The 72,089-nt window shown below is 40.5% G+C and overlaps 1 pseudogene; it reads left to right on the plus strand.

Moving 5' to 3' along the window:
• The first annotated feature begins 16,786 nt into the window (after positions 1 to 16,786).
• LOC110138929 (large ribosomal subunit protein eL33 pseudogene) lies at positions 16,787 to 38,818 on the plus strand (annotated as a pseudogene).
• Positions 38,819 to 72,089: the final 33,271 nt, after the last annotated feature.

Raw genomic sequence — 72,089 nt, forward strand, 5'->3', positions numbered from 1 at the left:
TGCCCATCTTTCTGAGGGGTGCAGCTCCTTCATCCAGGTTGTCATACTGGAAGGGGGAAGAATCTGTCTTCTGTGCTTTCTCAGGGTCTGTTTTGAATTTGTTCTGAGTGCAGAGAAAGAATCCTGCAGTCTAAGAATAAAGCCCCTCATCCAATCCTCTGTCACTGCAGTCAGGAGCAGTTCCTCTCCCTCTTGGTGTCATCTGCTTATAACTTGTGCTTGGGTCATTATTGTCATTTTCCATCTTCTCCTTTAACTGGTTTACACATTTGGATGAGCTTATAAAAGTAGAGAGAATGTGTGGCTGACTCCATTTATCCTGGAATCATGTATTCTAAACTATTCTAAACTCCTTAGGCAGAAAATGTTAATGTCATACAAGCAGTAGCATTTAGAAGGGCCCCTCCTTGGTGAATTTCACCACATATAAACTTCGAGGGTGTTCATTGGAAGGACTGATGCTGAAGCTGAAACTCCAATACTTTGGCCACCTCATGTGAAGAGTTGACTCACTGGAAAAGACCCTGATGCTGGGAGTGATTGGGGACAGGAGGAGAAGGGGACGACAGAGGATGAGATGGCTGGATGGCATCACCGACTCGATGGACGTGAGTTTGAGTAAACTCTGGGAGTTGGTGATGGACAGGGAGGCCTGGCATGCTGTGATTCATGGGGTCGCAAAGAGTCAGACACAACTGAGCAACTAAACTGAACTGAACTGAACTGAAACTTTGAGGAAGCTAAACCACCCTTTACCCTCCTGTCAAAGAGCTGTACTTCACATCTTCTTTTAGCAACACTGTATCATTCTGCTCAGAGTTTATTTATACTTTTGAACATCTGGAGACATTGGTACCAGTCTTGGTGGACAGAAATTCTTTCCTTGGCACCAAGGAAAAGCAGTGTTGTGTGATGCTGTGGATTCAAATCCTGATAGCTCTGGTTTTCTAATCATGCTATGTAGTGTTTCCTCAGCTATCTGGGGAATAAAGTACCTACAACATATGGGTATTGTGATGATTTAATACATCAACAGAGTAATGTAAGTAATTCAACAGAGTAAAATGCTGAGGAAGTATCTGACAAGTTGTAAGCACTCAATACATGTTCCTCATTAAAAGAACCAGACTTTTTTCTTGGATATTTTAAAAGTTATTCTCAACTTAAAACTTACATGATTTTTTTGTCTGGAATACCTCTTCTGGTTGTTTTTCTAACTTGTTTGCAAACTTCTTTTCCTACTTCCAGTAAGTTGTTGCAAAAGGAAATTTCTTTCTGTCTTTCAGTTTGATATTTGTCATTTCCTTCAAGCTCAAGTGACAGTGAGGATTGCTTTGACTTTCCCTTCCTCCCCTTCCTGCCATGCCATGGGAGTGATGTTACTGACTATAAAGTTTTCGTAAAATTGCTCACTGTCATTCTCAAGACACCCACGGCAGTGATTAACCCAGCATGATAGTGGCATTGCCAAACACCCTGATAAGTTGTATGTGAAACTTCTGAAATAACTCCCTTCCTCTTCTCCAACCAATGCTCCCATTAGATAAGAAGAGGCTAGAAGTTGCTGTGGAGTGGGTGGTACTGAAGTGCTTGGAAATGCTCTGATAGTCTAAGGGGTGTATTGTCCTCTCCTAGGTTTATATTCCAAAGCTAGGTCACCCAGCTGTGAGTTACTATAATATGATATCCACAGTTCCTGGAGGCTGGTGTTGAATCACAAGAGTGATTCATTATCTTCAGGGCACAGGTTAATGAGGGTGACTTGCCCTAGGGCCCCGAGAAAGAACAAATCCTCAAAGTCCTGCTCTGGCTTTCATTTGACACTGAGCATACTTGCCATTACAAAAATGTGGACCTGGTGCTGCTGTTTTGTTGCTAAGTCATGTCTGACTCTTTTGGGGCCCCGTGGACTGCAGCCCGCCAGGCTCCTCTGTCCATGGGACTTCCCAGGCAAGAGTACTGGAGTGGGTTGCTGTTTCCTTCTCCAAGGCTCTCCTGACCCAGGGATTAAACCTGCATCTGCTGCATTGGCAGGCGGAGGATTCTTTACCTCTGAGCCACCTGGGAAGCCAGGATCTGGTGTCAAGTTTAAGCGGGTGGTTTGGTTGGCTGTGTCCTGGTTTTACCTTTGGAACCCTCAATCCTGAGCAAACCAGTGCAGTCAGTCACTCTGTGTGGACCTGAGCCAAAGGTCTGTCATTTATTAATAGAACAAGCTACTTGAACTGGGACAGGTGCCATGGTCTCCTAAGGCCTGACCCCTCTTTTCCAAGGTGGAAAGAGCAACACCTCCCGGGCCCTATTGCAGGAACTGAGTGTGGGATCGTCCACTCGCAGGCTTTGCGTCTCGGGTGGTACTATGCCAGTCTCAGCGAGTGCAGTCATGCGAGATGCTGTTTCTTTGGGCCTCCAGAAATACTTGGAGCCTTCCAGAATGGAGATGGTTATACAAGGCTAACAGCCTGGTCCCGAAGACTCCTCCAAGTCCACAGTGAGCTTGGCTCTAACACCAGTTATCTCAGATCTGGCAGAGAAAATTGAAAGAAGATGGGACTGTGGGGCTGGGGGTGGGGCTGAGTGAGGTGTCTCAAAGATCCACAGCTAGGATCCTGATGACCCCTAATTCTATTCAATATTTGCAGTGGGCTCTAGGCATCAGGGTTCATCCAAAACTTTTTTCTGTGGTCTAGTTTGACTTTTCTATTAGAATCTGCTTTTTTTGTATTTAAAAGTGTCATTTTATGTAGAATTAGTAGTCTGCAATCAACTCCCTTTCAGCTATAAAATCACATCATGCTGGAGCATCAGACATCAGCCACTGAGAGATGGAAAGGCCTCCCCGCCCCAATTCTTCTTAGATTTTATGCAATGACTTTTTCTACCTCATTACTTATTTTTTTTTCTAGTCTTTATTGAATTTGTTACAATGTTGCTTCTATTTTATGTTTTGCTTTGTTTTTGCCACACCCTGCAGTATGGGATCTTAGCTCCCCAACCAGGGATGGAATTGGAACTCCTTGCTCTGGAAGGCAAGTCTTAACCACTGGACTGCCAGGGAAGTCCCCTCAGTCACCTATTCCTTTCATTTAGTCATCACCCTCTGTAATTATCTCCTCTATTTGCTCTCATTTTCCTATTGGCCCATAGAATATTAAGTTCCGCGAGGGCCCTAGAATTTTCCTGTCTTGTTGACTGTCGTCTCTCCCATCAACATGGGAGGTGCCAGCCAATATGAGTTAAATGGATGAATGCACTAGACATTCATCTGATCACAAGTCACAGTAACTTTGTATTTGGGGTATGAATAAATATATCATGGAAACAACTAAATGACCCAGGTACAAAAAGAAATAATACAAATCTTATGTCAGCAATATATGTATTTTTTCAAAACCAATCTTTATTCGGTTTTGATCTCCTCCTTAATAATGAGGAAAGCAAAAAGATCTGTGTTGTAGACTTCTCAGATCTTTCTGATGGAAGGAGGCTAGATATGAGGCCAGCAGATTGCAAAAGATTGCTTATTAGAGGTTTGAGGTGATCTGGCATGCTTATTGAACAGTTAGCTTACAATTAAATAGCTCTTACCCCCAACTTGCTTTTCTTTTCTTATCACAGGTTGTTAATATATTCTAAAGTGAAAGATGGTAACTGATTCAAGAGTATGAATGTGGTGGATTCTTAGCTTCAATGCCAGTAAACTGCCTGCTAAGACCCTCTTACCCCCTCACACCCCAATTCAGCACAGGGTGTTGATTGGCATCCAAACTGCCGGAGCGACCTGGCAGCCCCCAGCAGGCTCAGGAAGAGCAGGGAGTGTGTGTGCAACTCGGATCAGGGCTGCTTCCTCTAAGGTTCACAGCAGATGTTCTCTGTTAAACACGAATGGCTGATCCTTGATTTAAAGATAATTTGTTTATTATTATACTAAACAGAGTCCATAAATCTCTATTATAGGCTGATGAGATTGGAAGAAAATAGTGTATGCTGGAAAACACCAACCATCTTCCTAGCTTTATCCCCCCCACCCCCGACCCAGTAATTGGAAACACTAAGAAATATTGACAATTTCTGACAGGCATATAAGCTGTAAACAATCCAAGTTTTGCTATATATTAATTGCCTCTAGAGTTGTAGTTCTGAGTGGAGATCAGGCTCGACTTTGATCATCTACCAAGCAACGTGCTTTGGTGCTGGCTGAGTCTGTCCTGAAGGCCTGAGTTCCTTCAGGCTTTTTGTGTGCCTGCAAGTCCCCCAGGTCCGCATCCTCAGACAGGGAACCGGGGGCACCCGGCAGAGGGTGTATCTGTGCACCCCAGGATGGCTGTCTGCGCAGCTGTAATCATTACAAATACACGGCCTCATGCGTCTCAACAAATGAAATCATGTTATTTTATTGTGTCTGCCTTGTCTCTTCTCTGTGCCGCCAGAGCGCCAGCGTGCCATTTATTCCGGCTTATTTTTGCTGAGATGAGATTTAAAGAAGAGCCCCTCTGAGAACACTCCTTTCCCCTACCCCCATGTTTTCCCCTATGTGCCAGAGGAGAAAAAAAGCTGAAAATATGAATAGTTAATGAACTGATATAAGAACAATTGGTACTGAGTTCCTGGGGCACTTTTCTTTTTTTAGGACTATTGGGGCATAATTTACATGTAGCAAAATTCACATTATATAGGAATATAGTTATTAGAGTTTTGACATGCAAGTAGTGATATGACCACCATAATCACATAAAGAATATTTCCTACACCATCACCCTAAAAGTCTTATACTTCTTTACAATCAACACCCCTCCCTATCGTTGCTATAATTTCCGTCCTTATAATTTTGTCTTTTCCAGAATGTCATATAAGTAGACTCATACAGTGTGTGGTCTTTTATATTGGAGAAGGAAATGGCAGCCCACTCCAGTGTTCTTGCCTGGAGAATTCCAGGGATGGAGGAGCCTGGTGGGCTTCTGTCTATGGGGTTACACAGGGTTGGACATGACTGAAGCGACTTAGCAGCAGCAGCAGCATAGTTTATGCATAAAATACAGGTGTACAATATAGCGATTCACAATTTTAAAGGTTATACACTGCTTATAATTATGTTAACATATTGGCTATATTGGGAGGAGGAAATGGCAACCCACTCCAGTCTTCTCGCCTGGAGAATCGCAGGGACAGAGGAGCCTGGTGGGCTGCCACCCATGGGGTAGCACAGAGTCAGACACGACTTAGCAGCAGCGTGGGCTGTATTCCCTGCGTTGTACAATATATCCGTGTAGCCTCCTCTGTACCTGATAGTTTGAATCCCTCGGTGCCCTACCTGAACGCCGCCTCCCGTTAACTCTCCCCGCTGGTAACCACCAGTTTCTTCTCCCTGTCTTGAGTCTGCTGCTGCTTTTTCTTTTATTAAATTATAACCGCTTCATGATGCTGTGTTAGGGTCTGCTGACAAGCAAAGTGAACCAGCCCTGTGTGTGTGTACACCCCTCAGCCCTGGACCTCCCCTGGCCCTCCCACCCCTGGCCCTCGGCACCGAGCCGAGCTCCCTGTGTTACATGACGGCTCCCACTCCCCGTCCATTTCACATATGGTAGTGGATGTATCAGTCCCGACCTCCCCATCTGTCCCACCCCGTGTCCGCACGCATGTTCTCTCCATGTGCCTCTATTCCTGCCCTGCAAATATAGGCTCTTCCGTGCTATTTTTTAGATTCTATATATTCCACATGTATATATTAATATACAGTATTTGATTTTCTGACTTACTTCACCCTGTATGACAGACACTAGATCCATCTCAGTTCAGTTCAGTCACTCAGTCGTGCCCAATTCTTTATGACCCCAACGACTGCAGCACGCCAGGCCTCCCTGTCCATCACCAACTCCAGGAGCTTACTCAAACTCATGTCCATTGAGTCAGTGGCCATCCAACCATCTCATCCCTTCTCCCACCTTCAATCTTTCCCATCATCAGGGTCTTTTCAAATGATTCAGTTCTTCGCATCAGGTGGCCAAAGTGTTGAACTTTCAGCTTCAGGATCAGTCCTTCCAATGAATATTCAGGACTGATCTCCTTTAGGATGGGCTGGTTGGATCTACTTGCAGTCTAAGGAACTCTCAAGTGTCTTCAACACCACAGTTCAAAAGCATCAATCCTTCATCACTCAGCTTTCTTTATAGTCCAACTCACACATCCATACATGACTACTGAAAAAACCATAGCTTTGACTAGACAGACCTTTGTTGGCAAAGTAATGTCTCTGCTTTTTAATATGTTGTGTAGGTTGGTCATAACTTTTCTTCCAAGGAGCAAGTGTCATTTAATTTCATGGCTGAAGTCACCATCTGCAGTGATTTTGGAGCCCCCCCAAAATGAAGTCTGTCACTGTTTCCATTGTCTCCCCATTTATTTGCCATGAACCAATGGTACCAGATGCCATGATCTTAGTTTTCTGAGTGTTAAGTTTTAAGCCAATATTTTCACTCTCCTCTTTCACTTTTTTCAAGGGGCGCTTTAGTTCTTCTTTGCTTTCAGCCATAAGGATGGTGTATCTGAGGTTATTGTATATATGAGGTTATTGATATTTATGCATATCTGCATATCTGAGGTTATTGATATTGCTCTGCATATATGACATTATTGATATTTCTCCTGGCAATCTTGATTCTAGCTTGTGCTTCTTCCAGCCCAGGTTTTTTTCATGCATATAAGTTAAATAAGCAGGGTGACAATACACAGCCTTGACATACTCCTTTTCCTATTTGGAACCAGTCTGTTGTTCCATGTCCAGTTCTAATGGTTGCTTCTTGACTGGCTTACAGATTTCTCAGGAGGCAGGTCAGGTGGTCTGGTATTCCCATCTCTTTAAGAATTTTCTACAGTTTGTTGTGATCCACACAGTCAAAGCATTTGGCATAGTCAAAAAAGCCAAAGTAGACATTTTTCTGGAACTCTCTTGCTTTTACAATGATCCAGTGTATGCTGGCAATTTGATCTCCTGTTCCTCTGCCTTTTCTAAAGCCAGCTTGAATATCTGGATTTTCACAGTTTACTTACTGTTGAAGCCTGGCTTGGAGAATTTTGAGCATCACTTTGCAGCATGTGAGATGAGTGCAATTGTGCAGTAGTTTGAATATTCTTTGGCATTTCCTTTCTTTGGGATTGGAATAAAAATTGACCTTTTCCAGTCCTGTTGCCACTGCTGAGCTTTCCAAATTTGCTGACATATTGAGTGCAGCACTTTAGTAGCATCATCTTTTAGGATTTGAAATAGCTCAACTGTAATTCTATCACCTCTACTAGCTTTGTTTGTAGTAATGCTTCCTGAGGCCCATTTGACTTCACATTCCAGGATGTCTGGTTCTAGGTGAGTAATCACACCATCACAGTTATCTGGGTCATGAAGATATTTTTTGTATAAATTTTTGCATAGGTCCATCTACATCTCTACAAATGACCCAGTTTTGTTCCTTTTTATGGCTAATATCCCATTATATGTATGCACCACATCTTCTTTATCCATTCATTCTTCGATAGACATTTAGGTTGCTTCCTAGATAGAAACCGGGTATGATTGGCTATCATAGTGATGCAATGAACATTGGAGTACACATGTCTTTTTGAATTATGATTTTCTCAGGGTATATACCCAGTAGTGGGATTGCTGGATCATATGTATCTTTTTTGTTATTAGTGTGTAGCCTTTGTTGTTGTTTAGTCACTAAATCATGTCTGACTCTTTTGCAACCCCATGGACTGTGGCCCACCAGGCTCCTCTTTCCATGGGATTTCCTAGGCAAGAATACTGAATGGGTTGCCATTTCCTTCTTCAGGTGATTTCCCAAGCTAGGAATTGAACCTGCGTCTACTGCATTGCAGGTGGACTCTTTACCACTGAGCCACCTGGGAAGCCTTTAGAGTCTGGATTTCTTTGCTTAGCTTGGTGTTTTTGAAATTCATCTATGTTGATACATGTATCAGTATTTCATTTTTTTCTGACTGATATTATCACACTTTTGTATCTGTTCCCAAAGGGATTGAGTTAATTTCAGGTTTTTATCATGAATAAAACTCTTTTAAATATCCTTGCACAGATTTTTTTTTTGTGGACTTGTTTCCATTACTCTTGGGTGCATAACTAGGAGTGGGATTTCTGGTTCATCTGGCAAGTATATGTTTGACCAAACCCTTCCCAAAGTGTCTGTTCCACTTCATGCTCCCACCAGCAAATGGATGAGAGATCTAGTTGCCTCTGCCTTCTTCCCAGAGCTTGGTGTTGTCAGGTTTCTTTTCTTAAAGTCATTCCAACTGATACAAAGTGGAATCTCACTGGGGTTTTAATTTGCAGTTTCTTAAAGGCTAATGATGCTGAACATTTTTATTGACTATTTATATCTTCTCTGGAGAAATATCAATTCAAATCCTTCACACCTCTTTCTTTGGTCCTTCTCATCTTTTTCTCCATTTTATGCTTTGTCCATTGTGATGAAAATCTATATCCTTTTATTTCATGCTTTGGTTAAGGGCTCTCCCTTTCTTCAATGCTGGATATAGGGGAAATGGGATGTGACTAGGAAGCTTGTTTTTAATCATGTCTGTGAGTGTATACTTTTGTGTAAAGCCCTATCAGTTTGGGGGAGGACAAAACCTGCCTCTAGTTCCATTTCCATAACTAGGAATTTCTTTCTAAATCAGACCATCTTTGCAAAGATGACTTATTTCATGATATTCAGCAAGCATGTAAAAATCATGCAGAGGTCAGGAGGCTCTACTCTAGACAGAAGTGAGCCAAATGTAAAATATACATGTGCTAATAGCTCTGCAACTGACTTGGCCCATGTTTATGAAATGATGGCTCTTCATGTCTGGTCCATCAATTGACTGAGTTTAAATTCTGATTAACCCAGACATGGAGAAATTATGTTCGTCTTGAATCCAGATGGCAGATGCGCTTATGACTTGTGGTACTTGATTGTGTTGCTGCTCCAGTAAGGTTGCTTACAGCTGTCAACTGAATGATGTTGTGTTTCATGTATGGGAGAGACGAAAAATATCTGGGACATGAAGAATTTATTTAGAGTATAAGTTTTTTGTACCATTGCTAATATCTAGCCAGAGGACTCTATAGCCATGATATAGTTGGTCCAATAATTATGCCCATCTAAGAAACTAAATCATGCTGGTGCATAATTTCTATGAATTATTGTTTCACTCTTGGTTACTTGCATTGCAAAATGCTCTGAACTAGGGGCTAGGTCAAAGCATAGTATATATGGCAGTTCTAGCCCAGCTGGGAAGAGCCCATACCATTAATTCATTTATTTACTCAGTGAATATTTATTAAAAGCCTGCATTGTGCCAGCAGCCCTGCCTGGTGCTGAAGAGATAGCTGCAAGGGTAATGGACTTTGCAGAAACAGAGCTTTACCTTTTGTTTGGATCAGAAGCTGTTAGGGGAACCATCAATACAAATTTGGTAGAAGCAGTGGCTTCAAGATGAGCAAACTGAACTGCTTTCCCTCTCATCAGAATTTTGATGTATTATATAGAGCTGCTCTGTTCAATATGGTAGCCATTTGCCATGCATAGTTCTTCAAATTTAAATGAATTAAAATTAAATAATATTTAAAGCTCATTTTGTCAGTCATCTTAGTTTTATTATAAATATTCAGTAAGTCGCATGTGTCTAGTGACTAATGTATTGGCTAGCACAGAGGACATTTCTATCATTACAGAAAATTCTACCTATCAGCTCTGATACAGAAGATGGAATGAAAGAAACTAGTGTTTCTATATATATATATATATATATATATATAGATAGATAGATATAGATATAGATATATAGTTCATAATAGTATGAACTATTTATAGTTTGAGTAACATCAGGCACAATTTACGAGTTAACACTGTTTTCTTTAATGGGCCCATTTATGATGACAAGAAATGTTCTAAAACAGGCTTTACAAACTTCGAAATTATAAAAAGACAGGCTTTTCAGTTAACTTAAGAAGTTGTCATGTCCTATGTCCTCATTTTCTTCATATTGAATGTCGGAAAAGATAGCGACCCAATGCAAAACTATTAGTATGGACTATGGTGGGTATTACTGACTCTTCACCAAAATCTATTATCATCTTTTTTTTTTTAATGTAAGAATATAATGGTAGCTGGCCAACCATCTATACTGTGTGCCTACCCTCCCATAGAGCTGGGTGTGGTGATTTGCTTCTCACCAGTGGAGTGCAGACAGAAGCGACATAACTTCTGAGCAGAGCCTTTCAATGGGATCATATGCTTCCTTCATACTTCTTGTTCTTCGATGCAAGTTGCTTCTGTACCATGGCCTTCAGGATGCAGGAAAGAATGCCACCTTAAGTACGGCATGGTGGGAAAGTGTGAGAAGGAGCCCAAGTCTTTAAGACTGTGTGTAGTCAAGTGGTCCAATAACCTGAAAGTCCAACTGAAAGATTCCACTTCATTTGACTCAATGCCTTTTGAGATATGTTTGTTACAGCAGCTGTTATTACCCTAACTTGCATTAAAGCAGATACAGACTTAATTTTTCTTGGCAATATTTTTTTTAGCCTTAGGTGTCAGTAACAAGCACCTTGCCATGAAAAAATAAAAAAGTAAATGCATATCACTTTCCCTGAATAAACATAACTTTTATCCACAATGAAATTGCTTCTTACATTGTAAGGCTTGGTCTTAGGTTGGATATCCTAGAAGCAAAGCCAAGGTGGGGGATTCTCTTGCCTTTCAGTGGATGAGGACTCTCAAGAGAAACATATAAAGCACTGAGGGAAGCAAAATAGGAAAGAGGAAAGAGCCAAAATATGCAGACTCAGCCAGATGCTAACTTAAGCTTGATTCCGCTGAGAGCTCTGCAGTGTAAATCTTGTCGGTTTCTCGAGCCTCTCTATTAGTCAGTCTCTGGCTGGAGGACCCTCCCAGGCATGTCTGGGGTGGCAGGCTCTTACTGAGTGCGGGAAAGCCTGTAGAGAGAACAGCTGTGAACCGAGTCTGGCCAGCACTCCCAAAGCTGGGGCATGGGTGCGCCAACCCAGGAGGGGCCCCGAGCAACTGCCCACTGTCCACTGCAGCCCTTAGCTTTATAATACATTAATGTGTGATCAATGGCTCCCCATCAGACAAGACGGATGGGAGGATTTTCTTTCCAAAGGGAAACTTATAATGTTCACGACTCCTAATTTTGTAGAGCAAATTCTTTCACGGGGAGATGGGCAGTCAGAAAGTTTTGTTTTGGCATAAATTTAAGTTTGAACAGTGGTCTGCATAAGAAGGCATGGGATGTTGATGAAAGGAAGGACTAGCTCTCCCTGGGGATACCAGAAGGCTGTCACTGATGTGAGCAGGAGACATGAGAGCAATATTATATGATGTTATAGAGTTTAATTCTGGAGCCAGATGACTTCTGCTTGAATCACGGTTCTGTCTCTAACATGCTGTGTCACCAAGTGAGTGACCTGACCTGTGTGTGACTTAGTTTCTTCTGTAAAATGGAGATAATGATGAACAATCAAATAGATAGGGGCTATTGAGAGGATTAATACTCCAGTGTGTAAACGCCTCTGAATGCTGCCTAGAACACAGTCAGTTCCATGTAAGGTAGACTCTGTTAGGAGCACTAGAGAGGCCAAGTGTCCCAGGGATGGAGCAGGGGAAGGTGAGATTTAAGCCAGCCCTGGGCCTCTGGAAGCAGGTATTCTAGGACTGAATCCCTGCTTCACTGCTGCATGACCATGGGCAAACTATCAGAACTTAAATTCTTTCTGCTTCAGTTTCCTTATTCTTAAACTTGGAATAATGATAGGATTTTCTCTTACAAGTAAGGTGAAAATTAAACAAAACAGTAATTGTGGAATTTTTAAAACAATTCCTAGTTTATGACATACTTTAATAAATGTTGCTGTTGTATTGTTATTATTATCCCATGGGACAAAGTAGGGGAACTTTATCAGAGAAAGAGAAAAGTTCACAAGGACAGGTTTATTATCACTTATATACAGAGGTGAGTGTGAGACTCTAAAAGATAATTAGAAGATGAGAGGGAAATTCCTCTTGTGTAAAACTAGGGTGCTATAACTTGGTCCCATAGGCATCATAAGCCCATTGGACATTAAACATGTTTTCCCAAGTTTCTTTCAGAATAAGAAAGTAGTACTAGCTAGCTATTGCTGCATAATAAATGATCCCATAACTTAGTGCATTAAGACAAGTATTCATTTAGTTCCTGATCATGTAGAATGGAAGTTTGGACTGGGATTGGCTGAGATACTCTTTAGATCTCAGGCAGGCTCCTTTATGATTCTGGGTTTGTTTTCTGCTCAGCTCGTCAGCTCTGGCTCCAGGGGTGGATGGGTGTTGGTTTGGGCACCTTGGTTCTCTTGCATGTGGTCTCTCGTGGAAAGAGCATGTTCTCCTGCCAGAGGCAGGTCAGTAGCAAGTATACACCAGCTCCCATGGCCTAAGTTTGCTACTGTGCAGCATCACTTCTGATGGATTTTATTGGCCAGTGTGAACCTCATGGTAGAGCAGAGTCACAGTGGATGGGCATAGTTACAGAGGAATGAACATGGATACAGGAAAGCCATTAATTGGACTATCAATGAAAACAGTCTTGTAAATTCTCTGAGGGTCACTTCTTTATGAAAATGGGCAGAGGCAGTAACTGGAACATTGGTGTTCTCTTTCAAGTGGTCAGCATTTGTAGGGTCCTGGCTTGGCCTTGCTCTTTCTCCTCGTAAGCCCCCAGCCTCTCCTCATACATTTCAAAGATTGGTAGTTGGTACCAGGAAAAGATCCTTCTGGGGAGAACGTGTATCACAGAGGGTAGAGAGACCTTATCATTCCACACATGATTTAAGCAGAGAAATGTGATACTGGGACAAGGGGGATCCATTGTTAAAAAGAAGGGGAATTTTTTTTTTATGAGAACAAAAAGGAAATTTTGAGAACAAAAGGAAATTTAATATGAAAACAAAACTTTCTGAAAAAAATTTTTAACCTTTCTCAGTTCAGTTCAGGTAGGTGCTCAGTCGTGTCTGACTCTTTGTGACCCATGGACTGCAGCATGCCAGGCCTCCCTGTCAATCACCAACTCCAAGAGTTTACTCAAACTCATGTCCATTGAGTCAGTGATGTCATCCAACCATCTCATCCTCTGTCGTCCCCTTCTCCTCCTGCCCTCAATCTTTCCCAGCATCAGGGTCTTTTCCAATGAGTCAGTTCTTTGCATCAGGTGGCCAAAGTATTGGAGTTGCAGCTTCAGCATCAGTCCTTCCAATGAACATTCAGGACTGATTTCCTTTAGGATGGACTGGTTGGATCTCCTTGCAGTCCAAGGGACTCTCAAGAGTCTTCTCTAATACTACAGTTCAAAAGCATCAATTCTTAAGTGCTCAGTTTTCTTTATGGTCCAACTCTCAAATCCATACATGACTACTGGAAAAAACATAGCCTTGACTAGATGGACCTTTGTTGGCAAAGTAATGTCTCTGCTTTTTAATATGCTGTCTAGGTTGGTCATAGCTTTTCTTCCAAGGAGTAAGCGTCTTTTTATTTCATGGCTGTAGTCACCATCTGCAGTGATTTTGGAATCCCCCAAAATAAAGTCAGCCACTGTTTCCACTGTTTCTCCATCTGCCACGAAGTGATGGGACCCGATGCTATAATCTTTGTTTTCTGAATATTGAGCTTTAACCCAACTTTTTCACTCTCCTCTTTCACTTTCATCAAGAGGCTCTTTAGTTCTTCTTCACTTTCTGCCATAAGGGTGCTGTCATCTGAATATCTGAGGTTATTGATAGTTCTCCTGACAATTTTGATTCCAGCATGTGCTTCCTCCAGCCCAGCATTTCTCATGATGTACTCTGCATAGAAGTTAAATAAGCATGGTGACAATATACAGCCTTGAAGTATTGCTTTTCCTGTTTGGAACCAGTCTGTTATTCCTCGTCCAGTTTTAACTGTTGCTTCCTGACCTGCATACAGGTTTCTCAAGAGGCAGGTCAGGTGATCTGGTATTCCTATGTCTTTAAGAATTTTCCACAGTTTATTGTGATCCACACAGTCAAAGGCTTTGGCATAGTCAATAAAGCAGAAATAGATGTTTTTCTGGAACTCTCTTGCTTTTTTTGATGATACAGCGTATGTTGGCAATTTGATCTCTAGTTCCTCTGCCTTTTCTAAAACCAGCTTAAACATCTGGAAGTTCATGGTTCACGTATTGTTGAAGTCTGGCTTGGAGAATTTTGAACATTACTTTGCTAGCATGTGAGATGAGTGCAATTGTGTGATAGTTTGAGCATTCTTTGGGATTGCCTTTCTTAGGGATTGGAATGAAAACTGACCTTTTCCAGTCTAGTCCACCTTTATCTCTTTATTCAGAAAGTTAAGAGAACTAGTATGATCTTTCAGCTTATAGAACTAAAGAGTTAAACTATATAATATTGACAAAATGTCATATTAATATATTTGGTAAGAAATACAAAGTCATAATATGTAAACTGTACATTAAGTCATATGTGTTTGATGTAATTTAAAACAGGGTTAATTTTCTTGTAACTAACTTGAATATATATAGAGACTGTATATTTTATTGAGGACCCCTACTCTGTAGGTGGGGCTTCGCTGGTAGCTCAGCTCATAAAGAATCTGCCTGCAATGCAGGAGACCTGGGTTCGATCCCTGGGTTGGGAAGATATCCGGGAGAAGGGAAAGGCTACCCTCTCCAGCATGGCTGCCTGGAGAATCCCATGGACTGAGGAGCCTGGCAGGCTGCAGTCCACAGGGTCTCAAAGAGTCAGACATGACTGAGCAACTTTCACTTTCACTTTCTCTTCTCTATAAGAAGAGAATCAACTGAAGATTACAGGTTAATAAAAAAAATCAATGGCTATGTTGTACTGATACTGAATTGAGGGAACAACATAGGTTTTGAATCCAAGCTTTGCTGGTGTTCCTTGAGTTCCTTGCCTAAATTCTTTGAACAACAATTTACTTGCTTGTTACCTGGAGGAGTTTCTAGCACAGTACTGTTGCTTTTAATACATTGCCTGGAATTCCCTATGGCCTTAGTAGGAAGTCATTCCTTCATCATTCAATCATGAAAAGACATTCAGTTTAATTTTACGTTTAAAGAGATTAAACGAATGTAAAATTTAGAAAAAATTATAACATTTTTTCCTTTGAATATTTAATTCTGATCAGTGCGTTCAATGTCTTTGGGCAATGCCTTGGTTGGGCTGGCCCAGAAGCTGATGCAGAGATAAGGATTGGAGTGCAGGTGGTTAACCCTGGAGAGGAGCCCAGGAAACACTGGAAGGATGTGAGGTAGGGGAGAGAAAGTGGCTAACAGGAGGTGCAGTACCAAGCTGTATCAGCTGCAGGCACCTGGGGCTTAATCCTGCTGGGGCCAGAGAGGCAGGAGGACCGTATGTGATGGCCACCTGTGAGGTGAGGGAGCTGGGGCATTTACACCTCCACTGCCATGAGCCTGTGTAGCCGAGGGAACTCTTGCAACCAGAGGAAAACGTCAGTGATACGTGTGGAAATGGCAGCTCAGCGAATGTCGATTGTGCCTTGTAACGCGTGTGCCAGGCTCAATCCTGATTTTCGAGATTATGTTTTTTTGCCTAGCTGCTCAAATCCCTTTATGGAATATGAAACAGCATGTAAAACCGGAAAAAGTGGAGCAACTGTCACTTCTGTGATGGTGAGTGTGTGCTTGAGCTCAGCGTTCTCTTAGTTTTGGTGGTCCAAAAAATTAGCCCAAAGCCACCTCTGAGGAATGCAGGGCCTCTCCAGACTATAGTCTGAAAATGTACCATTTAGATCTTTAAGGATGTCGCCAGCTCTGGTCTCTGATTGACATCTTGCTACTAAACTGCCTTCTACAAATACCTTCTCTGCTTCCTCTTCTCTTAAAAACAAAACCAAAACAAGATCCTTCAAAACCTCATGGGGGAAAAAATCTAGCAATTAGATTTCATAGTAATAAGAGCCAAGAGAAAAAGACTGGAGAGGGGTGAAAAACACAACAAAATGCAAAAAAACCCACAGCTGATTGGAAAGCTATTTAAAACCCACACGGACTGTTCAGAAGAGGGTAGCCATAGTAACACACCCAGGGAATGATGCTCCAAGTAACACATCCAGGGAATGATGACTCCAAACTGGAGGAGGAAGGACTGGGGTGCTGAGGGCAGAGCTTTGCTGGGTGGGGGGCTCTCCCCCCCTCAGATCCACCACTGAGCCTGAAAATGAGCAGCCGATCAGAAGCCTCCAATCTCCTCTATGAACATAGAGGTTTATCTATATTTTTGGCAACTTCCTTTTGGATTCCAAAGTTGGCTCCTTTAGGAATGACTTAAGTAGAAGCATATTTAAAAAACAAAATGTTTGATAAAACTTAACACTCTGGGAGATTAAAAAAAAAAAAAAAAACCAAAAACCCCGAAGACCAAATGGAAGCTGTGGGCGGGAGCTGTGATTGCGCCTTTTCCAGCGGCTCCTCGGGGTTTGGGCTCTTACCACGCTGACAGTCACATTCAGTCACTGAACCCTCAAGGTGGCCCGTGCGGATTTGCGGAGAAGTTACCAGGGCCTGCCCGTGCTCCGCTGCTCAGCCCCTGCGCCAGCTGCTGCGAAAGTGGAAAGCTAATGACTCACAGCTGCTTCCTACTCAGAGCTCTGCCCTTGGTCCGCAGGCAGCGCTCTCAGCAAATGCCGGGGAAGCTGTGCCTTCCTTACAGCCCCAAGTCCACGGCGGAATGATACTTCGGGACAAAATCCTGGCACCTACACTCAATTTAGCGTAACTCTGGTTCCCTTCAAGCTTCTCCAAGGATTCAGCTTTAAGCCAGACACCAGAGGAGACCATATCCTTGCTCGGCTTCTCCCTCTGCTCCATTTCCCTCACTTTCTTAGAAGTTTTTTTTTTTTTTTTTTTCTCCTGAGATCATCCTCTCAATAATACACTTGCAAAATACTCTTCTTTTCAGGATCAGCTTCTAGGGAGCCTATTCCAAAGCAGACACCAGGACAATAGCTCTGGCATAGGTATGAGCTTGCCCACCTTCAAGGTGGTGCTAGTGGTAAAGAACCTGCCTGCCAGTGCAGGAGACAGAGACATGGCTTCGATCCCTGGGTCAGGAAGATCTCGAGGAGGGCATGGCAACCCACTCCAGTATTCTTGCCTGGAGAATCCCGTGGACTGAGGAGCAGGGCAGACTACAGTTCATAGGTTGCAAAGAGTCATACACGACTGAAACGACTTAGTACACACACAACATGCACCCACTGTCAAGACCTGGCCCATGACTGGGGAACTGAGGGCTGTGGGTGAGTGTCTGGACCTCTCAGGAATGCTGCTACACAGCAGCTAAGTTGGGCTCGATCATTCCTTGTTCTTGTTTGTTTTCTAGTTCTTTCCTCACCTTATTCTTCTCCCCCTCCCCTCACAGGTTTCTCCTGAGACCACTGCATCAATTTATCACTTGCAAGAACCCCACCTTGAGACTTTGCTTCTCTGGAATCTGATGTAGAAACTAATAGTTGGAGACAAAGGCACATGCTAATAGTTGAAGGGAAGTGCATTCCTTGTAGCCCAGTGATGTTATTATTTAATTGCTCAATTGTGTCTAACTCTTTGTGGCCCCATGGACTGTAGCCTGCCAGGTTCCTCTGTGCATGAGATTTGCCAAGCAAGAATACTGGAGTGGGTTGCCATTTCCTTCTCCAGAGGATCTTCCTGACCCAGGGATCAAACCTGCGTCTCCTGCACTGGCAGCTGAATTCTTTACCACTGAGCCACCAGGGAAAAATGGGATCCACCATAATCTGTGAGGGTTTAATTTCCATCCTCCACCCTCTGCCCAAGGAGAGTCCCCTTTCGTGGGATCTTTACATTGAATTTCCACAGGATTTCAGGTGAGAGTTCTTGGATGCAAATGTCTGAAATCTGTTGGATCAGATCTCTAAAGTTGGGCCTAACACAATTCCTGGAGAGCTTTCTCTACTACCCACTGAATAATTGTGCTCCAGATTTCTTGGGATATGAGAATGGATGGGGACAGGCCACATATCAAAAATAACATGGTTGGCTGGAGAAGGCCTTGGACGTCACTGAGAAACACTTCAGAACATTCCCGTAGCAGAAGGAATATTTTCATCCTTTAGCTTTCCAAACTCTGTAACTTTGTGCTGCTTCCCTGAAAAACTTGGACTTTTTATGCCAGAATAGTTGCTGTTATTGTCAGGCCTAGATTTCCTTTCCTGGACTTGGGCATCCACCCTCCAGTGGTCCTTAGTCAACAAGAGCCCCAGCTGTGAAGATACCTAATGCTTCTCCCCTAGTGTCCAGGACCCACCCACCGTAAGTCAGTGGGAACCATGGCTGATGGCTGAAAGATGTTGGAATATTCAAGCCTACCCCTTGGCTTCGAGTCAGACCACACTGCTGTGAGAGGCAAAATTCACACTCCAGAGCTCCCCATAGGCTCAAGCTGTGTCTACACTTCAGCTGAGACCACATTCTCATCAGCTCCTTTCCCCTGCTCCATCCCACTTCCTGCTCTGCCTTACTGCTTTCTCTTGGCAGCACTATGTCAACAAATCATTTGCAAATTTACTCCTAGGTAGAGTCTTCCTTCGTGGCTCAGCTGGTAAAAAATCTGTCTACAATGCAAGAGACCCAAGTTCAATTCCTGGGTCAGAAAGATCCCTTGGAGAAGGAAATGCCAACCCACTCCAGTATCATTGCCTGGAAAATCCCATGAACAGAGGAGCCTGGCAGGCTACAGGCCATGGGGTTGCAGAGTCAGAATTGACTGAGCAACTAAACTCTAGCACTCCTAGGTGAATACAGATCAAAATTAGAATGAGATACCACCTCACGCCAGTCAGAATGACCATCATCAAAATGTACAGAAACAATACCTGCTGGAGAGGACACGGAGAAAAGAGAATCCTCCTGCACTTTTGGTGGAAATGTAAACTGGTACAGCCACTATGAAGAGTCATATGAAGGTTCCTGAAGAAACTATATGATCCAGCCATCTCACTACTGGGCATATATCCAGAGAAAAACATTTTTCAAAAGGATGCATGCACCCCAGTGCTCATTGCAATAGCCAAGACATGTAAGCAACCTAAATGTCTATCAATGAATGAATGGATTAAAAAAACAAATGAATGGATAAAGAAGATAAGGTACATATATAATGGAATATTACTCAGGCATTAAAAAGACTAAAATAATGTCATTTGTAGCAACATGGGTAGGCCTGGAGATTATCACACTAAAAGAATTAAATCAGAAAATGACAAATATAATATCACTTTTGGAAAATGTTCTAAAAAATGGTACAAATGAACTTATTTACAAAACAGAAACAGACTCACAGACTTAGAGAACAAACTTTAGTTATTGGGGGGAAGCAGGGGAGGGATAATTAGGGAGTTTGGGATTGACATGTGCACACTGATATATTTAAAATAGATATCCAACAAGGACCTACTTATAACACAGAGAACCCTGCTCAATGCTATGTAATAACCTAAATGAGAAAGAATTTGAAAAAGAATGCATACATGTTTATGTGTACCTGAGTCACTAGTTCCAATTGCACTTGGAACTAACATAACATTGTCAATCGACTATACACCAACATAAAATAAAAATTTTTAAAGCCTTTCAGTTCAGTTCAGTCGCTCAGTCGTGTCCGACTCTTTGCGACCCCATGAATCACAGCACGCCAGGCCTCCCTGTCCATCTAACCCCCCAAAATCAAACAACAGCAACAAAAATCCCAAACAAACAAACAAAAAAAACTACTTCTAGGTTACTTCTGCTAGAGAGCTTGACATAGTAAAGGTGGCTGAAGGCCACAAAGAATGAAGCTTCACGGGGGCTGACCACAGTAAAATTGAGGTCTGCAGTAAACAAGTTGGGGACATTTGATTTAGAAATGCGGGATTTCATTCCCTTTTCAAGTTTCCCAAATCTCTCTTCAATGTGTGAAAATCAGGAGAGAAAGTAAGATTTCTAGTGTGTTTTCTTATTCAAGAAATTGGAGTTTTTTTGTTGCCTTTTCCCCCCACAGCTGTATCCTAGGTATTCATAAGAGAGAGTGTTCAAATACCTATTGAGTGTGTTTGAACAAATATTCCAAAATATCTTGTTGATGGACATTTCTGAGTGCATTTTGGAATACAATAAAGACTTTAAAAATGGCAGGCTTATGGGATAAAATAGAAGATTAACCTACTTTTAGGTTTATTAACTTTACTTCTTTTCACTGAAGTGGAACAAGTCTTATTAAATACTAATTATCTTCCCCATTCTTTTACATTCTGATTGTTTTGTTTTTGTAGACAGGATGCTTCTTATAGAGAAATTAGCTGTTTCAGAATTGTGTGTTTGAATATCTATAATATCTGGGCTGTAAGCTACAATTTCTATGAATTGCATTACTAGTCATTTCACAAACCAGTTTGGATGTTTTTTCAGACCATCTGAGGTCTCTGGCCATTTGGGGAGGCTGTGTGTGGTGCTGAATGAATAATAGGATTCCTCTACTGTTTGATTGGTTTTGGGATCAGGACATGATATCAGGATCTTTGAAGTATTCAATGGAGTTTGTATCTTTCCTGGTATCTTTCATATTAAGGACCAGGTATGCGTGTTTCTTGATATATAGAGAAATGAAAGGAATTTGGAGAAATTTAGCCTCTTTCACCCCTAGGATGTGAGCTATCCAGGTAGCTCAGTGGCAAAAGAATTTGCCTCCTAAGGCAGGAGTTGCAGGAGACACTGGTTGGATCCTGGGTTGGGAAGATCCCCTGGAGAAGGAAATGGCAACCCACTCCAGTATTCTTGCCTAGAGAATCTCATGGACAGAGAGGCCTAGCAGGCTACAGCCCATAGGGCTGCAAAGAGTCACACATGACTAGACATGCATACATGCACCACCAGAATATTTTTATTTCAATTTCCTTCCCACCACTTCTGTTATAACGTTTGTTTAGTAGGGGAGTAAAGAGTTGGGACTAGGATAAGGCCCTCATCTAAAGTGCAAAATTTAAGTGGATGCCAGTAAAAGCTCAATAATAAAGACAAATAATATTTAGTGCAATATTTTTATTGTGGTAAAAACATACAATGTAAAATTTACCATCTTAGTCATTTTTAAATCTAGCATTCAGATCAGTTTGTTTCAGTCACTCAGTCATGTCTGATTCTTTGCAACCCCATGGACTGCAGCACAACAGGCTTCCCTGTCCATCACCAACTCCTGGGGCTTGCTCTAACTCATGTCCATCGAGTCAGTAATGCTATCCAACCATCTCATCTTCTGTTGTCCTCTTCTCCTCTGCCTTCAATCTTTCCCAGCATCATGGTCTTTTCCAATGAGTCAGTTCTTCACATCAGGTAGCCAAAATATTGCAGTTTCAGCTTTGGCCTCTGTCCTTCCAATAAATATTCAGGACTGATTTCCTCTAGTATTTACTGGTTTGATAGCCTTGCAGTCCAAGAGACTCTCAAGAGACTTATCCAACACCACAGTTCAAAAACATCAGTTCTTTGGCACTAAGCTTGCTTTATAATCTAACTTTCACATCCATACATGACTACAGGTAAAACCACAGCTTTGACAAATGGACCTTGTCAACAAACTAACGTCTCTGCTTTTTAATATGCTATCTAGGTTGGCCATAGATTTTCTTCCAAGGAGCAAGCACCTAACTTTCATGGCTGCAGTCACCACTGGCAGTGGTTTTGGAGCCCCAAAAAATAAAGTATCTCACTATTTCCCTTGTTTCCCCATCTATTTACCATGAAGTGATGGGACCAGATGTCATGATCTTAGTTATTTGAATGTTGAGTTTTAAGCCAACTTTTTCACTCTCCTCTTTCACTTTCATCAAGAAGCTCTTTAGTTCCTATTTGCTTTCTGCCATAAGTGTGGTATCATCTGCATATCTGAGGTTATTGATATTTCTCCCGGCAATCTTGATTCCAGCTTGTGCTCCTTCCAGCCAGGCATTTTGCATGATTTACACTGCATATAAGTTTAATAAGCAGGGTGACAATATACACCCTTGACGTACTCCTTTTCCATTTGGAACCAGTCCGTTTTTTCATGTCTGCTTCTAACTGTTGCTTCTTGACCAGGATACAGATATCTCAGGAGGCAGGTCAGGTGGTCTGGTATTCCCATCTCTTGAAAACTGTCCACAGTTTAATGTGATCCACACAGTCAAAGGCTTTGGCATAGTCAATAAAGCAGACATAGATGTTTTTCTCCAATTCTCTTGCTTTTCTGATGATCCAGCGGATGTTGGTAATTTGATCTCTGGTTCTTCTGCCTGTTCTAAATCCAGCTTGAACATCTGGAAGTTCACAGTTCAGGTACTGTTGAAGCCTGGCTTGGAGAATTTTCAGCATTACTTTGCTAGTGTGTGAAATAGTGCAATTGGGCAATACTTTGAGCATTATTTGGCATTGCTTTTAGTTGGGAGTGGAATGAAAACTGACCTTTTCCTGTCCTATGACCACTGCCGAGTTTTCCAAATTTGCTGGCATATTGAGTGCAGCACTTTCACAGCATCATCTTTAAGGATTTGAAATAGCTCAACTGGAATTCCATCACCTCCACTAGCTTTGTTCATAGTGATGCTTCCTAAGGCCCACTTAACTTCACATTACAGGATGTCTGGCTCTAGGTAAGTGATCACACCATCATTATTATCTGGGTCATGAAGATCTTTTTTGTACAGTTCTTCTGTGTATTCTTGCCACCTCTTCTTAATATCTTCTGCTTCTGTTAGGTCCATACTGTTTCTGTCCTTTATCATGCCCATCTTTGCATGAAACGTTCTCTTGGTATCACTACTTTTCTTGAAGAGATCTCTAGTCTTTCCCTTCTATTGTTTTCCTCTATTTCTTTGCATTGATCACTGAGGAAGGCTTTCTTATCTCTCCTTGCTATTCTCTGGAACTCTGCATTCAAATGGGTTTATCTTTCCTTTTCTCCTTTGCCTTTAGCTTCTCTTCTTCTCTCAGCAGAGAGAAGGCCTTCTCAGGCAGCCATTTTGCCTTTTTGAATTTCTTTTTCTTGGGAATGGTCTTGATCACTGCCTTCTGTACAATGTCATGAACCTCTGTTCATAGTTCTTCAGGCACTCTGTCCATAAGATCTAATCCTTTGAATTGATTTGTCACTTCCACTGTATAATTGTAAGGGATTTGATCTGGTCATACCTGAATGGTGTAGTGGTTTTCCCTACTTTCTTCAATTTAAATCTGAAATTTGCAATAAGGAGTTCATGATCTGAGCCACAGTCAGCTCTTGGTCATGCCTTTTGCTGACTGTATAGAGCTTCTCAATCTTTGGCTGCAAAGAACATAATCAATCTGATTTTTGTATTGACTATCTGGTGATGTCCATGTGTAGAGTCTTCTCTTGTGTTATTGGAAGAAGTTGTTTGCTATGACCAGTGCATTCTCCTGGCAAAACTCTGTTAGCCTTTGCCTGCCTCATTTTGTACTCCACTCCAAGCCCGAATTTGCCTGTTACTTCAGGTATCTCTTGATTTCCTACTTTTTGATCCCAGTCCCCTATGATGGAAAGGACATCCTTTTTGGGTTTTGTTCTAGAAGTTCTTGTAGGTCTTCATAAAACCATTCAACTTCAGCTTCTTCAGCATTACTGGTTGGGGCATAGACTTGGACTACTGTGATATTGAATGGCTTGCCAGTGAGTCCTTTGGCATTAATTTTATAAACAGTGCTATGAAACAGCTCTATAGAAGTTTTTTATCTTGCAAATGTGGAACTCTATACACAGTGAACAACAATTCCACTTTTATCATTTTTGGTAATAAAAAAAATTCTGCTTCCTTGTTTCTATGCATTTGAATACTTTAGATATCTCATACTAGTGGAATCATGTAGTATTTGTACTTTTGTGGCTAACTATGTCACTTAGTAAAGTGTTCTCAGTTCATTCATATTGAGTATGTAACCTGGTTTCCTTCTTTTCATAAGACTGAATAAAAGTTCATTGCATACAAAATACACTTTTTCATTCATTGTATGCCAAATGTAATTTTTCTATTCATCCATTGATGGACATTTGTGTTGCTTCTTCCTCCTGGCTATTGTAAATCATGCTGCTATGGACGTGAGTGGGCAAGTATCTCTTTGAGAACTTATTTAAAAATATTTTGGATGTATAGCCTAAAGTAAGATTGCTAGATTACACAGTACTTCTATTTTTAATTTTCTGAGGAATATCTGTACTGTTTTCCAAAGAGATTGCACCATTTTACAATTCTACAAACAGTGCACAAGGATTCTGCTTTCTTATATTCTTGCCAACAACTGTTATTATCTGCTTTTCTTTTCAGTAATAGTAATCCAAATGGCTATGAGGTGGTGTCACATTATAGTTTGGTTTATATTTCCCAGATGATTAATAATGTTGAGCATCTTTTCATATGCTGTTGACTATGACCACTTACATATCATATTTGGAGAAATGTCTATTTAAGTTATTTGCCCATTTTGTAATCAGGCTATTTAATTTTTTTCCTTGTCGAATTGCAAGAGTTCTTTATATATTCTCTAGGTTAACCCCTTATCAGATATGTAACTTGGAAATATTTTCTCCCATTCTGTAGGTTTACTTTTTCCTCTATTGTTTGTGTATTTTGATGGGTAAAAGTTTTTGTGTTTAATATAATCCCATCTTTCTGGTTTTTCTTCTGTAAGCCTGTTATTTTGGTGGTGTCAGATGTAAGAAATCTTCACCAACTTGAGTGTCATGAAACTTTTCCAAGTTTTTTTTTTTTCCGCTAGGAGTTTAATAGCTTTGTGTCATATATTTGGGCTTTTAATTCACTTTGAGGTAATTCCTGTACACATTGAAAGATAAAATTACAACTTAATTTTTTTTTGCATGTGGACATCCTGTTTTCCCAACACTATTTGAGAGACTGTTCTTTCTCCATTTGATTGTATACATGAGGGTGTTTTTTCTTCATGCTCTCATTGGTCAATTTTTCTATCTTTATGCTAACATCACTTATAATAGCTGAGAAAAGAAGACAAGCAAAAGGCAAAGGAGAAAAGGAAAGATATATCCATGTGAATGCAGAGTTCCAAAGAATAGCAAGGAGAGATAAAAAAAAAAAGCCTTCCTAAGTGATCAATGCAAAGAAATAGGGGAAAATGATAGAATGGAAAAGACTAGCATTCTCTTCAAGAAAATTAGAGATACCAAGAGAACATTTCATGCAAAGATGGGGATTATAAAAGATAGAATGATATGAACCTAAAAGAAGCAGAAGATATTAAAAAGAGGTGACAAGAATACACAGAAGAACTGTATAAAAAAATCTTCATGATCAAGACAACTACGATGGTGTGATCACACACCTCCAGCCAGACATCTTAGAGTGCAAAGTCAAGTGGGCCTTAGGAAGCATTACTATGAACAAAGCTAGTGGATATAATGAAATTCCAGCTAAGCTATTTCAAATCCTAAAAGATGATGCTGTGAAAGTGCTGCACCCAATATGCCAGCAAATTTGGCCACAGGACAGGAAAAGGTCAGTATTAGTTCCAATCCCAAAGAAAGGCAATGGGCAATGCCAAAGAATGTTCATACTGCTTCACAATAGCACTCATTTCACACGCTAGCAAAGTAATGCTGAAAATTCTCCAAGCCAGGCTTCAACAGTACCTGAACTATGAACTTCCAGATGTTCAAGCTGGATTTAGAAAAGACAGAGGAACCAGAGATCAAATTGCCAACATCCACTGGGTCATCAGAAAAGCAAGAGAATTGGAGAAAAACATCTACTTCTGCTTCATTGATTATGCCAAAATCTTTGACTGTGTAGGTCACAACAAGCTGTGGAAAATTCTTAAAGAGATGGGAATACCAGGCCACCTTACCTGCCTCCTGAGATATCTATATGCAGGTCAAGAAGCAACAGTTAGAACTGGACATGGAAGAACAGACTGGTTCCAAATCAGGAAAGGAGTCAGGGCTATATATTGTCACCCTGCTTATTCAACTTACATGCAGAGTACATCATGAGAAATGCCAGGCTGAATGAATCAAGATTGCCAGGAGAAATATCAATAACCTCAGATATGCAGATGACACCACCCTTATGGCAGAAAGTGAAGAACTAAAGAGCCTCTTGATGAAAGTAAAAGAGGAGAGTGAAAAAGCTGGCTTAAAACTCAACATTCAAATAACTAAGGTCATGGCATCTTGTCTCATCACTTCATGGCAAATAGCTGGTGAAGCATTGGAAATAGTGACAAACTTTATTTTGGGGTGCTCCAAAATCACTGCAGGTGATGCCTGCAACCATGAAATTGAAAGATGTTTACTCCTTGGAAGAAAAACTATGACAATCCTAGACAGTGTATTAAAAGCAGAGGCATTTTAATTAGGTTCCATTTGTTTATTTTTGCTTTTATTTCCAATATTCTGGGAGGTGGGTCATAGAGGATCCTGTTGTGATTTATGTTGGAGAGTGTTTTGCCTATGTTCTCCTCTAGGAGTGTTATAGTTTCTGGTCTTACATTTAGATCTTTAATCCATTTTGAGTTTATTTTTGTGTATGGTGTTAATTAAACTTAAAAGCTTTTGCACAACAAAGGAAACTATAAGCAAGGTGGAAAGACTGCCTCAGATTGGGAGAAAATAATAGCAAATGAAGCAACAGACAAAGGATTAATCTCAAAAATATACAAGCAACTCCTGCAGCTCAATTCCAGAAAAATAAATGACCCAATCAAAAAAGGGCCAAAGAACTAAACAGACATTTCTCCAAAGAAGACATACAGATGGCTAACAAACACATGAAAATATGCTCAACATCACTTATTATCAGAGAAATGCAAATCAAAACCACAATGAGGTACCATTACACGCCAGTCAGGATGGCTGCTATCCAAAAGTTTGCAAGCAATAAATGCTGGAGAGGGTGTGGAGAAAAGGGAACCCTCTTACACTGTTGGTGGGAATGCAAACTAGTACAGCCGCTACGGAGAACAGTGTGAAGATTCCTTAAAAAACTGGAATTAGAACTGCCATATGACCCAGCAATCCCACTTCTGGGCATACACACCGAGGAAACTAGATCTGAAAGAGACACGTGCACCCCAATGTTCATCGCAGCACTGTTTATAACAGCCAGGACATGGAAGCAACCTAGATGCCCATCAGCAGACAAATGGATGAGGAAGCTGTGGTACATATACACCATGGAATATTACTCAGCCGTTAAAAAGAATTCATTTGAATCAGTTCTAATGAGATGGATGAAACTGGAGCCCATTATACAGAGTGAAGTAAGCCAGAAAGATAAACACCAATACAGTATACTAACGCATATATATGGAATTTAGAAAGATGGTAATGATAACCCTATATGCAAAACAGAAAAAGAGACACAGATGTACAGAACAGACTTTTGGACTCTGTGGGAGAAGGCGAGGGTGGGATGTTTCGAGAGAACAGTATCGAAACATGTTTATTATCTAGGGTGAAACAGATCACCAACCAGCCCAGGCTGGATGCATGAGACAAGTGATCGGGCCTGGTGCACTGGGAAGACCCAGAGGAATCAGGTGGAGAGGGAGATGGGAGGGGGGATCGGGATGGGGAATACATGTAAATCCATGTCAATGGATTCATCTGATTCAATGGAATCAATCTGATTCATGTCAATGTATGACAAAAACCACTACAATATTGTAAAGTAATTAGCCTCCAACTAGTAAAAATAAATGAAGAAAAATAAAAAAAAAAAAAAATAAAAGCAGAGGCATTACTTTGCCAACAATGATCCATATAGTCAAATAATGGTTTTTCCAGTAGTCATGTATGGACTTGAGGGTTGTACCATAAAGAAGGTTTAGTATCGAAGAATTGATGCTTTTGAATTGTGGTGTTGGAGAAGATCTTTGAGAGTCCCTTGGACTTCAGGGAGAGCAAACCAGTCAATCCTAATGGAAATCTATCCTGAATATTCTTTGGAAGGACTGATGCTGAACCTGAAACTCCCATACTTTGGCCACCTGATGCAAAGAACTGACTCATTGGAAAAGACCCTGATGCTGGGGAAGATTGAGGGCAGGAGGAGAAGGGAAGGGGAGAGGACAAGATGGTTGGAAGGCACCACCACCTCAATGGACATGTGTTTGAGCAAGCTCTAGGAGATGGTGAAGGACTGGGAAGACTGGTGTGCTGCAGTCCATGGGATTGCAAAGAGTAAGACTTGACTGAGAAACTAACAGCACAATTTTGATTACTGAAACTTTTCAATGTTGTGGAATCATGAAAAGTGACTTCCTTGATTTTGTTTTTCTTTTTCAAACTTGTTTTAATTATTTGGTGTCCCCTGAGATTCCATATAAGTTTTAAGATAAAGTTTTCAATTTGTGCAAAAGTTGCTCTTGGGCTTTTAACAGGGATTGCTCTGAGTTTGTAGGTCCCATTGGGTAGCACAGACACGTTAATGATGTGGAATCTTAATCCATGAACACAAGATGTATTTCCATATCTGTGCCTTCTGGAATTACTTTAAGCCATGTTTTGTAGTTTTAAGGATAGTTTTCCTTGGCCAGTTTTAGTCCCGTGTCTTTTATAATAGTATCTGAATCTATCATAAATGGAGTTGTTGACTTAATTTCCTTTTCAGATTGTTTATGTATAGGACACACTAATTTTTTGTAATTATTTTTCAACCTGCTTTCCTGCATCTTTGCTGAATTTGATGATTAGTTTGAAAAGTTCTCTGTCTTTTCTTCTTTGTTATATTGAACATGGAGAATTTTCTGCTTGTCGTGTTGTCTATGAACAGAGTAATTTTACCTCTTTCTTTTTGATTGGTTAACTTTTATTTCTTTTTCTTGTGTAATTTCTCTGGCTAGAACTTCTAATAACATGTTGAATGGAAGTGACAGAAGTGGCCTTCCTTGCCTTGTTCCTGATGCTAGAGGAAAGGCTTTCAGTCTTTCATATTAAGTGTGATGCTATCTGTGGACTTTTCATAAATGTCTCTTTATTATGTTGAGGTTGTTTTTGTTTTGCAACCCCATGGACTGCAACACAGCAGGCCTACCTGTCCCTCCCCATCTTGTAAGTTCACGTCCATTACATCAGTGATACCATCCATCCATCTCACCCCCTGGTTCCCTCTTCTCCTCTGCCCTTAATCTTTCTCAGCATCAGGATCTTTTCTAATGAGTTGACTATTCACCTCAAGTGACCAAGATACTGGAGCTTCAGCTTCAGCTTCAGTCCTTCCAAGGAGTATCCAGGGTTAATTTCCTTTAAGATTGACTAGTTTGATCTCCTTGCTGTCCAAGAGACTCTCAGGAGTCTTCTTCAGCACCACAGTTAGAAGGTATCAGTTCTTCTGCACTCTGTCTTCATTATAATCCAGGTCTCGCAACTGTACCTGACCACTGGCAAGACCATAGCCTGGACTATACGAATCTTTGTTGGCAGAGTAAAGTCTCTGCTTTTCAACATACTGTCTAGGTTTGTCATAGCCTTCCTGCCAAGAAGAGATTTTCTGATTTCACAGCTGCAGTCACCACCATCCACAGTGATTTTAGAGCCCAGGAAGAGGAAATCCGTCGCTATTTCCACTTTTCCCCTTCTATTTACCATGAAGTGCTGGGGCCAGATGCCATGATCTTAGTTTTTTTAATATTTAGTTTTAAGCCAAAATTTTCACCCTCCTCTTTCAACTTCATCAAATGGTTCTTCAGTTCCTCTTTGCTTTCTGCCATAGAGTGGTATCATCCACATATCTGAAGTTGTTAATATTTCTCCCACCTACCTTGATTCCAGCCTGGCATTTCTCATGATGTGCTCAGCATATAGGCTAAATAAACAGGTTAACAACAGACAGCCCTGTCATACTGCTTTCTCAGTCCCAAACCAATCACCTGTTCCATACAGGATTCTTTCTAACTGTTGCTTCTTGATCCACATAGATGTTTCTCAGGAGACAGGTAAGATAGTTTCCTTCTATTCCTAGTTTCTTTCTTTCTTTTATTTTTTATCATGAAAGAGCATTGAATCTTGTCAAATGCTTTTTCCACATCACGTAAGATGATCATGTGGTTTTTGTCTTTCATTCTGTAAACGTGGTATATTGCATTGATTTTTTTTTTTTTTTGCATTGATTTTTTTATGTTGAACCATCTTTGCATTTTATGAGTAGATCACACTGGGTCATGGTGCGCAATCATTTTCATGCTGTTGAATTTAACTTGAGAGTAATTTAAGGAATTTGCACAAATATTAATCAAGAATATTGGTCTGTAGTTTCCTTTTTCATAATATCTTTGTCTGGCTTTTATATCAGGGTAATAGTGCCCTCATGCGATTAGCTGGAAGTGTTCCATCCTCTTCATTTTCTTGTTTTTTTTGAAGAGTTTTGGAGAATTGGTTTAATTATTTATTTTTTTAGAACAATTTAAGGTTCTCAGCAAAACTGAGAAGGAATAGAGATTTCCCAGAGACCTCCAGCCCCTACACATACATACTGTGCTCCATTATCAATATCCCCCTCCAGAGCAGTGCATTTGTTACCAAGAATGAGCCTACATGACACATCACATGTAGCCATCATTATGATGTCATTCAAAATAACTTTGCTCTTCTAAAGATCCTATGTGCTTCACTTATTTGTGAAACCTCTTGCATGTTGAGTTTTAAGAGTTCGAAGTATTTTCTTATAGTTCTTTTTATTTCTGTAGCATAGGATGTAATGTTCTCTCTTTCACTTCTGATTTTACTTATTTGAAACTTCAGGCATTGGTCTCTCTTACCTGGGCTTTGCATTTAAACTTTATTTTGCTGCAAGAGTGGAGCAATGGACAGTACTTAAAAAAAATCAAAATTAATGCATAAAATCGACTATTTGTTATATTTTTAAGGTAAAATTCTAAGAAAGCATGGACATAGGGAATGAATATTCAGTGCAAGAGGAAAATGTTACATGTGACTTAGTGAGTTGTTGCTATTTGAGACTCACAGGTCGAAATGGTCACAGCTTTTTGAAACTAGATTGGATGTATTCATCATGTTTAAAACAAACGTGATGAAAGTTAGGGTGCAAAGTTTGAGAAAGAAGAGAAAATAGAGGCACTTATGGAAATACCAGAGGTACACTTTGTCTTGCTTAATATGTGCAGACTGTGATCAATAGATAAGAATGAAAAGGAATCTCAGACAAAAAAGTTAAGAGATGCAAAGTATGAGTTATGCAGTATATTCATGAATTTAATAGAAATTTTTCTTAGTCATTCTACTTTTTCCAAGTGAGAATGTAAATTTTGAAAACAAAAGCATCTTTTCCTTTGGAAAAAGCAGCTTCCATTTTGTAAGACAGTTTGGAAGCAGGTGGTAACCAAAGGTTTAAAGAACAAACTTTCAACTCTGTGTAAAAGCTATTGTATATTCAAATTACCCCCAGATGGGTAGATAAGGTTGCATTTGTTTTGCTTTCTCTCATCCTCTCCTGACTCTTAGGCCCCCAGGCCTGAGATCTAATGTCTCTGGCTTCAGAACTCTTTGTGAATCTGCTTACTTTCATCTGTCTCAAATCTACTCTCAGAAATCCACCTTAGGAAGAATATAAGCTATTGTTCTTATCTGCTTGGGGCTTGGAATCTAAACCCTCTTCTGCTGGAAGAGTGAAGGAACAAAGAGACTTTTGCCCATTAAATGGATTCCGGGGACTTTCCTAGTGGTCCAGTGGATAAGACTTCGGTGCTATCAGTACAGGGAGCCAGAGTTTGACCCCACATGCTGCAACTAAAGGCACTGCATGCCACAACTAAAACCCAGTACAGTTGGGTAAATAAATATTTAAGAAATGGAATTCAGGCTTCTCTGAGGTGACTATTGAGTGGAAGAGCCTCCTGAGGACAGGTGGGAGATACCACGTGACCAGCATTGCTTCCACAAGGGCTGCCGTTAGTGGCATTGGTCGGCAGAAAGGACTACTTATATGAGGTAATATTTGATATTGAGATGATATTCATAAATTGACATGAGGGGCCTTTATAGAGAGACAACGTAGTAGTTTTATACCATTTCTGAGGTTTGTTCCTTAAACAGTCTGAAGAAAATGAGCAATGGGTATTTTCTAAGAATCCTCTGGATGGTTCAGCAGGAATGGCAGCATGCAAAACTGAAAGCCTCAGGTCGAGTTAATGGTTCTCCCTTGAGTAAGGAGGATGCCTCTAAACATATTTTATGAACATAATCATTCATTCCTCCATTCAACACATACTGTTTGAGCTGTTAATATGTGTTAGACATTATTCCTGGCCCTTGGTTTACAGAAGAAAAGACAACTTTGAGGAAATCTGTGTCATCTGGGGAGATCATGGGAGGAAGGCAAAACTACTGTAATGATGTAAAGTAATTAGCCTCCAACTAATAAAAATAAATGGAAAAAAAAACAAAAAAAAATAAAAGGTAAAAAAAAAAAAAAAAGAAATATGATCTTTAATTTAAATAGCAGAGAATATGAAAAACTTCTGAAAGAATGGAGCTTGGTGTATTAGGTTCTAAAAACTGTTTAATCTGCATATTATTGACTGGAAATCCTGCTTAACTAACTGGCAAATGAGTTTCCTAATAATGATGATTAAGTGACATAAGGGTAAAAATGCCCTCTGAATCATCAAAGAAAATTAGATTGCTTTTAACACAGAACCTGTGTGAGATATATTTCTTAATTATTTGAAAATCTGTGTGTCTCAATTAATAAGGTAACATGATTAACTAGACAAGATTATTATTCCCTGGCCTAGTGGGATAACCCTTAATTTACTGTAATCTGATTGCTCAAAGCTGACAAGTCTGTAAAAATATCTAGGATGGGGCAAGATGAAAATATATTTTATCTATTCACATATTGATATGAAAGCCAAAGGATGGGAAATTGAAATTCCCTAATCAGTCAGACTGTGGAATCCAAAGTACTTATAGTATCAAGTGTGTGTGTGAGTTCAGTTGCTTAGTCACGTTGGGCTCTTTACAACCCCATGGACTCTTGCCCATCAGGCTCCTCTGTCCGTGAAATCTGCCAGGCAAGAGTACTGGAATGGGTTGCATTTCCTATGTGGGATTTTCCTGACCCAGGGATTGAACCTGCATCTCTTTTGTCTCCTGAATTTTCAGGCAGATTCTTCACCACTAGTGCCACCTGGGAAGTCCCTTGTTCATGCTATCCAGTACAAGGCTACAAATTGCAGATAACATGGCACCTCTACTTGGGTTTTATTTCTTCTTCTGATGAACAGAGAAAAGTCTTCAAAAAAGCCTTAAATGGCCATCACAATTCACTCACTGCTTTTTGCATCCTATAATTGGCGCATGTGCCCTGTAAGTGTTTGAAATGATTATGTAGTGTGTCACTGTATAAAGAAAGAATTCCTAATGACTGAGTCACTGTGACAGCTTTCTTTATAAGCAGGGTAAAGAGAACATTTGAGATGTAATAATGAGTTTTAGACCCAATGGACTTGGGGTAGAGAAGGTTAATAACCATAATCACAGGAAGAAAACAGTGAAAGAAGCCACTTTTAATCAGAACAGTAAAGACGGCTTTGGCTAAGAAAATTTAGAGTGGAAAAAGAGAAATAAAGAGGCAGGGGAGAGAAAGGAGCAGCTCATCAAACTCATAAAAGAAACACAACTCATTAAGGAAAAAAAAAAATAAGTGCACTTTTGGTTTCTGGCCCAGCATGCATGGAGCTTGGAAGTGATCACTCCATTATAACAATAAGTAAAAAGCTGAACAAACTGAAAATCAACAATTCTTCTTAGTTCTGTCAGAAAATGGAGATCATGAGGATAAACCACTCCCCCCAAAATTGGGTATGGACAGGCAGATACAGTGAATCACAACTTACCAGATAATTAAGTTATAATTAATTATAACAAAAGTTATAAGCAAAAGTCCTTGTAAGAACCAGAGCTGGGACAGAAAACTCACAATTATAATTGATGAATTGGTTTAGTGGGGACAGGCCTAAGAGTTAAAAACTCCAGGGGGACCCAGTCATGGTGAGTGGGGAAGTATAGAACACTTACGAGTTTTATCTCCAGGAGCCCTACCAGATTCCCATCATCTCAGATTCTCAGAAGCATGAGAAAAATCCCCTCATGCTTCTAGTAGGGGGATGGATCTATGTTTAACCAATGCTTCCATCTTTAAAAAATGATAATTTAAAATAGTATTTATAAAATGGTTCTTTGAGGGGCATGATCTATTGAATATTTTTAGACTGTACAGTGAGGGAAGTTTGATTGGTAGCTTTATGCTTCAAAATATAGTTTAGTAAAAAGTAATAAAAAAAGAATGTTCATTAAATATATATTCTATTATATTAAGATAGTATCCCCTTAAAAATTGCCTTGATTTGAAGAGTGACCTAAAACAAACACTAAGACAAGCATTGTAAGTGGAGGCACCTTATTTGGTGTGTGATCTCAGATTCTCAATAAAGTAGAGAAGTGAGACAAGGAAAGAAGAAAGTCAGTAATGGGAACACTGATTGTTGAGCTGCTTTCTTGTGCAACTGAGATTTAACCCTGTTGAGATGCTCTGGAATACTTTATAAAATATACTTTACAATTGTTCCCCCAAGAGGGGAAGAAAAAGGAAAGTTTGTCTGCCTCTTCCTATTCTTGGTTAATTGAAGTTTGATCCATTAGCTGAAATGGCTTCTACACCAGAAAAAACAAAAACAGACAAAGACAAACACCATACAGAGATGTAGATGTCGAGTCTTGAGTGGGAACCAGCCTGCTCAGGACCTTCCCACCAGAGCTGTGTGACCTCCAAGGAGGGCTAGGGGAACGTCAGCAGATGGGTCTGACCAGGCTCCTTTCAGATGACTGCTTCTGCCTTAGGTCCAGGGGAGGTGAGACTTTGTGTACACTCTTTAAGAGTGGAGTCTATTTCCTCTGGTCCTCTGGCTCTCCCAAAAGAAAACCTCACTGACCTTCAGAGCCAAACATTCTGGGGGCTCATTTTCTTAGTGCAGAAACCCCAGGCTGGGGAGTCTAATGTGCGACTTAAACCCATTCTAAGTCAGAACCTCTGAATTGTAATTATCCTTTTGTTTGTGACCACTCTTTGGGGGGTGTGGGTCTTGATTATATCCCATCTCTGTACTTCCTACCTGTCTCATTGTGGTTCTTCATGTCTTCAGTTGTAGATGTTTTCTGCTAGTTTTCTCATCAATAGTTGCTCTGTAGTTTTTCTTTTGAAATGCCCGCTCGAGAAAGTGAGCCCAGAGTCTTCCTACTATACCATCTTGGCCATTCTAGTTCCCGATTTTTAAAATGAATTGGCAAAACTTAGGTATCTTCTACTGAAAATTTTATAAAACTAATCTTTATACAGGGAGGAAACTATTCACTGTGTGAAAGTAAGATGTTTACTGAATCCTACAGAATCTTAAATTACTCTAAATTTCACTGACATATTCAAACCACCAAAAAGAAGAATCTTCAATCTAGTAAAGTATCTTTACCTTAAGATTAATTTTACTGCTACCCTGGTGAATAGAATCGAGGAACCATAGAAGGTAGAGTGGTTTGGGATTGTCATAAAATTGATTTCAGGCTCAACAGGGGAATGGACTAGCAGGGAATGTTCTCTGTAATATCAGCCAGATGCCCAGAGGAAATTAATATGTAGATGCAAAAAGCGTAACTAGACACCTCATACTGAGTCAGACACGGAATTCTGGTGGCAGAGTGACTGGACAAGAGATTCTAATTAGGAAATGAGGAGAAAGGAAATGAGTATATTCCCCTAAGGACCTGGCTGAAGGGTGAAGTTTCATTCACTTGTGTAGAGAATTACAGTCAAAGCTGGTTTGTTCCCTCAGTCAGGAGAGAGCTGTAGATACGAGCTGCGTTTAGATGTATTTTGTGTGGCATGCTCTGTGCTCTCTCTCCTTTCCATTGTCTGATTTCATGGAGATGTGAGCATGTGAAGAAAATTCGTTACAGGTTTTAAATTCTTTGGAAGACAAAATTGAATGTATTTAGAGAAGGGAAGCTCAGTGCTCTTGGTTATTAATATGATCAATATGCTTGTGTGAGTCACATGAATCTATATGTTATCTTATAATGATGAAAGCTGTGCTATCCAGAGTATTTCACTGATTTATCAATAAATTTACAAGGCACCTCACAGTCATTTTCAATCATTCAGCCAATATTTTAAAACTCCTACTGTACCTGTGATTCAGTGTTAGGCTTTGGTGAAACCTTATGATCTTATAAAGGAACAAAGATACAAAGAGAACTACATCAGGGTGCAAATGGATGTGTGGTTAATGACAAACATGAAACACCACAGGGATTAGGAAGAGAAAAATCGTCTTCTACAGTGACTGCTACAGGAAAATGTGGCAAGTATGTGTCATCATCATCTACATCATTAAGATATTACTGAATAATTCTACACATTAAATAGGGACAAACAGGGCTATGATTTCATGAGTTAATCTCCTTATATACTACAATCAATCTTCTAGTAATTTTCAGTACTAGAAACTTTCCCCAATCTCTTTGAGAATCTAAAAACTTTTTAAAGAAAGCTTCCAAGCTCCGCTGACAGCTCAGCTGGTAAAGAATCTGCTTGCAATCCAGGAGACCCTGGTTCAATTCATGGGTTGGGAAGGTCCACTAGAGAAGGGATAGGCTACCCACTCCAGTATTCTTGGGGTTCCCTTGTGGCTCAACTGGTAAAGAATCCACCTACAATGCGGGAGACCTGGATGTGATCCCTGGGTTGGGAAGAACTCCTGGAGAAGGGAAAGGCTACACACTCCAGTATTCTGGCCTGGAGAATTCCATGGACTGTATAGTCCATGGGGTTGCAAAGAGTCGGACACGACTGAATGACTTTCACTTCACTTCCAAGAACATTAGAATAACTCACTAAATGGAAAGCTCTCTTCTGAAATCTCTACAAAGTCCCAGGGAAGAGTCATTTTGATGAAGTCCATATATTAAAATAATGCTTTTTCTAGCATCTTTTGAAAATTAAGAATCTCATTTTGAGCAGTTAAGGTTTTCAGGGTCACAGGTTTTCAAAGTCATCAAAAATAAAAAGGGAGAAAGTAGAATATTAAGTCACATCTCATCTCTAGATTTCTGAAACACAGAGGGAGGAACGGAAAGAGGGAGGGAAGGAAGAAGAGAGAAAGAGGAAGAAAGCAAATAGAAGAGAACACACGTACTAATAAATATTAGTGAGCTTGAAAAAGACCTTGTATTCATATATGTTAGACCATTTTTTTTTCAAATAAAAAAGGGAAAACTTTCACTGTTTGAGAGTGAAAGTAAGATAGAGAGAGAATAAAAGAAAAAGAGAATGAAAATATCACAAATACCAGAATGTTTACTTTTACATTCTTCTGTTTGAATTTTGAAGCAGATTTCCAGCATTTGTTTCTTGGTCGTATGTGTGTAGAAGAGCTATATTCTAAGACAGAAAAATAAGAGGAACTGGCCTCAATACTCAATGCCTGCATATCATTTATTTATTCATCAACTATTTATTGGGTATCTACCATGCCAGACACTGTCCATTTGTTATACAGAGATAAACAAGATTTAGTATTTACAACTTTGGAATCCAATTACATTTCAGAGAAACAAATATAATTCTCTCATTGATAATAAATTTAGCACATACTATGTTTCACATACTCTGCCAAGCACTTTATATTCACTTGTAAAGAAAATAGGATCATATCTTCCTCATCGGTAAATAAGCTGGAGCCTTGGAAAGTTATTTAAACTTGCCCATCATTTCCTCTGCTGAGGTCAGGCTTCTAATCACTTTATTGTATATTTTTTAAAAATTATGTTTGAGCTGTTTTTATTTTTACAAAGGAAGCAAGAAACTCTTCCTGGAGTTGGAAGGAAGGAAGAGAACTTGTGGAAGTTCTCCAGCACTGGTCATATTTTAGGTTAGTCTTAAAGGATGGGTGGATGGGGCAATGAGAAGAACATATTAACAGATGGAAGAACAGAAACTTGAACAAAACAACTTGCTCAGGATGAAGCACTGGTGAGCTGTAAAGAGAGGTGAGAAATAAGGATGGGAAAGTCAGCATGATGCTAGTGAGCCTGACATGTTGAGAAGCTTGATAAAACATCAAAATTATTACAGAAGATGGCATCTTAGGACAAATTCCACAAAAGCAGATCCTGAGACAAGGATCCAGATGCAAGTGATTTATTAAGGAAACACCCTCAGGAGAAGGTAGGTGGATGAAGGAAGACAGAAAAGAGAAAGAGGTCAATCAATAGATCATTTTAGTCTTTCAGCCATCTTGGACCCTGTGGAGGCCTGCTGGGAACAGGGTTTCTAAAAGGACATATAGAAGGCTGTGGTCCAAGGCGATTTTTGCTGGCTATGAGCAGGGTCTATGGAACCAGAGGGAGCACCCAGCTCTTCTGAAAACTGAAGGTGTGTGTGCTCGAGATGAAACTGAACTCTATCTAAGCAAGAGATGAGCTTGTGTGCACAAAGCAAAGAAGAATACAGTAACTACTGGTGGAAAATCTTACAAAACCAGAGTAATCTGGGGAAAGATAACTCAGGCTCATGGAAAGTGTGGCACAGTGTGGGCCAAATTCCAAAGCAACTGTCCTATTAGGGCCACTGGGCATAGTATCTGTGTGATGCGGTACCATTCAAGGATTTAAACTAACTGAAAAGTAAATAAATGAAAGTGTGGATTTTTTCTCTTGGTTAAACAAACAAACTCATTTTCAGGCAAAATCCAAGTCTCAGCTTAATCCCACTGAAGAGCTCTGGAATGGAAATTACATCTCAAAAGAAGTTATGCACACAGGCAAACAATCTAAGATTCCTACTCCCCAAGTAGGTCATTGGCTATGCTAGGGATATGATCTAACAGAGCCTTCTAATTCTGTGTGAAGATTGGTGCAGCAATTCCAATAGCCCAATGGTTGACCTCTGAAACCCAGTCTGCAAGGTAAGCAGAAGCTGTAGGATGGGGGTAGAGAACATGAGCAGAGAAAAACAGTGTTTGTTATAGGTGGTAATGCCCTAATTGTCAGCAGAATGACATTTGTTAGAATTAAAATTGTCACTCAAATGACATTAGAGTTACACTGACTCAGAGACCCTGAAATTCTTGAATTGAAAAACAGTAAAATCTGCAGACCAAAAATAGTCTGAGAGCAAAAGTTGTGAGGCAACCAAGGCAGAGATGAGAGGCCCATAGAATTATAGATCAGAACAGAAATTCATAAGATGCTCAAACACCATCCAACCCAATGACAATTTGAAGATGAAGAAATCATAACCAAGGAAATCACCATGCCCACAAAATTAGGGGCAGAGCCCAAACAGACTATTTTTCTCCTGACTCTAACTTGAGTCCACTTTCTAGTCCACATCTGCCGTTTTGGAGAGGCACGATCAGTTCAGTTCAGTTCAGTTGCTCAGTCCTGTCCGATTCTTTGCAACCCCATGAATCGCAGCACGCCAGGCCTCCCAGTCCATCGCCAATTCATGGAGTTTACTTAAACTCATGTTCATTGAGTCGGTGATGCCATCCAGCCATCTCATCCTCTGTCATCCCTTTCTCCTCCTGCCCCCAATCCCTCCCAGCATCAGGGTCTTTTCCAATGAGTCAACTCTTCCTATGAGGTGGCCAAGGTACTGGAGTTTCAGCTTCAGCATTAGTCCTTCCAATGAACACCCAGGACTGATCTCCTTTAGGATGGACTGGTTAGATCTCCTTGCAGTCCAAGGGACTCTCAAGAGTCTTCTCCAACACCACCGTTCAAAAGCATCAATTCTTTGGCACTCAGCTTTCTTCACCATCCAACCCTCACATCCATACATGACCACTGGAAAAACCATAGCCTTGACTAGATGGACCTTTGTTGGTGAAGTAATGTCTCTGCTTTTAAATATGCTATGTAAGTTGGTCATAACTTTCCTTCCAAGGAGTAAGTGTTGTTTAATTTCATGGCTGCAATCACCATCCGCAGTGATTTTGGAGCCCCCAAAATAAAGTCTGACTCTGTTTCCACTGTTTCCCCATCTATTTCCCATGAAGTGATACACCATATTCAAACACTAATTTGAAACAATAAGACAAAGGATTCTCAATCACTGAGATTTTCAATTTTCTAACCTCCCTTGTGGCTGGACGTAGCATGTGGCTCAGTCCTGGGATGTGATGTGATGTGCCTAGAAGCATCACTTTCAGGCTGCCTCAGACAAACACTCAGGTGGCCATCAGTGTTCTCTTCCTGTATCGGCTGGTCAAGTAATGAGGACTCAAAGGAAACAGAGAAAGATCAGTGAACAAAATGGAAGGATCCTGGATCACTGGGTGACTGTATGGGATAATTCCTCCTTCCCAATCAACCACCAGTCACCTCCCATTGGTTTGTAACATGAGCAAGGAATAAATATTTCAGTCCCTGGATGAAATTTGGGGATTGTTTGCTTTAGCAGTGAGTCCATCCCAACCAATACATAAAATCATTGACCAAACTGTATCAAGCAGTTTTTTAATACTATTAAAATTCATTAAAGGTCCACATGTATTTAAAATACTCTGCAGTGTTCTTTTTCTTATTATTATTAATTTTAATCAGAGTATAGTTGCTTTGGAAAAGATTCTGATGCTGGGAAAGTTTGAAGGTAAAAGGAGAAGAGGGCAGCAGAGGATGAGATGATTAGGTTACATCACCAACTCAATGGACGTGAGTTTGAGCAAACTCTGGGAGATAGTGAAGGACAGAGAAGCCTGGCGTGCTGCAGTCCATGGGGTTGCAAAGATTTGGTCAAGACTGAGCACCTGAACAACAACAGCAACGTGGTTGCTCTGCAATGCTGCATTAGGTTCCGCTACATCAAGCAGTTCCGAGCCAATGCAAGGCACTGGGCTGATCCTAGGTAATCCAAAGATGGATGAGATATGGCCCTGCTCTAAAGTACTCTTTTGCATCATAGCAGGAGGGGGAAAACCTGAATAAATGAGGACAGATCAAGAACATAGATGCCATAGGAGTTAGGAGCAGTAATACAACAACTCTGGTGATATTGATCTTGAGAATCTCCATATAAGAGATGCCAGGATAGATGCAAAAATCCTTAACAAAATTCTAGCAAACAGAATCCAACAACATATTAAAAAAATCATACACCATGACCAAGTGGGCTTTATCCCAGGAATGCAAGGATTCTTTAATATCTGCAAATCAATCAATGTAATACACCACATTAACAAATTGAAAGATAAAAACCATATGATTATCTCAATAGATGCAGAAAAAGCCTTTGACAAAATTCAACTTCCATTTATGATTAAAACTCTCCAGAAAGCAGGAATAGAAGGAACATACCTCAACATAATAAAATCTATATATGACAAACCCATAGCAATCATCACCCTCAATGGTGAAAAATTGAAATCATTTCCCCTGAAATCAGGAACAAGACAAGGGTGCCCACTCTCACCACTACTATTCAACATAGTTTTGGAAGTGTTGGCCACAGCAATCAGGGCAGAAAAAGAAGTAAAAGGAATCCAGATAGGAAAAGAAGAAGTGAAACTCTCTCTGTTTGCAGATGACATGATCCTCTACATAGAAAACCCTAAAGACTCTACCAGAAAATTACTAGAGCTAATCAATGAATACAGTAAAGTTGCAGGATATAAAATTAACACACAGAAATCTCTTGCATTCCTATACACTAACAATGAGAAAACAGAAAGAGAAATTCAGGAAACGATACCATTCACCATTGCAACAAAAAGAATAAAATACTTAGGAGTATATCTACCTAAAGAAACAAAAGACCTATACATAGAAAACTATAAAACACTGATGAAAGAAATCAAAGAGGACACAAACAGATGGAGAAATATACCGTGTTCATGGATTGGAAGAATCAATATTGTCAAAATGGCTATACTACCCAAAGCAATCTATAGATTCAATGCAATCCCTATCAAGCTACCAACGGTATTTTTCACAGAACTAGAACAAATAATCTCACAATTTGTATGGAAATACAAGAAACCTCGAATAGCCAAAGTAACCTTGAGAAAGAAGAATGGAACTGGAGGAATCAATCTGCCTGACTTCAGACTATACTACAAAGCCACAGTCATCAAGACAGTATGTTACTGGCACAAAGACAGAAGTATAGATCAATGGAACAGAATAGAAAGCCCAGAGATAAATCCACGAACCTATGGTCACCTTATCTTCGACAAAGGAGGCAAGGATATACAATGGAAAAAAGACAACCTCTTTAACAAGTGGTGCTGGGAAAACTGGTCAACCACCTGTAAAAGAATGAAACTAGAACACTTTCTAACACCATACACAAAAATAAACTCAAAATGGATTAAAGATCTAAATGTAAGACCAGAAACTATAAAACTCCTAGAGGAGAACATAGGCAAAACACTCTCCGACATAAATCACAGCAGGATCCTCTATGACCCACATCCCAGAATTTTAGAAACAAAAGCAAATATAAACAAATGGGACCTAATGAAACTTAAAAGCTTTTGTACAACAAAGGAAACTATAAGCAAGGTGAAAAGACAGCCCTCAGATTGGGAGAAAATAATAGCAAATGAAGCAACAGACAAAGGATTAATTTCAAAAATATACAAGCAACTCCTGAAGCTCAATTCCAGAAAAATAAATGACCCAATCAAAAAATGGGCCAAAGAACTAAACAGACATTTCTCCAAGGAAGACATACGGATGGCTAAAAAACACATGAAAAGATGCTCAACATCACTCATTATCAGAGAAATGCAAATCAAAACCACAATGAGGTACCATTACACGCCAGTCAGGATGGCTGCTATCCAAAAGTCTACAAGCAATAAATGCTGGAGAGGGTGTGGAGAAAAGGGAACCCTCTTACACTGTTGGTGGGAATGCAAACTAGTACAGCCGCTATGGAAAACAGTGTGGAGATTTCTTAAAAAACTGGAAATAGAACTGCCATATGACCCAGCAATACCACTTCTAGGCATATACACCAAGGAAACCAGATCTGAAAGAGACACGTGCACCCCAATGTTCATCGCAGCACTGTTTATAATTGCCAGGACATGGAAGCAACCTAGATGCCCATCAGCAGATGAATGGATGAGGAAGCTGTGGTACATATACACCATGGAATATTACTCAGCAGGTAAAAAGAATTCATTTGAATCAGTTCTAATGAGATGGGTGAAACTGGAGCCCATTATACAGAGTGAAGTAAGCCAGAAAGATAAAGACCATTACAGTATACTAACACATATATATGGAGTTTAGAAAGATGGTAATGATAACCCTATATGCAAAAAAAGAAAAAGAGACTCAGATGTATAGAACAGACTTGTGGACTCTATGGGAGAACCCGGGGGTGGGATGTTTCAAGAGAACAGCATCGAAACATGTATATCTAGGGTGAAACAGATCACCAGCCCAGGTTGGATGCATGAGACAAGTGCTCAGGCCTGGTGCACTGGGAGGACCCAGAGGGATAGGGTGGAGAGGGAGCTGGGAGGGGGGACCGGGATGGGGAATACATGTAAATCCATGGCTAATTCAATGTATGACAAAAACCACTGCAATGCTGTAAAGTAATTAGCCTCCAACTAATAAAAATAAATGGGAAAAAAAAAAAAAAGAGATGCCAGGGCTCCAAAACCTTGAAGGGTTCATCAAGATTTCGGTAAGATAGTAGAGTGCTGGTGCTGCATAGGACTCATTCCTTAGAATGACCCAACATGATATGGAATACACTTGAGATAAAAGTTAGGACTATGGCAAGACATTGACACCAAAGTTTTGAAGACTTGGAATTTTAAGCAAACAGTTAAATTAATTAGCTGTTGTTGTGTAGCAAACAAACCTGAAATGTAACAACTGCTTATTAATTTTTACAGGAGAGTTTTGCTGCTATGGTTCAGGCTTAGCTGATCTTGGTTAGATTCTCTCATGAATCTGCATTCAGCTGATAGGTTAGTTGGATGACCTCAGCTAGGGGAACTTGTCTCTGATCTTTGTTTCTAAAATATTTCCTGCATGGTAGCCTTGGATTATTCACATATTGGTAGCAAGCGACAGTAATGTTTGTGTGTATGTGTGTGTGTGAGTGCTCAGTCATGTTCAACTCTTTCAACCCCATGGACTGTAGCCCACCAGGCTCCTCTGTCCATGGAGTTTTCAAGGCAAGAATACTGGAGTGGGTTGCCATTTCCTCCTCCAGGTGATCTTTCCAACCCAGGGATTGAACCCCTGCCTCCTGTTTCTCCTGCATTGGCAGGTGGATTCTTTACCACTAAGCCACCCGGGAAGCCCTAAGGGACATAGGAGAGAACACCAAAATGCACAGGTACTTCATAAAGATGCTGGTTGTAATCATGGAACAACGCAAGTCACATGGTCAAGTGCAGAGTCAGCATGGGAGGGCATTACCAAAGGCTATGGCTAGGAGGACGTGGGTGAGGAATTGGGACTCTTCAGGCCAGCAATATCTATAATTGGTATATTCACTCAAAGGTGTGAACCCAGGACTCCACATCTATAACTGCCTAGATTCCATTCCCATCTCTGAAATTTCCTGACTACGTGATTTTGATTAAAAGACATTTAACCTTTCAGAACCTCAGCTTCCTCAAGTAAAAAAATTGAGATAAAATTTTTGCTTATATCACAGGGTTGTTTGAGGATTCAGTAAGTTAATTTATGGAAGATGTTTAGAGCAGGGCTTGGTATATGTTAAGCATCCTCCATATAAATGTTAGTCTCTGTTTTCAGGTCAATTTTAGCAATGTGGTGCAGTGAGTATGTTTCTATATGTGAACGTGAGCAGATAGGAGTGGGAGGATGAGGTGTCCTGGACAAAGACTTTCCTTAATTCACCATTTTGCCTGATATTGTTGTTGATAGCAATTACAGTTTATTTATTAACTGACGGCATCTCTGTAGACTGTCGGAGCAAATGTGTCCCTGGGGAAAGTTAAATAGGTAAGAAAGACTTTATTCAAGGCAGTTGCAGTAGGAGAAACCCCAGAGCTGACTCTGAATTCAGTTCTGATGATACAGAAGAGAGTAAGGTTTCTAAGAGCTGAGGTGAGGAGAAGATCGTAGCTCACCGTGGTTACTAATTGGGCTTTATCTGAAATAAAAGTAATCTTTGTTATGTCTTCACCATAGAGGTCACTTTACAATTTGGAAGGCAGGGATCTCCTCTTCCCACAGAGACTGGGAGACAGGGACGCTGTCTTCTAGGTGATTAAAGGAGACGGCCCCCTCCTCCTGCTCCTCTGCTAGGAATGTAAATCAGTGCAACCGCTATGGAGGCTCCTGAAAAACTAAAAAGAGAGTTATCATAGGATCTAGCAATCCCACTCCCGGTCATCTATCTGGAGAACACTATAATCTGAAAAGACACATGCACCCCAGTGTTTGTAGCAGCACTATTTATAATAGCTAAGACATGGAAGCAACCTAAATGTACATCGATAGGTGAATGGATAAAGATGTGGTATGTATACAATCAATAATACCACTCAGTCATAAAAAATAATGAAATAATGCTATTTGTGGCAACATGGATGAACCTAGAGATTATCATATTAAGTGAAGTAAGTCAGAAAGAAAAAGACAAATACCACATGATATTGCTTGCTTGTGGAACCTAACAAAACATGATACAAGTGAACTTATTTACAAAACAGGAAAAGACTCATAGAGATAGAAAATGAACTTACAGTTACCAAAGGTGAAATGCTGCTGCTGATGCTGCTAAGTCACTTCAGTCAAATGTCCGAGTGAAATGGGAGACGGATAAATTGGAGTTTGGGATTAACATACACAAACTTCTGTATATAAAGTAGATAAACAATAAGATTCTATTGTATAGGACAGGAAACCATATTTGCTTGTAATAAATATCTTGTAATAAACTATAATGGTAAAGAATATATTTATCTATACATCTGTTTCTATCTATATAACTGATTCACTTTGCTGTACAACTAACATTGTAAATTATGCTTCAATGCAAAAAAATTAAAAAAAAAAAAAAGAAGAAGTGGTTCCCATAGAAAGACATTTCTGGGTTGGAAAACTGGTAAGGGGCTATTTAAGAAAAGATTTACATATCAAAAAGCAGGGGAAGCAATTACAAGTTCCTAAAGTTGGTGCTCCAAAAAAAGAAAGTCTTCTGAATTAGAGTCTGGAAGAAGCCCTTGTAGGGTTTGCTCAAGATGAAGACACTGTTAAGACTTTTTGGTCAAAATGGTCCTTCTGAGTTTCTGTGCTTTGCCACTTCCACCTTAAACATGGAAATTAAATCTCAAGTTCAATAGTTGGCTAGTCAGCATCTTTAACAGTATATCTGGTGGGATTTTAAGCCTGTGGTGAGTTACTACTTTAGACACTAAACAGGGCTCTAGTGACTATTCAAAATGCCTGCTTTCTGGTCACAATGTTTGTAAGCAAAAAGTTTTATATGAATTAAGAGAAGGGCATTTAAAATTTCTAGAGAAAATAGCTTTAACCAAAGCAATGAGCCAGAAGGAAGAAGGTATACATTTAAAATTTTTATAACATATTTTTATGTTTAGTTTGTAATGCATCTATACATTTCTTTCTCAGAGTAACATATTTTTTGCAGCATATTTTTACTTGGACCTGGTGGTGCAGATGGTGGAGGGAAGTGTGAAGATGGAGGGAAGTGTGAATCCCTAGGGGTGCTAAGAAAATGAGAGGTTGGAACCAGAATATAAATAAGGAAGACTCATGTAGGAGATAGAGGGAAAAAAGAGGAGCAAAAGTAACATAAATAACACTGGCTTAACCTGCTTTATTTCACTTTATTATGTTTCACAGATACTGCAGTTTTTACAAATTGGTTTTGTGGCAACAAGTCAAGCAACTTTACTAGTGCCATTTCCCCAACAGAGTTTGCTCATTTTGTGTCATGTTTTGGTACTTTTTGCAATATTTCAAACTTTTTTTATTAGTATTATATCTGCTGCAATGATCCATGATCAGTGAACTTTGGTATACTACAGTGACTCACCGAGAGATTAGATGATGGTTAGCATTTTTTGACTTTTTTTTTTAAATTGAGGCATGTATGTAGCTTTCTTAGGTATCATGCTATTGTGCACTTAGTAGTAGACTACAGCAGAGTGTAGACATAACTTTCACATGCGTGGAGAAGCTAAAACATGTGTGTGACTTGTTTTATTGTGAGATTCACTTTATTGCAATGGTCTGGAACTGAACCCACAGCATCTCTGAGGTCTACCTGTATTGATGATGAGGCCTCTGGAGTGAAAGAGTAGAGGGCACATCATATTTTACATATATTTGTCTCCATTCAAGTCTCCTCCCTCTTCCCCTACCCTGATCTATGCCAGTTCTTTTGGAAAACTCAGTATCATCCCCCTCATCTGGATAATTCTTCTTCCCCTGGATTCCCATCAAGTGGTTCCTGTAGACATGGGCAACACTGAATCCCCTAAGAGGATGGAGTGTACTACCAAGAATGGCATTGCTGACTCAATGGGTGTGAATTTGAGCAAACTCTGGTAGATGGTGAAGGACAGGGAAGCCTGGTGTGCTACAGTTCATGGGATCACAAAAACTTGACTGAACAACAAAAGCAACCAAGAAGGGCTAAAAAGAATGGTGGTTAAATGGTAAGGAGAAAGATGGGGGAACTTGGTACAATAACCAACCATACTGTGACTTAGGTGTTTCCAAGGAAGTAAGATATTCAGGGCTAAAATCAGGATAATCCCCCCAAAATCAGGATAGTTGATCACCTTTGAACTTCTAAGGAGGGTTTCTAAAACTGACAACCAAAATTGTCCTGACTAAGAAGGTAGGAAACTCTTGTGGTCAAATCACCTAATGAGAAATTTGGTGGAGATTTTCACCTTAACGCCTCACCCTCAAATCAATTAGTTGAGCAAGGATATGATTTGGGATGTTAATAAATGAATTATAATTGTAGTAAATGCAAAGGGGATGTATGCAATAGTCTCTATTAAAAAAAAAAGAGGCTTCATGGGGATTCCCCTATATAGAAATGGCCATATCACAACAATAATTATATCAGAGCCTCATCTCTCTATCTAAACTTTGAAAGTACACATAAAGAGCTACTTAGAATGTATCACAGTAAATTGTAAGGAAACAACTGAAAGGGTTTAATTGCATATACATTAATTGCTAATCTGTTGTGTACCACCCAATTCTGTATTCAGATAGTAACACCTCTCTAAAGCCTAAGCCTTACTTTGGGTTCTTTAAAAAGCAGAGCCTGAGACAAGGATACCAGTGCAAGTAGTTTATTGGGAGGGAGAAAGCCAACAAGGGTCTGTTAATGAGCTGTACTATGCTGGGAGATGGGTCCAGTCCTGATGAGATTCTGGTGAATTGTGTGGAGAGTGTCCCTGACTGGTTCCACAGGAGGATGGAGACTTGGGAATATTTAACCAATGGCTCCTTCCAACCTATGGTTGAAAGCTGCCCCCAGGAACATTAACACCCTGGGATCTGGGGTCCTCTGGTCTGGCCACCTTGTATCTCTGAGATGCTGTTGTTCACTCCCTGTATCTTACCTACCCCTAGTTGTACAAAAACCAGGCAGGCTGAAATGATAGGTACAAGGCACTGGAAGTGCTGTCTATAGCACACTCATATTTCTGCTTGTAATTGTTCTTTCCACCCTAAAGAAATCCAGCTGTCAACTAGAAAATTATTCAGAACCTAAGAATTGAGAGTTATATTTTATTCTTCAGGAATTTTTAGGACTTCAAGCCTGGGAGGCAGCATCTCAAGTACCCCTGAGAGAACTGCTCTGTGGAGGTGAGGGGGAAGCCAGGTGTTTTGCAACAAAGGGCAGGTAGTCTGAATGTCAAAAGATTATTGTTAATTAAAGCAAAACCAGATATGTCAGGTTAAAAAAATTAGCACTTTTCTATAGATGGGGAGATGGAAGAGTCTGGGCTCACTGAAAACATTCCTTTGATAATGCATCTCAGCCACCTGGGACCAGTATCTTATATTTTCACATCCTGAGTTTCCTCGGGGCTCACAGTAGCTAGTGGCTGCAGTCTGATGGCTGCTAAGTGGCAAGTTTTCTTTTCTTTCCTGAGTTCCCTCAGGGCTCACCAGTTTACCATCAGTGGTGGCTGCAACTCCTGATGACTGTGACACCCTTTGCTTACTGCTATGACAGGCGATATTCCATTTATCACAGCTAAAGCTAAAGGAGATCCTTAAAGATGGTATAGGGACAAGAGGCTTATTTCATGATGTCTCCTAGTGGCTGGGAGAGGTAAGAGTGATTTTAAACCACACACAGAGTTTTGGTAGAGCACCATTAGATACCTGGATTCCTGATGTCCATTCCAGGGCACACATATTGGCACTGACCATGTCTGTTGACTGTGGACACTGCAAATACAATTTCTATATTAACATGAGAACAAAGCAAAATGCCCTCTGATGCTTGAAATGTATTCTTTTAAGAAATTGATATTTCCCTTTCCTCCTTTACCTTAATTTTTTTTCAGCTTTATTGAGGTAAATTTACATACAAAATTGTAAGATATATGAAGAATACATTGTGGTGCTTTGGTATATGTACACACTGTGAAAGAATCCCCCCCCCCCCAACCTGGTTAATCAACACATCTATCTCCTTATTTACTTCCTTATTTATTTATTTATTCATTCATTTATTTTTGGTGATAATAAGTTCTACTCTTAGAAAATTTCAATTTTGCTATTCAGTTTTATCAACTATAGTCACCATCTTTTACATTAAGTCCTTGAACCTTATTTTCATCTTATAGCTAAAAATTTGTAATGTTTCATCAGCCTCTTCCAAATCTTCCAACCCTCTTACCTTGGGAACCACTTCTGTACTCTCTGCTTCTAGGAATTTTACTTTTTCCTGATTTATTCTTAACAGAAGCATTTTATCAGAGAAAAATAAAGAATAAAGCCACGTGTTATTTGGTGCCAGAAATCATTAAATTGCATAATGAGCCCTGTGCCTACTTACTGAAAAGTTTCAGGCAAAGTGACTGCTTAAACTTGGTTTATTCATCAGTGAAATTGATCTTGGTGAGGCAGCAGTGAGCCATGGCATGAAACAAGATCTTAATTCCCTGCCCAGGAATTGAACCTGGGTAGCCTGGATGAAAACCAGGAATCCTAGCCATCAAACCAGGCAAGATTAGAGGCTAGAAACTATTTTTTCCCTGGACATTTGCCCCCAGTGAAAAACACACTTATCATGGAGGCAGAAACTGTAAATGCAGGTACAAAGTTTATTATTAGAGACATAGAATAACAGCAAGTGGGAGAAGACACAGAGAAATGGTTTGTTTAGTTAAGATAGAAGCAAGGAAGAGACGCACACCCAGAGAGAAAGGGTGTGAGCATCCTCCTAGTGAGGAGTACAGTAAAGAGGCAGTTAAGTCACTTACGTAGGTCAGTTTTCCCGGACCTTTGTTTACAGGTAGGCCACTATCCCCATTTCTTTTTCCACATTTGACCTACTCTGGGGCCCTCCTCTGAGTGCACATGCCTCCTCAGTGAAGATGGATCTTGAAGTGAAGACTTCTGTGAGGAGCAGACTCATTATGGTCTGCTGTTATCCCCTGACTTTTGACCCCCAAAGAGCCTTTCTGCGCATGTGTAGCATCTCTTTTGCCCCCAAAATGGGGGGAGTGCAGATCCCTTAATCCTTTACCCAAACAGGATTTTGCCTCTGTTTGTCCTTGCTTTGAATGTTACCTTGACTATTGCCTGGAGTATTACCTTAAGGTGTTTACAAGAGACAAAGACTGGCTATTTACCCTGTCTCTGTTGTTACTTCCATTTCAGAGGCTGAACAGAAGGCTGATTGTAAATGCTTTAACTAGAGCCCATCTATCTCTTGTCTTGAGCAATGCTAACAGTTGTAAGTATCCAGCCTGAAGCCTTTGTGCCCCATGAAGCGCAAACAGGAGGCCAGTTGTAAACGTCTAACTTGGAGCCCATCTATTCCTGCCTCAAGATGAGTAGAGCATTTTCTATCTCACAGGATTCTGCTGGGAAATCAAATAAAATCCATTATATCAAGAGGTTTGTGAGCCATAGTTACCAGTGCCAGTTGTCAGTGTCACTGAACTTTCTAATAAAACATTTGCCCAGTGGGACATTTTTGGAGGGTCTATGATGCTATGAGTTCTGTAATACTTGTTTTCCTGTGTTCAACCCTACCTCAGAAGACCATAGTGCAATAAAGTTAAGGGACAGCAACCAGAAACCCACGCAATACTATGATTAGTATAACACATTGATTGACTGTTTTATTTGCCTGGAACTTAGCACATGAAAACTGTGTTAGCTAATAAATACAGACTAACCCAGGGAAGGGCAGCCATAGTGTTTCACAAAGAATTTTGAAACTGTATTTGAGACTCCTGTTCTTTTGTTGTCAGAGGGCTCAGGAGAGCCTAGTGGTTCTGCTGTGGGGGTATCTGTTGGCCTTTGAGGTTGAAGCACAGCAGACCACAGAAGTTAACAGAGGGCCCCAGAGGCTTTGTTGAAGGCTATCCTCCCTGGAACCCCTGAGAGTGGCTTTGATAATCAGCTTTGACCTTATGCTTGAAAAGAAATCAGTACTGGTCTTGTTTGGCCCACCTTTTTCTTTATTCCTTCAGGTTAAAAATGCTCTCTTAAGTCATATGCAAAAAAGTTTTTAACCCTAGGGTAGACAGCTTTCAATTAAGGGGGGGGGGGGAAGCGCTGACTTAAACTCACTGTTACATCAAACTCCGACCTTCCAGGTGGTAATCCCTGTAGCCAAATTTCAAAACCTGAGCTTTTGTTAAGCAGCCTGTGGGCAACTCCATTAACAAAAGCGCTGTATCTACAGTCTTCTTAAAGTTCACTGCAATGGTTCTCAAACATTAGCATATGCACAATTCATGAAGATTGTTTTGAAAAAACTTAGATTTCTTGGTGGGGTTGGTGGTATTGGTGTGAAGCACTGCTCTGATTTACCCCTGGAGATTCTGCTGGGGTTTACCTTGAAGGATTCCCTCTTTTCTCATGGCAAGGTTTAGCCTAGTTGAGTTTCAACCTCTTTGGAATTTCTCACCTTTAACTTGTCCTTCAGTCCTTGTATCTGTATAATTGTTTAATTTACACATTGACAATGAACTTGAGCTCTTGCTAAGAAGTGAAAGACCAGAATTAAAGAAAGGCCACAAAAGTGATACATGCACCAACATAGATGAATCTCATAGATATTTTGTGGAGTATTTTGTGGAAAGAAGCCAGACAAAAAAGAGTTCATGCTACATGATTCCATTTATATGACATTCTAGAGCATCCTCCCCTATACCTTCTCACCTATAGCTGAATGTGGCTGGAGAAAAATATACAGCCATACAGATGGGTCTCACATTCATCCATGGTCATCAGCGTCAAGTGCATCTTACCACGATGTGTCACTTATATTTATCCCATTCATTTATGCTCTCAATGTTCTAGAAAACCATTCTGTACCCTCTCATCTCTAGGCTTCTACACCAATCTCCTCATTGTTACTCTCAGATGATGGCCATACTTTCCATGTCATAAGGAAAATGGAAACATTCAGAAAAGTACTCCTGTGCTCTCCCATCAACATTAATATGCACCTATCTGCATCCTGCCTTTTTATTTAACTTTTCTGCTATTTGGATGTCTGAAGCCCTATGCTCCGAGCTAAAAGAATACCTCCATTTGCTCACTAGCTCCCATCCGTTCCTCAAGTTGTCAGGGTCATCAATCCAAAAATTCTTTTTCTTTCCCTTTCATAATATTTTTGCTTTACTGAAAATTTCACACTTGGAAGCACATGGTTACTTTTTTCGTTCCTAACAATAGTTCTGTCTATCCAGCCATTACTCACTTCTATCCTCTATACAGTAAATCCTCAAAAGGGTGTTAGCTGCTCAGTCTTCCATTCTCTCTTGAACTCACTCCATCAAGTTCTGCCCTCATTATACCATTAAACCTGTTTCCATCAAGGCCTCAGGTGATTCCTACATTTACAAATGTCATCATATGTTTAGTCTAACTCCTTTTTTTTTTTTATCTGAACAGATAATAAACTCCTCTCTTACTTGAAATGCCTTTTCCATTTGGCTTTCCAAGGATCATATTTGCCTAATTTTCTCCTCCTTTGCTTTCCACTATTTTTCCAGTTATCTTCATCTTCTCAGTTTCTAAAAGTTGGGGGATATAGGAACTTAGTCCTTGGAACTTTTTCTAGTCTCTTCATTGGTTGTTTCAACCAGAGATATGGTTTTAAATATCTTAAAAATAAGTAAATAAATAAATAATAAATATTTATTGATACCTACCAAATTTATTTTATCAGCCTGGACCTCTCTCCTCAACCATAGACTCTTTTAACCAACCCCTCTTGCCCACTGCTATATCCAATGTGTTGTCTCATAGATATTTAAAATAGGTACATCCAAAGCTGGGTTCCCATTAATTGACTCCAAACTTGCTCATTTGCAATATTCTTCACCTCAACAAATGCTCAAGCCCATAATGTTAGTATTATTATTGAATCCTCTGTTTCATAAACTGTATGTGATTAAAAAAAAACAAAAACAAAAACAAAAAAATATTATTACACTTCCTTCAAAATGTGTCCTCAGTTTGACAGCCTCTCAGACCCTTCATTGTTATCATAGTTTAAGGCCACCATACCCATGAGGGCCTGGAAGAAGCTCTTCATCACGTCTCTGATTGCATCTCATTACTCTTCAATCAGGGCTTCCCTGGTAGCTCAGCTGGTGAAGAATCTGCCTGCAATGTGGGAGACCTGGTTCAATCCCTGAGTTGGGAAGATCCTCTGGAGAAGGGAAAGGCTAACCACTCCAGTGTTCTGGCCTGGAGGATTCCATGGGCTGGATAGCTGTATAGTCCATGGGGTCAGAAAGACTGAGCGACTTTCACTATCACTCTCCCATGTTCTCACTTAATTCCAGCTCCCCTAGGGTTCTCACCACCAGACATCACTGATTCAGGGCCTCTATCCCAGATATTACTTCTTTCTGGAATTTTCCTTCCTGAGGTGTGCACGGCTTACTCACTCTTGTCCTTCATATGTTTTCTCGAATAGCCCTCCTCAGTGAAGACTTCCCTACCTGATTTATCTTCACTATCCAATTGTAACCCTCTCACTCCCAACATTTATTCTCCTTCTTTCTTCACCTCTTCCTTCCTTTCTTCCCTGCCTCCTTTCTTGCCTTTATTCCTCCCTTCCTTCCTTCTTTCTTTTTTCCATTCCTTCCTTCTTTCTATCCTCTTAATTTTTTCTCTAGCATTTTCGTCAGGCTCATTATATGTCCTTTCCATTCTAATTCAGGTTTTAAGAGGGGAGGTTTTTGTGAGTGCTTTTTCATTGCTATATTGCCAGCACCTAGGAAAGTGCCTTGCACATAATAGTCATTCAATACACACTGATGGAATTAATGAATGGTTAAATGAATGCAGGGGATGTTGGGCTTTTACTTTTCATAATATGAATGCTATATATCATAAATACAACTCAAGTGTAGCTCAGCTTCTCATTTGTTTAAGCAATCACATCCCATTCTTATACATATCATGCTTACGATCCACAAAAATTTCCAGCTCTTTTTCTTCAGAACTCCTGCCAACCCAGGAGGTCCCTATTGTGTATTCATGAAATTATTTTTAAACTTCACACATGGCTCTTTATAAGCTTCATCTTGTTATTTTCAATGCAACAGTCCAAGTCTGTCAAGAGATAATTTTGAATATTGATTTTGATGTATCTTGCATTAACATTCTCTACTCACTTTGATAACCTCTTTCATTTGACTTCATTTATGTTCATTATAATGTTTAATCAGACAGGACAAATTGAAGAGCTCTGTGGGTTACCAAGAGAGGTTGCATGTTCCAGAAACAGCTACATCAACACATGTACAAGCTCTTCTTATGCTATGATGCTGCTGTGCCTCGCTGAACCTAGACAAGTCTTCAATTGCTTCAACCAATAGAGTAGGGTGGAAATAACTCTACGTGACTTCTAAAGCTCAATTAGAGATGATCACACTGTGACTGCCTGGTTCTTTCTTGAGACATGCACCTTGGGACTATGAGCTGATGTATGAAAAATTCAGCTACCTCAAGTCCATCATTTTGAAGAAATCACATGGAAAGGCCACATGGAGGTAGGGACTATAGCCTGAGGAACCCTAGATACTCAAGTCACCAGTTATTTTAGTCTCTGCAGCAGTGTCACCAGACAAGTGTGTGAAGAAGGCTTAAAGGTGACTCTATTCTCCACCACCACCTGACTGCAGCTTTATGACAGACCCTAGGCCAGAACCATCTGACCGAGTCAACCCCAAACTCCTCACCCACAGGAATATAACAGATAATAGATGATGATCATGGTTTTAAGCCACTAACTTAACGAGTGGTCTGTGACAGAGCAATAAGTGACTAACACCTACTGTACTATGGCGGGGCGGGGCAGTACCTGGTTGCATCCAGTTGTGGGAGCATCTGTTTAATTGATGCAGGTCACGGGTATTACACATGGGGAACACTCAAGGCAGGGAGAGATGTTAGCATCTTAGAAGCTTTCCTTTAAGATTATGCTGAGTATTAAGCATCAAAACATAGAGTAGTCCGAGATTGACTAGAATGGTGATATAAGTGGATTGAGACAGAGTGAAGATGATTAGAAAGCAAGCTTTGGGATTTGGGGGCAAGAATGGAGATGCACTCTGAGTCAAATTTTGCCTAGACTGGCCCTCATTTATTTGAGGGAAATGTGAAGAAGCAATTGCTCTGAAACTGAGTTGAAATCTGCTAATAGGCACTCTATTTCTGCATTTGTTCAATCTCTCCATGCCCCTTCTACCCCAGGTCTGATTGGCCAATAAGAGTAACATTTTCTGATAACTTTTGAGCTATAAAGCAGAATGTTTTCTCTCAAAACCTTTGCTCCAGATTTACATTCTCACATTTGAATAAGGAACAAAACCCCAACTCTTTGATTTCCTCCATTAATGTCTGATATATTGCACCCTTTGGATCACCAACATTTCGTATAGGATTTCAACTGATTTTATCTTGACTTTTCTTTTGAATGTAGGCAGCCTGAGTTTATTTAAAGGTACAAACTCTATATCAAGTTTTTCATTTAAGGTGATATTTTCTCTACCTCTGTGCCTTTGTTCATCTTGCTGTCATGATACCAATATTTTAAAGTGATTCTTTTATATTAATCACTTTCTCAACCTGAACTACTGATTTTCTAAGTGTGTACTGTCCAAGAATAGAAAATTTGTTCTCATCTTTTCCCAGCATGTCTCTGACAATTCTCTAAGCCAATTTAATCAAAATGTATGAAATTTTTCCTGTTGGACATTTATTTAAGGAGTGGGACACATTGAATAAGGGAAGGCAGCCATGATTGAGTTAAATCAATTTAGATTGTTTTTAAACAAGCTGTAGGGGGTTGGCTTTGTCTTATCCTTCTTTTCCTGGTAGGACTTGACCATGCAAAAAATGTACACAAGGCTCAGTAGACAAAACAGAAGCAAAGAACAATGTTGTTAATTTATGGGACTCGAGTGTCAGACAGCTTAAATCCAATATTCAAATTACAGCTGAGCTGATCTTAGTTCTGGAGCCAAAGTGTTTTGTCACCCATGTCCTATTCAGAATCTAAATCATGTTGCTACAATGAAATGACTCTGACAACTCTTTTCCAATTGATCACATGGGGGCCTGAAAGCAGGTCTATAATCTTCCCTTGTGTGCTTAGACCACGCTGAGAATAAGCAGTAACTTCCTCATGTGGAACAGTAAGTAAAAGAGGTGGGGCCTCAGACACTGCCTTTTATAAACAGGATCCCCTTGCCTACAGTACCCAATCCAATAAGAGTTTCATACTGTGATCGATCTGATTATTAACTCATGCTTCTGTGGGAGGAGTGGATAATTGAGGAGAGAGGAACAAGAAACCCCTTTGCAGGCATTCTCCTGCATGAGGAGGAGGGAGAGGGCCAAAATAACTACCTGAGGAATAGGGTCACACCATTGGTCCTGGCCAGTTCTGGCTGCCATAACAGACTACCAGAGATTGAGTGGCTTGAACAACATTCAGTTCTCCTATTTCCAGAGGCAAAAAGTGTGAAGTCAAGGTGCCAACATGGTTGGACTCTTGAAGAAGGTCCCCTTTCTGGTTTCTTCACATGGTAGGAGGTGGAGGGACACTGATGGAGGGGTGAGGGGAGACAAACCAGACTGATTGACTATCTCAGGCCTCTTAAGGTATTAATATAAGGGCACTAGTGCCATCCTTTCACACTTCTGGCAGGATGGCAGAGAAGAAGGACGTGCACTCATCTTCTACTGCAGGAACTCCAAAATTACAACTTGTTGAACAACCATCAACAGGAGTACGTTGGATCCCACCAAAAAAGATACCCCATGTCCAAGAGCAAAGGAGAAGCGCCAGCAAGACAGTAGGAGGGAAAAGAGAGCATTTAGAATCAAACCCCATACCCACCAGAGGCACTCGGAGGGCTCAAACAAAATCTTGTGTGCACCAGGATCCATAGACCCCACAGAGACTGAGTCAGACCTGTCTTTGAGTGTCTGCGTATCTCTTGTGGAAGTATGGGTCAGCAGTGGCCTGTTGCAAACTTGTTGCAGGGGTAGGGGCTTTGGGTGAAAAAGACCTGGGTCACACAACATGTGACATAAGTCCTCTTAAAAAAGGTCACCATTAACCACACCACAGAGCTGCAGAGCAGACGACCCACAAACTGCAGAATAATTATACCAAATAAATTCTTGCACTATTAAGTAAGTTCTAGGATGCACCACAGATTTCGCAATCTGGGGATCTCCTGATGAACTGAGAACTCCCAGGAAATTTGACTTTGGAGGCCAGTGGGTTTTAATTACAGAACTTACACAGGAATGGGAAACAGATTCTTGGAGGGCACAAACAAAACATTCTACGCATCAGGACTCAGGAAAAAGGAGGAGTGATCGCACAAGAAACTGACACAAACTTGTGTCCAAGAGTCTGGCAGAGGTGCAGATCGGCAGTGGCCAGCTGCCAGGTCAGAGGCACTGAGTGTGGCAATGCATGGGACCTTTTGAAGGAAGTCACTGGTATCTTCATTACCTCCATTAGAGATGTCCTTTTCATTATAGGGGACTGGAATGCAAAAGTAGGAAGTCAAGAAACACCTGGAGTGACAGGAGAATTTGGCCTTGGAGTACAGAATGAAGCAGGGCAAAAGCTAATAGAGTTTTGCCAAGAGAACACACTGGTCATAGCAAACACCCTCTTCCAACAACACAAGAGAAGACTCTACACATGGACATCACCAGATGGTCAACACCAAAATCGAATTGATTATATTCTTTGCAGCCAAAGATGGAGAAGCTCTATACAGTCAGCAAAAGCAAGACTGGGAGCTGACTGTGGCTCAGATCACAGTCTGTGATCTGACTGTGAACTCCTTATTGAACTCCTTATTGCCAAATTCAGACTTAAATTGAAGAAGGGAGGGAAAACCACTAGACCATTCAGGTATGACCTAAATCAAATCCCTTATGACTATACAGTGGAAGTGAGAAATAGATTTAAGGGACTGTATCTGATAGACAGAGTGCCTGATGAACTATGGACAGAGGTTCATGACATTCTACAGAAGACAGGGATCAAGACCATACCCATGGAAAAGAAATTCAAAAAGGCAAAATGGTTGTCTGAGGAGGCCTTACAAATAGCTGTGAAAAGAAAAGAAGCAAAAAGCAAAGGAAAAAAGGAAAGATATACTCATCTGAATGCAGAGTTCCAAAGAATAGCAAGGAGAGATAAGAAAGCCTTCCTCAGTGGTAAATGCAAATAAATAGAGGAGAACAACAGAATGGGGAAGACTAGAGATCTCTTCAAGAAAATTAGAGATACCAAGGGAACATTTCATGCAAAGATGGGCACAATAAAGGACAGAAATGGTATGGACCTAACAGAAGCAGAAGATATTAAGAAGAGGTGGCAAGAATACACAGAAGGACTGTACAAAAAAGATCTTCATGATCCAGATTATCACGATGGTGTGATCATTCACCTAGAGCCAGAAATCCTGGAATGTGAAGTCAGGTGGACTTTAAAAAGCATCACTACGAACAAAGCTATTGGAGGTGATGGAATTCCAGTTGAGCTATTTCAAATCCTGAAAGATGATGCTGTGAAAGTGCTGAACTCAATATGCCAGCAAATTTGGAAAACTCAGCAGTGGCCACAGGACTGGAAAAGGTGAGTTTTCATTCCAATCCCAAAGAAAGGCAATCCCAAAGAATGCTCAAACTACCGAACAATTACACTCATCTCACACACATCTCAAAATTCTCCAAGCCAGGCTTCAGCAATGTGTGAATCATGAACTTCCAGATGTTCAAGCTGGTTTTAGAAAAGGCAGAGGAACCAGAGTTCAAATTGCCAACATCCACTGGATCATCAAAAAAGCAACAGAGTTCCAGAAAAACATCTATTTCTCCTTTATTGATGATGCCAAAGCCTTTGACTGTGTGGATCTCAAGAAACTATGGAAAATTCTGAAGGGGATGGGAATACCAGACCACCTTATCCACCTCTTGAGGAACCCATATGCAGGTCGGGAAGCAACAGTTAGAACTGGACATGGAACAACAGACTGGTTCCAAATAGGAAAAGGAGTACGTCAAGGCTGTATATTGTCACCCTGCTTATTTAACTTACATGCAGAATACATCATGAGAAACACTGGGCTGGAAGAAGGACAAGCTGGAATCGAGATTGCCGAAAGAAATATCAATAACCTCAGATATGCAGATGAAACCACCCTTATGGTAGAAAGTGAAGAGGAACTTTTTAGCCTCTTGATGAAAGTGAAAGAGGAGAGTAAAAAAGTTGGATTAAAGCTCAACATTCAGAAAACTAAGATCATGCATCTGGTCCCATCACTTCATGAGAAATAGATGGGGAAACAATGGAAACAGTGTCAGACTTTATTTTTGGGGGCTCCAAAATCACTGCAGATTGTGATTGCAGCCATGAAATTAAAAGACAGTTACTCCTTGGAAGGAAAGTTATGACCAACCCAGATGGCATACTAAAAAGCAGAGACATTACTATGCCAACAAAGGTCTCTCTGGTCAAGGCTATAGTTTTTCCAGTGGTCAGGTATGGATGTGAGAGTTGGACTGTGAAGAAAGCTGAGTGCCGAAGAATTGATGCTTTTGAACTGTGGTGTTGGAGAAGACTCTTGAGAGTCCCTTGGACTACAAGGAGATCCAACCAGTCCATCCTAAAGGAGATCAGTCCTAGGTGTTCATTGGAAGGACTGATGCTGAAGCTGAATCTCCAGTACTTTGGCCACCTCATGTGAAGAGTTGACTCATTGGAAAAGACCCTGATGCTGGGAGGGATTGGGGGCAGGAGGAGAAGGGGGAAACAAAGGATGAGATGGCTGGATGGCATCACTGACTTGATGGACATGAGTTTGAGTAAACTCTGGGAGTTGGTGATGGACAGGGAGGCCTGGCATGCTGCCATTCATGGGGTCGCAAAGAGTCGGACAGGACTGAGCGACTGAACTGAACTGAACTGTGTCTGGTATCAGGTCAAACAAGAGGGAGGGAACACAGCCCCAGCAATCAACAGAAAATTGGATTTAAGATTTACTGACCATGGCCCCGCCCATCAGAACAAGAGCAGTTTCCCCCACAGTCTATCTCTCCCATCTGAAGGCTTCCATAAGCCTCTTATCCTTATCCATCAGAGGCCAGAAAGAATGAAAACCACAATCACAGAAGACTAATCAAATGATCACATGGACTGCAGCCTTGTCTAACTCAATGAAACTATGAACCATGTCATGTAGGGCCACCCTTCTGAAAAAATGTGGTCCATTGAGAAGGGAATGACAGACTACTTCAGTATTCTTGCCTTGACAACCCCATGAACAGTATGAAAAGGAAAAAGATATGACACTGAAATGAACTCCCCAAGTCGGAAGGTGCCTATTATGCTACTGGAGAAGAGTGCAGATATAGCTCCATAAAGAGTGAAGAGACAGTGCCAAAGTGAAAACAATGCCGAGTTGTGGATGTGACTGGTGATGGAAGTAAAGTCTGATGCTGTAAAGACCAATATTGCATACAAATCTGGAATGTTAGGTCCATGAATCAAGGGAAATTGGAAGTGGTCAAACAGGAGATGGCAAGAATAAACATCAACATTTTAGGAATCAGTGAACTAAAATTGACTGGAATGGGCACATTTAACTCAGATGACCATTATATCTACTACTGTGGGCAAGAATCCTTTAGAAGAAAAGGAGTAGCCATCACAGTCAACAAAAGAGTCTGAAATGCAGTACTTGAAGGCAATCTCAAAATGACAGAATGATTTCTGTTCATTTCCAAGGCAAACCATTAAATATCACAGTAGTTCAAGTCAAGTGCCAACCAGTAATGCTAAATAAGCTGAAGACTTACAAGACCTTCTAGAAGGAACACCCAAAAAGGATGTCTTTTTTATCACAGGCGATTGGAATAAAAAAGTAGGAAGTCAACTGACACCAGTAGAAACAGGCAAGTTTGGACTTGGAAAATAAAATGAAGCAGGGCAAAGGCTAACCAAGTTTTGTCAAGAGAATGCATTGGTCATTGCCAACACTGTCTTCCATCAACACAAGAGAGAACTCTAAATATGGACATCACCAGACGGTCAAAACCAAAATCAGAATAATTATATCTTTGCAGCCAAAGATGGAGAAGCTCTATACAATCAGAAAAAACAAGACCGGGAAATGACTGTGGCTCAGATCACGAACTCCTTATTGCAAAATTCATATTTAAATTGAAGAAAGTAGGGAAAACCACTAGACCATTCAGGTATGACCTGAATCAAATATTTTACAATTATACAGTGGAAGTGACAAATTGATTCAAGGGATTCTATCACTCTGTGATAAACAGAGTGTCTGAAGAACTATGGACAATTGTACAGGAGGCAGTGATCAAGACCATCCCCAAGAAAAAGAACTGTAAAAAAGCAAAATGGTTGTCTGAGGAGGCCTTACAAATAGCTGAAAAAAGAAGAGAAGCTAAAGGCAAAGGAGAAGAGGAAAGATATACCCATCTGAATGCAGAGTTCCAAAGAATAGCAAGGAGAGATAAGAAAGCCTTCCTCAGTGATCAATGCAAAGAAATAGAGGAAAACAATAGGATGGGAAAGACTAGAGATCTCCTCAAAAAAAATTAGAGATACCAAGGGCACATTTCATGCAAAGATTGACACAATAAAGGACAGAAATGTTATGGACCTAAAGGAAGCAGAAAATATTAAAAAGTGGTGGCAAGTGTACACAGAATAACTATACAAAAAAGATCTTTATGACCCAGATAACCATGATGGTGTGATCACTCGCCTAGAGCCAGACATCCTGGAATGTGAACTTAGGTGAGCCTTAGGAAGCATCATTGTGAACAAAGCTAGTGGAAGTGATGAATTCCATTTGACATGTTTCAAATCCTAAGTGATGATGCTGTGAAAGTGCTGCACTCAATATGCCAGTAAATTTGGAAAATTCAGCAGTGGTCACATGATCGGAAAAGATCAGTTTTCATTGCAATCCCAAAGAAAAACAATGCTGAAAAATGTTCAGACTACCGCAATATTGCACTCATCTCACACACTAGCAAGGTAATGCTGAAAATTTTCCAAGCCAGACTTTAACAGTACATGAACTGTGAACTTCCAGATGTTTAAGCTGGATTTAGAAAAGGCAGAGGAACCAGAGATCAAATTGCCAACATCCATTGGATCATAGAAAAAACAAGAGAGTTCCAGAAAAATATCTACTTTTGTTTTATTGACTATGCTAAAGCCTTTGACTGTGCTGATCACAACAAACTGTGGAAAACTCTTCAAGAGATGGGAATACCAGACCACCTTACCTGCCTCCTGAGAAATCTATATGCAAATCAAGAAGCAGCAGTTAGAACTGAACATAGAACAAGACTGGTTCCAAATAGGGAAAAGTGTACCTGAAGGCTGTATATTGTCACCCTGTTTATTTAATTTATATGCAGAGTACATCATGCAAAATGCCTGGCTGGATGAAGCACAAAGTGGAATCAAGATTGCTGGGAGAAATATCAATAACCTCAGAAATGCTGATGACACACCCTTATGGAAGAAAGTGAAGAAGAACTAAAGAGACTCTTGATGAAAGTGAAAGAGGAGAGTGAAAAGGTTGACTTAAATCTCAACATTCAAAAAACTAAGATCATGGCATCTGATTGCATCACTTCATGGCAAATAGATGGGGAAACTGTGGAAACAATTACAACTTTATTTGGGGGGGCTCCAAAATCACTGCAGATGGTGACTGCAGTCATGAAATTAAGAGATATTTGCTTCTTGAAAGAAAAGTTATGACCAACCTAAACAGCATATTAAAAAGCAGAGATATCACTTTGCCAACAAAGTTTCATCTAGTCAAAGCTATGGCTTTCCAATTGTCATGTATGGATGTGAGAGTTGGACTATAAAGTTTAGCACCAAAGAACTGATAATTTTGAACTGTGGTGTTGGAGAAGTCTCTTGAGAGTCCCTTGAATTGCAAACAGGTCAAACCAGTCAATCCTAAAGGAAATCAATACTGAATATTCATTGGAAGGACTGATGCTGAAGCTGGAACTCCAAAACTTTGGCCACCTGATTCAAAGAACTGACTCATTGGAAAAGACCCTGATGCTGGGAAAGATTGAGGGCAGGAGGAGAAGGGGACAACAGAGGATGAGATGGTTGAGTGACATCTCTGACTCATTGAACATGAGTTTGAGCAAACTCCAGGAGCTGTTGATGGACAGGGAGGCCTGGCGTGCTGCAGTCCATGGGGTCACAAAGAGCCAGACGTGACTGAGTGGCTGAACTGAACTGTGCCATTCTTGGGGATCTAGCCTCATAATCTAATTATCTGCTAAATGCCCCAATTCCAAATAATTTCAAACTTAATATTTGGGCTTCAGCAGGTGAAATAGGGGAGAAAATAAACTTGCAGTCCACAATACCATCCTTCATCTGCCCAGACCTCCCCAGACTTTTATTTCCTCTTGTAACTGAATTTAATAGCCAGGTCAATAGTTGAGATTGATCGTAACTGATTCTTCAGGACAGTTATAATAAGCCACTCCAATACTTAGTGGTTTAAAACCATAACTTTTCATTGCTTTTTGTGAGTCTACAAATCAACTGGGTGGTTCTGCTGATCTTGACTGGGCCCACTTACTCATCTGCCTGTGGTCAGCTGGAGGGTCAGCTAAAGACTCACTGATCTAGGTTGAATCCACTTGGGACAACATAGGTCTTTTCCATATGTTTCTCAAACCTTTTCAGTAGGTCAGCATGGACGTGTCCTCATGATGTTTGCAGAAAACCAAGAGTAGAAAGTTTCAACTTGTGTCACATATCCTTTCATGGGTCAACTGAACCAGTCCCTTATAAAGGTAATCAAACCTGAATATTCATTGGAAGGATTGATGCTGAAGCTGAAGCTCCAATACTTTGGCCACCGATGCAAAGAGCTGACTCGTTAGAAAAGACTCCAATGCTGGGAAAGACTGAAGGCTGGAGAAGGGGACGACAGAGGACGAGGTGGTTGGATGGCATCACCGACTTGATGGACATGAGTTGGAGTAAACTCCGGGAGTTGGTGATGGACAGGGAGGCCTGGAAAAGAGTCAGACACAACTGAGCAACTAAACAAGAAGATGAATGGAATCAAGAAAACCAATATGTCAGGAAAGTCATGCTGTCACCTTCTTGACTCTGGTGTCACCCCCATAGAATTTTCAGTGTTAATATAAATATCCTATATCTATGAGGTCCAATATAGTGGCCTCAAGCCATATGTGGCTATTTAGTTTCTATTTAACTTATGAGATACAATTGGAAAATGAGTTTCTTAACTCTAATAGCCACATTTTATGTATTAATATCTAGCAGTATACTGATTACTGTTGCTAATATTTTACTCTAAATCAGTGAGGTGAAAAATTGTGTTATTATACTTAGAAGTTCCTATAATAAGTCAACATATACCATTAATTTGCCATATTTGAAGCAAGGCTGGCATAAACTGATGACGTCAAACTCAGCCAGTTTATTCGTTAGGGGACTTTCAGCAGCCAACATAGTGGAGAACCCGATAAAAGGTTGCAATGAAGCCAAGTCTCAGAACTAGTTAGCTCTATTTCACCTACAGACATTGATTGGCAGGCAGACTTCAAACTCCACACAACTCTGCTCTGGGCTCAATAAAAGCTATGTGTCTACTTTCTGGTGATTTAATAGTAATTTCCATAAAAGACCCAACTAACACAAAGGCAGCAAGTTGTCAGTTTAGTTCTCTCCCTCAGTTGTGTCCAACTCCTTGCAACCCCATTGACTGCAGCATACCAGGCCTCTCTGTCCACCACCAGCTCCTGCAGTTTGCTCAAATTCATGTCCAATTAGTCAGAGATGTCATCCAACCATCTCATCCTCTGGCGTCCCCTTCTCCTCCCACCTTCAACCCAGCATCAGGGTCTTTTCCAATGAGCCAATTCTTCCCATCAGATGTCCAAAGTATTGGAGTTTCACTTCAGCATTAGTCCTACCAATGAATAGTCATGACTGATTTCCTTTAGGATTGACTTATTTGACCACCTTGCAGTCCAAGGGACTCCCAAAAGTTTTCTCTAACACCGCAGTTCAAAAGCATCAATTCTTTGGTGCTCAGCTTTCTTTATGGTCCAACTCTCACATCCATACTTGATTACTGGAAAAACCATAGATTTGACTAGACAGAACTTTGTTGGCAAAGTAATTTCTCTGAAATCCGTCACTGTTTCCCCATCTATTTGCCATGAAGTGATGGGACCGGATGCTGTGATCTTAGTTTTCTGAATGTTGAGTTTTAAGTCAACTTTTTCACTCTCCTCTTTTAGTTTCATCAAGAGGCTTTTTAGTTCTTTGCTTTCTGCCATAAGGGTTGTGTTATCTTGTGTTATCTGCATATTTGACATTATTGATATTTCTCCCAACAATCTTGATTCCTGCTTGTTCTTCATCCAGTTTAGCATTTCTCATGATGTACTCTGAATAAATGTTAAATAAGCAGGGTGAAAATATACAGCTTTGATGTGCTCCTTTCCCGATTTGGAACCAGTCTGTTGTTCCGTGTCTGGTTCTAACTGTTGCTTCTTGACCTGCATATAGATTTCTCAGGAGGCAGGTAAGGTGGTCTGGTATTCCCATCTCTTTAAAAAGAGTATTCCAGTTTGTTGTGATCCACACAGTCAAAGGCTTTGGCGTAGTCAATAAAGCAGAAGTAGATGTTTTTCTGAAACTCTCTTGCTTTTTTGATGATCCAACAGATGTTGGCAATTTGATCTCTGTTCCTCTGCTTTTTCTAAATCCAGCTTGAACATCTGGAAGTTCACATTTCATGTACTGTTGAAGCCTGGTTTGGAGAATTTTAAACATTACTTTGCTAGCTTGTGAGATGAGTGAATTTTGTGGTAATCTGAACATTTTTCAGGATTGCCTTTCTTTGGGACTGGAATGAAATCAGACCTTTGCTAGTACTCTGGTTACTGCTGAATTTTCCAAATTTACTGGCATATTGAGTGCATCACTTTAACAGCATCATCTTTTAGGATTTGAAATAGCTCAGTTGGAATTTCATCACCTCCACTAGCTTTGTTCATAGTGATGCTTCCTAAGATCCACTTGGCTTTGCATTCCAGGATGTCTGGCTCTAGGTGAGTGATCACACCATCGTGGTTGCCTGGGTCATGAAGATCTTTTATGTACAGTCCTTCTGTGTATTCTTGCCACCTCTTCTTAATATCTTCTGCTTGTTTTAGTTCCATACCATTTCTGTCCTTTATTGTGCCTGTCTTTGCCTGCAATGCTCCCTTGGTATGTCTAATTCTCTAGAGGAGATGTCTAGTTTTTCCCATCCTATCGTTTTCCTCTATTTCTTTGCACTGATCACTAAGGAAGGCTTTCTTACCTCTCCTTGATATTCTTTGGAACTCTGCATTCAGATGGGTATATTTCCTTTTCTCCTTTGCCTTTAGCTTCTCTTCTTTTCTCAGCTATTTGTAAGGCCTCCTCAGACAACCATTTTGCCCTTTTGCATTTCTTTTTCCTAGGGAATGATCTTGATCACTGCCTCCTGTACAATGTCACAAATCTCTGGCCATAGGTTCTTTATCCAGGTCATGAAGATCCCCAGGAGAAGGAATGGCAATCCACTTCAGAATTCTTGCCTGGAAAATCCTACTCTGTCTATCAGATCTAATCCCCTAAAATACTTCTCACTTCCACTGTGTAATCATAAGGAATTTGATTTAGGTCTTACATGAATGGTCTAGTGGTTTCCCCTACTTTCTTAAGTCTGAATTTGGCAATAAGGAGTTCATGATCTGAGCCACAGTCAGCTCCTGGTCTTGTTTTTGCTGACTGTATAGAGCTTCTCCATCTTTGGCTGCAAAGAATATAATCAATCTGATTTCGGTGTTGACCATCTGGTGATGGCCATGTGTAGAGTCTTCTCTTGTGTTGTTGGAAGAAGGTGTTTGCTATGACCAGTGCGTTCTCTTGGCAAAACTCTATTAGCCTTTGCCCTGCTTCATTCTGTACCTCAAGGCCAAATTTGCCTGTTACTCCAGGTGTTTCTTGACTTCCTACTTTTGCATTCCAGTCCCCTATAATGAAAAGGACGTCTTTTTTGGGAGTTAGTTCTAAAAGGCCTTGTAGGTCTTCATAGAACTGTTCAACTTCAGCTTCTTCAGCGTTACTGGTTGGGGCATAGGCTTGGATTACTATGATATTGAATGGTTTGCCTTGGAAACAAACAGAGATCATTCTGTGGTTTTTGAGATTGCATCCAAGTCCTGCATTTCAGACTCTTTTGTTGACCATGATGGCTACTCCATTTCTTCTAAGGGATTCCTGCCCACAGTAGTAGATATAGTGGTCATCTGAGTTAAATTCACCCATTCCAGTCCATTTTAGTTCGCTGTTTCCTAGAATGTCAACATTCACTCTTGCCATATCCTATTTGACCACTTCCAATTTGCCTTGATTCATGGACCTAACATTCCCGGTTCCCATGCAATCTTGCTCTTTACAGCATCGGACCTCGCTTCTATCACCAGTCACATCCACAACTGGGTATTGCTTTTGCTTTGGCTCCATCCCCTCATTCTTTCTGGAGTCATTTCTCCACTGATCTCCAGTAACATATTGGGCACCTACTGACCTGGAGAGTTCCTCTTTCAGTATCCTATCATTTTGCCTTCTCATACTGTTCATGGGCTTCTCAAGGCAAGAATACTGAAGTGGTTTGCCATTCCCTTCTCCAGTGGACCACATTCTGTCAGACCTCTCCACCATGACCCGGCCATCTTGGGTGGCCCCACAGGCATGGCTTAGTTTCATTGAGTTAGACACGACTGTGGTCGTGTGATCAGATTGGCTGGTTTTCTGTGATGATGGTTTCATTGTGTCTGCCCTCTGATGCCCTCTCGCAACACCTACCGTCTTACTTGGGTTTCTCTTGCCTTGGACGTGGGGTATCTCTTCACAGTTGCTCCAGCCATGCTCCTTACCTTGAAGCACGCAGCCCCTGCTCCTTACCTTGGAGGAGGGCTATCTTCTCATGGCAGCCCCTCCTGACCTTGAACGTGGAGTAGCTCCTCTCAGCCCTCCTGTGCCCGCGTAGCAGCCGCTCCTTGGCGGTAGGGTAGCTCCACTCGGGTGGGGCCCCTGACCTCCGGGGTGGGGTGGTTCCTCTCGGCTGCCGCCCCTGACCCTGGGCATGTGGTAGCTCTTCTCTGCCGCCGCCCCTTACCTCAGATGTGGGGAAGCTGCTCTCGGCCGCAGCTCCTGCGCTGTCTCAGCCTGGCGCTCTTTGTCGCTACCCCTGAGCTTGGGCGAGGGGTAGCTCGCCACAGCCACGCTTCTGCGCGGTCCGTCGCAGCCGGCGCGCGACCCCAGGGAGTATTATGCATACATGTATCTATTCTCTGGGTTTGCCTTGTAGCTCAGAGGGTAAAAAAATCCACCTGCAATGCGGGAATCCTGGGTTCGATCCCCGGGTTGGGAAGATCCCCTGGAGAAGGGAAAGGCTACCCACTCCAGTATTCTTGCCTGGAGAATTCCAGGGACTGTGCAGTCCATGGGGTCACGAGTCAGACACGACTGAGCAACTTTCCCTTCACTATCTATTCTCTATTTGTACTCAAGTATCTTAAGCTTCAGGCCACACAATTTAAGGTGAAAACTCACACTCCTATATAAGGCTCAACCAAAGTTATGACAAAATTCCCACTTTTCAAAAGACTGATTTATTTTTATCCTGTTTAAAATTTTACTGGCAATTTCTAGTTGTAAAACATCTGTGCTAGAAAATGTGACAAACATAATTTTTGTTAATTACAAGTTGCAAAGTGTTGTTGATGTTGTTTAATACATGATCAATTTTTGTAACTGTTTCAAAGCAAGTTGGGAAAGAGGTGCATTTTTTTTTTGGTTATTTACAGATTATATCTTTCAGCCCTTCCTTGCACATTTTATTTTATATTATTTAAATTCTTCATGCAGTTATTTACCTCTTCATCTGCTTCTGTGTTCTTCATTTAACAAAATCTAAAGCACCTTGTTTCAAGTCTTCTCCATTAGTTGTAATTCTGCCCATTTCATCTTAGAGTTTTTAATTTATACATTGAGTGAACTGTTACTTTATGCATACCATTTTATGACTGCTAAATTTACATAGCAAGTGTATATTTGAACAATAAAACATGACACTTTAATTTGAATCATCTTTCATTCAGCAGTAATGTAAGCTTTTGGTAGTTTATTATTAATATTATTCAGAAAGGATACAGGATTGATATAATTTCTGAAGTCTTGTAGGCTTACTATCTTATTTTTGTTCCTTCCTACAAGTAGTGACTTAATCTGTGCATGCAATTACTGGTTTACCAACCTTGTCTTTCTAGACTCTCCATCATTATTTACCGGCACTCATTTCCCTTTCATTTGAGGTAATTTCTGTGTCTCACATTGTTTTGTTGGATTTTTTTGTTTTTAATTTTTATGTTCTATTCATTCAAAAATGCAACTAGCAGGTGTCTATTTGTGGGTTTTCTTTTCTTTCTTTTTTTTTTTTTTTTTACTGTTTTTCTTGGAATTGAAGTTTTAAACCATCATCCTTCAGTGATTTATTGATCTCTTCTCATTTAAACTTAGTCTTTACAGAATTTATTTCTGATTTTATTTTGTTTCATCCCACCAGATATGTTTATAACTCTGAAACTAGATTTTTATTTTTTAAATCTTTACATAAGATTTTCTACCACATTGTTTTCATTTATCTTTTTTCTTTAAATTCTGAGGAAAAAAAAAATCTCAATTCTATCCTTTGCAGTCTCTACTTCATCATGAATTAAATTCCCAATGGTGTTGGATCTGTTCTCTTCCATTGAGTAAGGATTTGAATTGGATTTTCTAAAACCAGTGTCCTTAAAAGCCTTTTCTATCTTCTTACTCATATTTGATACTCTAGTCTGAGGTTCTATATTTCATCTTGTTTGCTGCTATTGTTTTGATTTTCTCTTTCCATTTTATACTGATTAAGACATGGCTTTTGGAATTTTCTGGTAGTCAGTGGTTAGGACTTGGCACTTTCACTGCCAGGGCCCAGGTTTCATCCTTGGTTAAGGAACTAAGATCCTGAAAGCTGTGTTATACAGTCAAAAATAAATAAATAAACAGAAAAAATACAAGTTTTGTTTCAACAGGTATTCAGTCATTCATTCAACAATTATTTCCCAAACAGCTATCATGCTCAGTAGCATCTCATCAGACATTAAAGAAAATAGTCACACAAATAATTATATCCTGACAAAATCACAGGGTCCCTTGAGAATATGCAATCTAGAGTAAGAAATAGACTCCTTGGAAAGGTAACACTGAAACTAAAACCTAATGAGGAGCAGGAATAAACTAGTGATGGAGGAGTGGGCTGAGAGTCTGGTAGGCAAAGTGGATACAGGAGGTGAAAGATGCCGCTCCTTTCAGTTACACATCATCTGGATATTTAGGATAAAATCCTCTTTCTCTGTTTTTAAAATAATTTCATTTATTTTTATTTTTGGCTGTGCCGGGCCCTCGTTTGTCGCTGCGTGAAGCTTTCCTCTAGTTGCAGTGGGCAAGGGCTTCTCATCGTGGTGGCTGGGCTTGCTGCTGAGCACGGGCTCTAGGGTGCTCTGGCCGCTGTAGTTGGGGCTCTAGGGCTCTGAGCACAGGCTCAGTATTTGTGGGGCACAGGCTTAGTTGCTCCATGACATGTCGGGTCTTTTCAGACAAGGGAATGAACCAGTGTCTCCTGCATTGGCAGGCAGATTCTTTACTGCTGAGCCAACAGAGAAGCCCCAAATCCTCTTTCTTTCAGTCTGCAGGATTTTTAAGGAGATCACATGAAGGAATTTTGTGTTTATCTTTGAGGGGTGTTTTTCTCTGGAACTGGGGTAGGGCACAGAGCCTACAGATTGGCCTAAGCTCGGCATCCTGTTGAGTGATGGGGAAGGTGATGGGGAAGGTCTTTCTCAGGTCTAGGCTGAAACCTAATGCTGTGTGTGCAGCTACCAGTCTAGATGTGTGGATTTCATCCACTGTGAAGTTGCTGAACTGGATGTGTCTCCCCCAATGTGGTCTGTCACTTAAATGTGGCTTTGCTGGGGGGTTAGATGCCAAGATTCTAGTAATCAG

This window comes from Odocoileus virginianus, chromosome 9 (genome assembly GCF_023699985.2).
Source record: "Odocoileus virginianus isolate 20LAN1187 ecotype Illinois chromosome 9, Ovbor_1.2, whole genome shotgun sequence".
Taxonomy (NCBI): Eukaryota; Metazoa; Chordata; class Mammalia; order Artiodactyla; family Cervidae; genus Odocoileus; species Odocoileus virginianus.